This window comes from Scyliorhinus canicula, chromosome 15 (genome assembly GCF_902713615.1).
Source record: "Scyliorhinus canicula chromosome 15, sScyCan1.1, whole genome shotgun sequence".
Taxonomy (NCBI): domain Eukaryota; kingdom Metazoa; phylum Chordata; class Chondrichthyes; order Carcharhiniformes; family Scyliorhinidae; genus Scyliorhinus; species Scyliorhinus canicula.
The window spans coordinates 49,717,963-49,790,051 of record NC_052160.1 but is presented as its reverse complement, the minus strand read 5'-3'; the positions used below and the strand labels follow the sequence as shown (position 1 = coordinate 49,790,051).

Genomic DNA, 72,089 nt, shown 5'->3' with positions numbered 1-72,089 from the left:
AGTGACCCAAGCTGGAATCGAACCTGGGACCCTGGAGCTGTGAATAATCATGAGGGCGGGGGGAAATATGGGACAGGAATCTGGCTTTCCCTTCAACTGAGACCGATTAACGCTGTTCAAAAGCTTTCAACGCCGAACATGAATTAAAGGGGTGGACAGATTGGCCACTCCTTCAGAAGCGGACCAACTGAAAGGAGGTGGATGAAGAGTGGGGAGCCAACCATGACTGCCCAAGGACAACATCCTGATCTCACAGGAGGGCTAGTGGGGCAAAGGAGGACTAAGCACTCTTGGTGCTGGATAAGCAGCAGAGGGAATGGACACTCAACACCCAGGCATTGTGGATGTGGTTGGCACCCCCTGGAACAGAGAAGCAGGGGGTCAAGACTGCCAAAGGCAAGTGGGCGGTTTGCTGCTCAGCAGGAAGGCTCTCACAACTGACATGTGAGAAAGAGCGGAAACACCCTCCACAAGACAGGCAGAACGCCGGGCATCAGGAGAGAGGGGCAGAAGGCAATGGAGGCTAAACCTTCAGCACAGAATCAACCACCCAAGGCAAAGCTACCTGGTGGTAACCGAGAACCAGTGCCGCAGGACTGGGAGTTGATCACAGGCATCTGTGACCTTGCACCTCATAGTCACGCTCGCCATGCCGGCAGAGAGGCCATCATTTTGGCCTTGAACCTCTTTGCTCTGCCTCCTACCAAGGATCAACTGCAGACCTCAGTGACATCTAAAAAACAGCTGAACACTGTGGAGGAAAGGATTAACATCGCAGACACATGATGCTGATATATTGATGATGTAGCATTGCATGATTGAGCAACAGCGATCTGGAGGGAGGAGAAGTTCTAAACTCATGCAGAGTTCCCGATATGTACATCGGAGCTGGAAATAAAGAATAATGATTTTAACAAACTACAGTCTCAAGCAGCTTACTTTAGGAATATAGACAAGCCACAAAGATTCCTAACTGGGCTCTGAACACACAATAATGCATGGTGACTGTGGACAGCGGATAAAAGACCCAGAACATTTTAAGAAGAAATGACAAACCTCGCAAGTCAAGTAATCTATGAAAGGACTGAAAGGAACAGATTCAAGACTCAGCAAAAGCTCAAAACATCAAGGGTGCAGCAAATACAAGCTGAGATACAGACAGAGTCTGAACAGCAGTGAACACAGACCTAAATACGGATTGATTCAAACAACCAGTTCACCTCATCCTCAGATGGAGAATCTGAGGGAGGCACACTAACCATCAAAACATTTGTTGAAGAAGAACATAGACCTTAGCTTAGCTCTTCTGAGTTATTGAGCCTCGCCACTACAATATGGTTTCTCACCATCTGAGATGTTGATGGGAAGGAGATTGAGAACAAAACTTCCATCTCTGACACAGAAACTTAAACCCAGTGACACCACAAACAACCATGAGAGGGTAAAGCAGTGTGGGGAAGAAAGAGAAACACACAGGTTTGTAACTTAACCACAGGCACAGAGCATGCAAGGTATCATTGCAAGAGCATGGGAGAAAAGTATGGGTAAGAGACTAACAGAGAGAAGGCACAATCGTAGAGAATTCCTAAACTGAGGTGATACAGGAGTGAGATAGTCATAACCCCACATGGCCCATGGGGAAACCATTGTTGATCTCCCCATGGGGCCTGTGGTGTACGGTCTTCCCAGGTAGGGGGTAGAGATCTACCCAGCTGGGGCTCATTAAACAGAGCATAAAAGCCGGACTGAACAGGGACCGTCATGTTTGTTGTCCCAATGTGGACTGGTATGAGCAGCTTTATGTTAAAAGTAGAATAAATCTTTTCCTTCCTACTGCTGGCGTCCTTGGTCATTAAACTGGCAACGAGGAAAATGGAGACTCCGACTCGCTTTTCAAGATGCCCAACAACCCTGGACGACCTTGCAGCAACGTGAGGATGTAAGGTTTAGAATGCTGCTGTTTGGTAAACTAAAGGCCTTCAATGCACGCCTGGAAGATTGTTGCCAATATACAGAACCTGAACTTCTTTCAGGCCAATAGGATCTTGGGGGAGACCATCAAAAAGCCTGGGGGACCCCGACTGTGGTGATATGCATAAGCAAATGTATGTGTAAGTAAGTATAGCCTCCCACCAGTCGGTGTCAGGCAAGTAATAGTACGTGGTGCTGTATCCTGGAGGGATTCTGGAGGAGAAATCATTGTGGTCAGTCGTGTTTGTATTAGTTCCAGTTTAATACCATTAGTTTCCTCCCCACAGTTACAATTTTAGAATAAATTTGACTAGTCTTGAACTAGATTTATTTAGAACAGTACAGCACAGAACAGGCCCTTCGGCCCTCGATGTTGTGCCGAGCAATGATCACCCTACTCTAGCCCACGTATCCACCCTATACCAGTAACCCAACAACCCCCATTAACCTTATTTTTTTTTTAGGACACTAAGGGCAATTTAGCCTGGCCAATCCACCTAACCCGCACATCTTTGGACTGTGGGAGGAAACCGGAGCACCCGGAGGAAACCCACGCACACACGGGGAGGACGTGCAGACTCCGCACAGACAGTGACCCAGCCGGGAATCGAACCTGGGACCCTAGAGCTGTGAAGCATTGATGCTAACCACCATGCTACCGTGTTGCCCCTTCAGTACGCCGACTCAGTACAAGAACATAACACCGACCTTTGGAATTATAAAGAGTCTTATCTATCCAGCTGCACTGGACTCTAAATCGGTCGATAAGTTGGTTGCACTTGTGGCTGAACACTCTAATCCTTTCGTTACAATGAAACGTTATGGGTTCAGTGCGGATGTGTGGCCTCCGGCAGAGTCGGTGACTGAATTTTTGACCCACCTTAGGTGACTGGTGGAGCACTGCGGGTTTGGGCCGTCTCTCTCGGGATAGGCTTGTTTGTGGAATAAATAACAGAGGAAACTGTTTACGGAGCCCACTTTAGGACTTAAAAAATGGGCCACTATCCCACAAAAATGCAGAGAAAAGGGTACAGGAGCTTCAGGGATCCATGGACTATGGAGTCCATAGTTTGACCTGACCTCCATATTGGACATCACAGAGCAGTGTCAGAATGGCTAGGTCACCTCCCAAGAGGCACCCCAAGGCTCAATTCTGCAGTTGGGCCCAGTACTCGGGAGCCACTGCAGATACCTCCTCCCAAGGACAAAGGGGAGGGCCGGCCACATAGTCAGATGTGTGGATGGATAACACATGATGGTCAGACCCGCCTGAACCAGCGTAAAGAACAGCCTCCAGGACCGCCAATTAGGTCACCATGAGCCAGGGCCTTGCACAAGACCCCACTGAAAGAAGACTGCATGATGCAGCTGAACTGCTTCACGCTGTTCACTGCATCAGTGCTGATTCGGGTCACATTGCAAGTGAACAGGCACCCTGTGGTGATGGAGATGGACACGGGAGCTGCTGTCTCCATCATTGGCCAACAGATCTCTCACCGGCTTCATGCAGGGATCTCACCACTAATACTGCAAGACATCAAGGCCAGATTGGTGACCCATACTGGCGAGTATTGTGGGGACCACCATGGAGTGTGACTGGTTACGAGTCCTCCATTTTGATGGGCAGCAGATTTGCCAGACGGGCGCCGGAAACCTGTATAAAGTCCCGGGCAAGTCCCCTAAAGCATTGCAGGAGGGTCTGGGCTCAATAAAGGGGCTAAGGCTCAACCCAGATATTTTAGGGCAAGGCCTGAGTCTTATGCATTGCTCACCAAGGTTGATGTCGAGTTGCAGCACCTAAAGGATCTGGGAATCATACGGTCAGTACGGTTTGCGGAGTGGGCAGCACCCATAGTACCAGTAATGAAGCTGGATAAGTCTGTCCGACTCTGGAGATTATAAACTCACAGTGAACAGGGCTTCTCGCCTGGAGCGTTACCCGATGGCCAGAGCGGAAGACTTAAATGTGAAACCGGCTACAGGGTGTTCCTATACAAAGTTTGATATGTACCATGCCTACTTGCAGATGGAACTGACTCCAGGAAATACGCAACTATAAACACCCACAGAGGGTTATTTGAGTACACTCGCCTCTTGTTCAGCGTCTTGTCAGCTCCAGCTATCTTCCAAAGGGTTTTGGATGGCATTCTTCAAGGGCTGCCAAAATTAGCCAAAATGTACTTGGGTGATGTGCTCATCACAGGTATCACCAACAAGGAGCACATGGAAAACCAGGAGGAAGTACTCAGATGGTTCTCCCAAGTTTCCGCAGCTGAAGAGGAGCAAATGTGTGTCCAGAATAAAGGCCGTAACATTCTTGGAGTACAGGGTGGACAGAGATGGACTTCACATTGTGGAGGAGAAGGTTCAGGCCATAAAAGGGCCCCAACTCCGAGGGAATGCCACCAAACTCCAATCATGTGTGGGCCTGGTAAATTATTACAAAATATCAATTTCAAACTTGGCCACCCTGTTGGCACCCCTCCACATGCTGCTTAAAAAGAACCAAAAATAGGTTTGGGGTGCCTCACAGGAAGAAGAGGCCCAGCTTGACTGCTACTCCTGACTTGGCATTAAAGAGGCAGTCCAGGGTACAGTAAGGAAAAGCCACAGCATCTTGATATACTTGATATCCTGCCCAATAATTGCAGTCATCAGATTTGCAAGTTGAAACACAAATACTCTTTATTTCTAATGGGAATAATGATGAAATATGTAGTAAATACAACTGGATAACAGCAAGCTAACCTACTACCCCCTTTAGCTGTCCCACCCTCAACCCACACACATAAGACAAACAAATACTGAAAGGGGAAAGGGGTGAAAATAATAAGGATGAATGTCACTGCTTTCAATGGTGGTTCTTTAACACACTTTCCCCATGGCCAGCTTGTAGATTAAAGACCTTGGTTTGCAGCCTGTAATGATCTTCTGTAATGATACTCCTGTACAAAGATTCATCAAGACTCCCTGTCAGTTCAGGAATACAGCCTTTCTGGAGAAAGAACAGAGAGGGAGGAGGACAGCAGTCCTTCCCCTGAGCAGCCAGGAGTCAAACTGAACCAAAACTCAATCCCTGAAGCTCTGAAACATTCTCGTGGGATCAGATTCAATCACCACCTGTTATGGGGCAGAGCACAGCCATTTGGGCCAATTGATTGGATACCAACCAAATCAATCAAACTGAGTTATCACTGATGCTGGCCAATCTCTGTCATTGATGCTGGTCCGTCTGTAATCAACAATTTAAAGCAGCACAGCCTTCTGAATCCTTCTATTTGAATTAAAGACACATGTCCATAAATTATCCATGGATCAAAAATGTAATGGCAAAAATAAAAGAAAGGGTAAATAAGGGAATAAACAGGAACGAGCTCTTACATATTACTCATACCCTGAAGAGAAAGAAGAAGTAAGACAAAGCTGAACAGCCACCCAGGAGAAGAACACTTGTACTGACAGATGGGAGAGTACAGGATAACCTCCATCTTATGAAGAGAACAGTACTAGATCTGGGAGATTGATCAAGACACATCAGAGACCGATCTTGTGAACTCTGAGACATTGGGGGGGAGAATGTAAGGTAAAGGGTTGACATTGCTGATGTAATGATGGTGAAAAATCACATGATTGAGTAGCAGAGATCTGGAAAGAGCAGAAGGACAACTTCATACAGAGTTCCCAGCCATGTGGCTGGGGGGCCATTGCCAGAGGCCCGCCCAGCGATACTCTGCTCTCGACCGGCCGAGTTCCCGACAGCGTGGAACTAATATGGTTTTGCAGTCGGGATGTTCGCGTGGCGGCTGCGAACTCAGTCCGCGGCCACCCTCGTGGGGGGCGGGGAGATCAAGCACTGGGGGGGGGGGGGGGCCTTATGGGCAGCCGGGGAAGCGATCGGGCCGGGTGGATCCTTGGGCGCGCGTTTGTTGGTGTTGGTCCACGGTCTGAGTACACCATGGCGTTCAACACGTGGCCGCTGGAGGCTGCCGCAGTGCACATGCGTGGACTCGGAACCGGAAGCGCGGGGGCCCGCATCCGCAGCCAAAGCTGAGTGAACCACTCTGGGTCCCTGCTGGCCCCTGAAGGTAAGTGAATCGGGTTGCTTTTTTTCTAGGAAACTTCATTTTTACACAGGCGTGGGGACATAGCCCCATTTTTGGGAATCCAACCCATGATCAATGCACCCATTTGGCCATCAAGGCACCCAAAGACTGGCCAGTAAGATCCATTGACAGGGAGGGCTTCCACTTCCTCAATGTTCAGTTGATCTGCGACCACAGTTAGAGCTTCTCCCGGGTATGTGCTTAGTTTCCAGGCAGCTGCAATGACCTCTTCACCCGCTGCTAGTCCAGGCTGCCTCAGATCCTCACTTCAACCCTCAAAGTGCAAAGGAACTCCCTTGAAAGGAATGCAACTGATCCTTCTGCAAAGTCCCAGACAGAGGCACAGAGGTAAAATGACACCTTCTCAGGAGGACAACTGTTGAACAGGCAATCAGACTTCTGAAGATGTGATTCCAATGCCTGGACCAGTCGGATGGTATCCTTCAATACCTTCCCACAATGATCTTGGTCATTGTGGTGGTTTGCTGCACACTCACTAACATGGCCCTCCGGAGAGGTGTGGACCTTGTGGATTGTGCGATCCTGGAATGAGGTAGCTCACTGGGGGAGAAGCAGGAAGAGGCAGAGGCAGGTGACGCTGAGCAGAAAGATGTCCCTGCTGCCAGCCCCTGGGAGGAGAACCTCCTTCTTCTCCCCCATGACCTCCAGCATCAGATCCAGGTCAACATCAGTGTAGCAAAGGTCTGTCCTCCTCTATGTTCCAGGCCTCAGCTCTCCTGTGCCTACTCAAACCCCTCTCAGTAAAGTGGAAACCTTGACACAAACTACAGATCTCTCCCTCAGGACAGCCAGCAGCCTCAGCAATGGCTGCAGTGGGGTCTGAATGTGGCCCACAATACATCTGGCTCGTCTCCATCCCCACTCTAATTGGACAGGAAACCCATATCAATTAAGGGCTCACCCCTGTGAAAATCTTTACTTTAGGTAGTTTCCCACTGGAGATAGGTTTCTGAACTAAAAACAGCCCCGGCTCCTATTTTCCACTCCCACGGCAAACATCCAGCCCCAAGCTAGTAACAATGGAGAAAAGAGGGAGAATCATAGAGTCAGAGAATAATACAGCACGAAAAGGAGGGAATTTAATCCAGCGAGATTACATGGGCTGTATGGAAAAGCAATTCAGTTCGTCCAATCCCTTGCTTTCCCCCAAATCGCTGCAATTCCTTTCAAGAATTTATCAAATTATTTTTTTAAGTTACTATCAAATATGTTTCCATCACTCCATCAGACAGTGCATTCCAAAAATTAGCCAATCGTGACATCAAAAACGTTTTCCCTCATTTCCCCTTTGGTTCTCTTGGCAATCATCTTAAATCTGTCACCTTTCCTTATCGATCTTTCCGCCATTGGAAACAATTCCTCTTTATTTACACTATCAAAGCTTTCATGATTTTAAACACTTTGGACTCTCAGAGGTTTGTGGCAGAGAATGAAGCCATTCAGCCATTGCCTCCATGTTAGCTGAAAGCAGCTTAGCTCTTGTCCATTGCCCTGTTGGCCTGGGCACTTCAAGTGTCCTATATTAAAGTGTTTTTTAAAATGTGAGAAGGGTTTCTTCTCCACCATCCCTTCAGATGGTAAGTTCAATATCCCCACCATCTTCAGTGTGAAAATATTCCTGCTCAATTCCCCTCTAATGCTTCTACCAATTATTTTAAAGCTACACCCTAGTTATTGAGATAGGGAAATAGGTCCTTTCCTTCTTGCCCGCACCATCAAGGCCTCTGGGAAGGTTATGGATGACATGGTAGCACATTGGTCAGCACTGTTGCTTCACAGCTCCAGGGACCCAGGTTCGATTCCCGGCTTGGATCACTGTCTGTGCGGAGTCTGCACGTTCTCCCCATGTGGGTTTCCTCCGGGTGCTCCGGTTTCCTCCCACAAGTCCCGGAAGATGTGCTGTTAGGTAATTTAGACATTCTGAATTCTCCCTCCGTGTACCCGAACAGGCACCGGAATGTGGCGACTTGGGGACTTTCACAATAACTTCATTGCAGTGTTAATGTAAGCCTACATGTGACACTAATAAAGATTATTATTATACCTAAATTAAATCACTCCTCGGCCTCCTCCATTCCAAAGGAAACAACCCCAGCCTATCAAACCTTCCCTCATAGCTAAAGTTCTCCATTCCTGGTAAATCCCCTCTCGAGCCTCATTAGTGCGATCACATCCTTCCTGTAATGTGTTGACCAGAACTCTACGCAATACTCTAGCTGCAGCCCAACGAGTGTTTTATACTATTCAAGCCTAACCCCCCCCCCTCCATTCCCTGCCGTCCATGCCTTGGCTAATAAAGGAAAGCTTCTCATATGTCTTCTTAACCAGCTTATCTGCTCGTCCTGCTACCTTCAAGGATTGTTGACCATGCACTTCCATGTCCCCTCATGGTAAACTACGCCAGCCATCAGCTCAAAATGAAAGAAAAGAGGTGGAAAGAAGAAAAATGGAGTGACTGAAGAGAAAAGAAGAGGAGAGAAACAGAGAATCATCAGAAACGGGGAAAAGAAGACCATATTTTCCAACTTTGCATGTGAAATGCCATGGGAGATCAGCTAGTGTTCAAAACATTTCAGAAAGATAGGAACAGAATTTATGATGTTAAAATGGTGGGCTTCATTATGTCTTCACACCCTGACCCATTAACCTTCTACTGGAGGTTAGTTTATATAAAATAAATGGGATACGGAGTGAGTTTCCTTTGTGGACAGAGGGATATTGCCTGTCCACTGACATCACTAACAATCAGTTCTAGATTACAGTGAATTAGTTTGACATGGGGTGTCCACAATTGGCACACATTTCACGTGATGTTGGTGGCATTGCTCGAGGAGAATGTTGGTCAGGACACCAGGTGATTTAACTACTCTTCGAGTAATGCCACAGGATCTTTAGTGCTCATCTGAACAAGTGGATGAGGGCTTCGTTTAATATTTCATCTGGGAGAAAGAGAAAACTTAAAGCACCTGGACATCCCGAATTGCCTACAGCCAATGAAATACTTTTCAAGTCTAATGACTAGTTGTAATGTAGCAGCCATTCTGTGCACATGCCCAGTTGGGTGAAGGATGTTAACCCAGGAGAACTGAAGGACAGCACCTCTGACAGTACAGCACGGCCTACAGTACTGCAGAGGAGTGCCAGCGTAGGCTTTGTGCTCATGCCTGCGGAGTGGTGTTTGAACCTACAACCTTCTGATTCTGAGGTGAGGGAGCTATCACTGCACCACAACTAACTGAGGGAAAGGAAGGCTTTCTATGCTGTGCTCTTATGTAAAAGTGCAGATGAAGCATCCGATTTTCTATGCTTTGAATCCCTGATCCAAAGGGCATAACAACTATTTTTCTGTTCAATACATGTAGGAACGAGTTAGCAGGTAAATTTATAGTGCATTATGGTTCTACTTGACCTTCCCTTTCAATGATATTGCGATGCTGTGATGAGCTGAATAAGAGGAGCCTGCATGGTGCACTATGGGTCAATGATCAACATTAAAACTGGACACCCACACAAGATTCCGGTATCACTTTTAGATTGAAAGCAATACCCAACTGACAGGCCCGTAGAAGGCCAAGCAGTTGTAAATGTTTCGGTAACAAGCCTGCTCTCAGCTCCTGACTCCTATCAGGGTGAGATTTCATACGTGCCTTTCCAGTACCAGTGTCAGCTTTTTATGTGAGCAGGGAAGTCTGTGCAGCTCAGCCTGCTCTCAAACACTTCCCAGTGCTCAACTAATCTTACTGCAGAGGTACTTTGTGGCAGGGTCACCAGGTATTAGTAAAGCGTGGGAATTTTAGCTGATTGTTCTTCTCTCTGGAGCAAAGCTGCACACAGGAGGTAGTCCTGGCTGACATGAACTAACTCAATACAAACTACCACTCAGATAGCTGTGGACAGGAATGCTTCCACTGCCAATGGCACATTGTATATTGCCTCTATGCTCCAACTGTCTAAAATATGCCACTGAAACCTTTTTAGTGTCTTGTCTGGCAAAGCTTTGAGACTAGATTTTCCATTGCCTGATGCCAGGTTTGGGGCCGGCCTTGCAATGGTCTAATCCCCCGCCAACGGCCTCAGCACGCTACCTGCCCCGCGCTGGCAGGAGGATGCAGATCGGTGCTTTGCATCCAACTCAATGTAATTGATGGGCTGGAAGCCCGATTCACCAACCCCTCCCCCAGTTATGCACCAACCCCCACAGCGGGTAAGCCATTGGGTGGGTTTGGTGCAAGTTTGTCCAAACCTGGTCCTGACAGGGTGGACCGTGAAGTGGGTCAAGGGGGTCAGTGCATAACTTCCCCACAAAGTCCATCGGAAGGCCCCTTCCCCCCAAAATGCAAACCCTACTTCCCCCTTGCTGACAAGTAGGGGCATCCTCCCCTCAGCACAGCAGTAATGGGTCACCTTCCCCACAGCACGCACACATGAGGGTGACCCAACGCTCTCCCCCACTGAGTCTCCACCTACCCCACCATCAGACTCCCATCAGTCACCCCATCAGTCACCTCCATCAGAGACCCCATCAGATCGACCATTTGATAGTTTCACTTCTTATTAACAGCAGAAAGCTCTTAGCTCCTTTTGATGTGGTGAGGAGCTGTCAATCATAGCAAGAGTACTCATACACATTGTGGTTAGCATCAAAGCAAGGTACTGGAGGTGCATTCATGCATGAAAGGAAAGATAGATTCAATAGATACAATTGATAGATACAATTCACAAAGCACTTGTCTCTGGACTAATTAACTGTTGATCACTGACTAGTAAAATGTATTGTGTGAAATTGAATGGGAGTTTTGCATTTCAAAGGCTGTCATGGGATTTGAAGCCCTTTCAAGTGTACTTGGCTTTTGAGGAAGCCTCTGACTCTTGTAACAGCTGCTGCTTTAAACACTTCTGTCTGAGGAAGCAGATGTTAGGGAAGGGGAAGGGAAAATGCAGTGGTCATTCACTCTACTGCCTGGACTGCTCTTCAGCTTTCAGACAGGGGTAACTGATGGGGGTCTCTGGGAGGGTCTCTGGCGGGGGTCTTTTATTGGGTTGACTGATGGGGGGATCTGATAGGGTGACTGATGAGGGGTGACTGATGGGGTGACTGAGGGGGGGATCTGATGGTGGTGATTGAGGAGGGGTCTGATTAATGTGGGGTCTGATGGAGGTGACTGATGGGGTGACTGATCGAGGTGGTGGATGGGGGGTTCTGATGGGGGAGGTCAGACGTGGGCAACTGTTGGGGGGTCTGATGGAGGTGACCAATGGACTGACTGATGGGGGTGACTAATGGGGTGGATAGGTGGGAAGGGGGCTGGGTCACTGTCATGTGTGTGTGTGCTGTGGGGAGGTAACCCATCATTCCTGTGTTGGGGGGAGGATGCCCCTACTTGTCAGTGGGGGGGGGGGGGATGCATAATTTACATTGTGGGGAGAGGGGGATTGAGCCGTCCATTCAAAATGGTGGCCCGATACGGGGATTCCGACAGAACCCGGCGAGCACTCCATATATTTGCATGGTTAAGGAGAATGACTCACAGCTAGGCCCTACCCCCAGCACCAGCAGATACCAGTCCTGATTCTCCACTGGTGGGGCACCTTAGTCTCCAGGATGGAGAAACCCGTCAGCGGAGAATCGGGACTGGTCTCCGCTGGTGGTCGGGGACAGGGTCTAGTTGCGAGTCTCTCCTTTGCTTTCTTGTTCCTTTGAATGGCCTCTGTGCTTTTCTGTAACCTCCTCCAGACTCACACGCCTGTGCTTCCCCAATTTCCATTGCTTCACGATTGCAGCGATTTCTGCCTCGGCCGTCAGAACAGGAATTCCCTTGCCCGATTGCCTCTGTCCCACTCACCTCCTTCAACGTGAAGTTATGTGGTGAAATTGGAAAGCCTGGTGTTGCCTTAGAGCAGCAGAAGTTATGGCCACGTTTTATGGAGGTGTTCAACTTCGTGGGCCACTGATAGAATGAACGAAGTGGCAAAAGGGTCAGTAGCCAATGGGTAGACACAGAAAATGCTGGAAGCACTCGACAGATCAGGCAACATCTGTGGAGAAGAAATTTAGTTAACAGAAATGGGAGATCCTTCAGAGGAACAGCATTTTAAAATGGAACAATAGAGAACAGGGAGGGGAAAATTGGGGGAAGAACTTGTGCTGCACTGGCCACAGGAATTGAGGCCTAAGATAAATCAGGGCCCTAGTGAATGACAGAGCAGGCTTCAGGGACAGTAAGGCCTATTCTTGCTGTAACGCCTCTTCCTGCTTCTGTCTCATTTGTCCTTGTGACACAAAGTTAAGGAAATTGGTTGAATGATCAGAGGTGACATGAGAAAGAATACTTTTAAGCAGCACATTGTTATGATCTGGAATACACTGACTGAAAGGGTGTAGGAAGCAGATTCAATAATAACTTTCAGAGAGAATTGGAGACGTGGGAAAACATGCAGGGCCATGGGGAGAGAACAGGGGAGTGAGATTAATTGGATGACAATTTCAAACAGCAGACATGGGCACGATGGGCCGAATGGCCTCTTTCTGTGCTGTACCATTTTATGATTTAAGATGTCCCTTAAACCTTTAACCCTTTGACCAAACCTGTGATAGTAGCCCCCTTACGTGATTCCATAACCGCCTTGGAACATTTCACCACATTAAAGGCGCCATAAATTGCAGAGGTTTTATGTGGTCGACTCTTAAATGGCCTGTGAAATGGAGGGCAGTTAGGGATGGGAATAAATGCTGGCCCAGCCAGCGACACCTACATCCTGTGAATGAATTTTAAAAGAGAGATTCCCTGGGGTTAGGGAGCAAATTAATTTGTTCGACTTTTGGATTTAGACAGAACACGCTGGAGCAGAGAGCAGATTGGAACAGGTGGGGATGAGGCAGGAGGTCTCGAACGCAAGGCGGAGATTCATGGTGATGATCTCTGCTATTCAAAATGGAGCAGGCCAGCAAGGCGGCATTGGAGAGCAGGGGGCCAACTGGGGAAAGGAGAGGTCGGAGAAGATGAGCTTAAGAAGTAGCTTCAAATTTTAAACAGGGTGCTGCTGATAAGAGCAGATATCAAAATGGAAAAAAAAATTCTCTGAGCACAGGGTACTTAAAATCTCCGGAGACTCTTGACGTCAAGCAGTACTATTTTAGGAAGTGTACTTGTGAGTGGCCTAATACTTAATATAAAAATTTTTAGTCTACTAATGGGGAAAGATTCAATCAATTCTGATGGTTGAATGGGTGACATCAGTTGGTTTCTAGTGAAGTTAACCATCCATCAAAAAAAAAACCTTGCAGATAATGTTAAAAATACTGTATTTATTTTAACAGTTAACATATATACCACACAGCTGTGTGATTGCTGGCTAGAGACCAAGGATTCCCTGACAATTGAATCGGGCAGAAACACTCACAGTGAGTTACATTTCCAGCAGCAGCCCGGCAGTGCTTCGAGATGGAAAAAGATTTCACTCTCAGGGAGAAAAAAAATTAAATGAAGTACTGATCTCACCCAGCCTGCGACAGACTGTACTTCTCGACTCTGTAACAAGCTCTCTGACCATCAGCTCAGCAGAGGCTTGCAATCGATACACAGCGTACCTCAAAGCAAACCTAAAAAACAATCAAAGGGGAAGACTTTCACTCCCTCGAGATATCCCTTTGCCACCAAGGAAGTACCTTTTTGAAGCGTACCACCGCCCTAATATAGGAAACATGGCAGCCATTTTGAGCACAACAAGACCTCCTGAAAGGCAGTGTGGGAAATGACCAGGTCATCTCTGTTTTTTAGCCATGTTGTTTGAGGGATGAATATTGGCCCAGCGTTGCAATCCCTGCTCTTCTTCGGAGTAGTGTCATGGGTGGAATTTTCCCCTTCCACCACATGTTTCGTGGCAGCAACCCGGAGTGTCCCAGCCAATGAGCAATGCAGGCCGTTACGCGCAATCTCGTTCTCCCCACCTAATTAATTATGCATGCACACGGTTTGCAACGCATCTCATGGAGGGGCGGACAGGAAGTCGCCCTCCCTGCCATCATGTCTGGGAGCCATATTTAAAAGGCACCTGAACAGCCAAGAGCCCAGGACATCGAGACGGCCCTGAGAAGGCAGCAAGCATCAAGCCTCACGCTTCAGTGATACCTCCCTGGAGATTGCCCTCTGTGCTGTGGAGGACAGGATGATGTCCTCTTTGCCAGGGTTAGGTTTGCCAGGGTTAGGAGAAGAAGGCCCACTGACTCACCACATTGCCCTAGGAGGACATTGTCAGGTGATCAAGGCTAGAGGGGTCCAGAGGAGGACCACCCGATGGTGCAGGAAATAGCTAAATGCCTTAAATCCGCCAGAGTAAGTGAACCCTCTATTCTCTATGATCACCTCACCATTTTCTGAATCTGGTATCAAATGTGGGTGTCAATGGCAAGGCCAGCATCTGTGCCACCCATCGCTAAAAGCTCTTTGGAAGGGGTGCTGGCTTGCCCAGCTTCCTGAGTGCTGTTGGAGCTGCACTTATACAGGAGAGTGGACAGTATTCCCTAAAAGCCCACACTTGCCTTGCAGATGGTGGGCAGGTTTTGGAGAGTCTATCGACTGAATTAGCAGCATGTGACCTGCAGAAATGTTCACAGTCCATCTATCTTTACACTGAAGAAGGTGGCACACAACAGGAGCAATGGGGAGAAGGCAGGATGGGGCATGTCTGACATCCACCCTCTTACACAATATGAGCAGTGGGCTTCTGAACTGGCAGAGGAGGGTCTTGGCCATGTTTACGCCAACGCCGAGGTTGGCATCCTCCTTGCATTCAGTGAGGAAGCATGCTTAATCTGAACTGAGGAAAAGGCTCTGTTCAATGTGGGAGGCAGTCTAGGCTGTCACTCACTCACTATTCCCTCCATTCAAAGTGCCAGTAGGCAGAGGGGAAGGTCAGATCCCACAACGAACTCTACCCCAGCCCTCATGAAAGCTTGGAAGAGCACAAGGATGACTTATCACCTGTAGAGATTTCACAGAGTTCACCTGAACCCTCCACAAGTCCAGAACCACATACCTCAGTGGCTGATAAATCGAGTTTATGGTCGGGCTCACATTCTAGTGGTCACCTCACAGACACATGACCAGAGGAGGAAGAAGTGAGAAACAAGGGGCTGGATTCTCCGATTTGGGGATGTCCCCACGCCAGCGTGGGAACGGTGGGAAAACTGGCGCAAAATGGCCGCCGATTCCCCGTCTTGCTGGGGGCCAGCAGGAAGGCAGCATAGAGCACCCGGCTCTAGCTGCCGATACGCCCTGGAGAATTGCCGAGTCTGTGGCCGTGCAGGCGCTTGGCAGAGGCCTGCAGTGGCCATGCCGTGCTTCATGGCGGATGCCGCTCGGGGAGCCCCCCCCACAAAATAGACCTCCCCTTCGGCCAGCTAATTCAATCGCCCCTGACAGACCCACCACACTGTCCCCAGCCCCGAATAATGTCGCCCCTACCCGCGGATTGGCCCTCCCTCGACTGTGGTGGCGCTGGACTGAGTCCACAGTCTTGGAAGGGGCGGAGCATCGCGGAAGTGGCGTCGCCCCCGATTCTGCCAGGAATTTTGACTCTCTGGCCCGTCGGCAAATGCTGACCGGAGAATCCAGCCCAAAGTCTCTGCCACTCAGAGAACTGCGAGAGATGAGGCCCCTGCTACGTCTGATTCAGATGGTGAGTCTCTGGCAGCGGTCACGGATAAGATGCGGGAGATCAAAGAGACTGGTGGGGGGGGGGGGGGGGGGTGGGAAATCAGACAGAGCTGGAGGCGACTCCTCGGACTCCATCACTGCAGCCACGGGTAAGTTTGTACAGTGGCTATATGTGAGGGAGCGGGACACCTCGACCTCCCTCCTGGTGCCCCTTCTCCTCAAGGAGCCAGGTAGGGGCTCGCAGTCACCCAAACAGAGGGGGAGTATCAGGGTGGGGGGGGGGGGGGCACCTAGCCCTGAGAACTCCATTCAGGACTCTCCAAGAGTGTCCGACTTTGAATCCCCTCTGCTTGTGACCCCCATCTGCTCCAGCCATTGACACCACTGAGGATGCACCTGCCCCAGAGCAGGAGACCAAAGAAACCCAGGGCCTTCCAGGCCTCGGCCCTCCAGAGGAATTCCGCCAAAATGACCAGAGACAAGGAGGGCAGAGTATTCCCAGGCTGCCTCCAGCCCTGCTCCGGGTGTCTGGAAGCACCTAGACATAGTGGTAGGGCAAGGAAAATGAAGAAGTAGTAAGTTCACATTGGTGGCATGGATACAACCATTGTGAGTAGTTATTCTGCCTTTTTAAGTTTTAAGAATATAAATCATTTCATTTCACAGACTTTGCCTGGGTTTTCATTACTGCTACTTGTATTATTGCCTGGTTGGATGCTCATCCCTCCGCCACTACCCTCCCTCCCCGCCCTTACCCCCCCCCCCCCCCCCCCCCCCCCCCCACGGGCCAAGGCTGGAAAAGGACAAAACCGGACCGGAAATAATGTTTCTAAGTTGGGGGAATAGGATAAGACGGGATGTGGTCAGAGTTGACTGGGAGCAGTTACTTGTAGGAAAATCCACATCAGAGCAATGGGTGTCATTCAAAAAAGGAAATAAGGAGAGTACAAAGCTATCATGTTCCTGTAAAAGTAAAAGGTGCTACCAAAAATTCCAGAGAACCCTGAATATCAAAGGAAATTCAGGATTCAATGAGGGAAAAAAGGGAGGCTTATGGCAGATTCAGAGGGCTGAAATCATTGGATGCCTTCGGATGCCCAGCAACTAACGGTGGGCAGCTCTTTGAAATACACAATAAACGGCTGCCATCTTCGGTAGAACCGCTCACTTGCTCCCCTCGCGGTGTACTTAACTTTCCTGAGGTATAGGAACTCCATCAGACCTCCCAGCCACACTGAGCCACTGGGTGGAGAAGCTGACCTCCAACCCGTCCGCACTCGCCAGGAACAATCAGCGAGGCGAAGGTCAGCACTTCGGCTTCTGCACCCCGCCTGCAGCTCCAGCAAGTCCGACACTCCAAATATGGCCACTAAGGGACAGGGCTCCAGCTCAATTTTCAGAATCACCGGCATGTGCTAAAGAAGGAAATCCAGAACCCCACAGGCTTAGAACACGACCAGAACATGTGCACATGGTTGGCCAGACCCCTCCCTCAACGCTCGCACTTGTCCTCCACTCTCGGAAAAAAAACCTACTCATCCTAACCCTAGTCAAATGTGCCCGATGCACTACTTTAAGCCGAATTAAGCCAAGCCTCGCAGACGGGAATCTGGCTTTCACCCTCCGCAGGGTCTCACTCCACAGCCCATCCTCCAGCACCAGCCCTAACTCCTCCTACCACTTGGTCTTAACCCCCTCCACCAATACTGTGTATCGGCCATAACGCTACCATAGATATCTGAGGTACTCCCGTCCTCCAACCTTGTGAGCGAAAGAACCCTCTCTATCAATAAGGTTGGTGGCGCTACAGGGAATGTCGGAAAGATCCGTTTCGCACAATTGCAAACTTGCAGGTATCTGAATAAGTCAGGCGTGAGAACCCAAATTTCTCCAACAACTTCTCCAAACTCACAAACCATCCCTCCAAGAACAGACCCCCATTCCTTCCAACCCCTTCTCTTCCCACCCCCCCCCCCCCCCCCCCCCGAACGTGGCATCCAACCTTGTAGTTTCAAACATATGCAGGGGGATTCTCCGTTCCTGAGACGAAATGTTGAAGCCGGGCAGGATTCATGGACTTCGACGACAGCCAAACTGGTGCCGCACCTGGACCTATTCAGTGACTGTTGAGGGGTTAGTATTGGCACCACGTGGAACACAGTCGATTCCAATGAGAAACGATGCCACATTCTCCGCATGTGCGATTGATAGTCAAGACGCAGACAAGCTGCATATACACACTTCATTCCCCACACACACCATTCCAGTCAACAAGATGGCACTGATTGTGCTGGAGTGCGCCTATACAGCTGGTGGGTTGGCTGGCGCCAGAGGGCTAGTGGGGTGTCTTGGGGGGGGGGGGGGGGGGAGAGACCGATACGACCTGTGGCCCAAAATGCACAGTGGGCTGTCAGCGATGTGCGCCGTGCATGGTTGCCTTGCCGGCTGCGGCAATGGTGTTCCATACCCGTCCACCTCCACCCCACAGCCCACCTCTTGGCCACCACGCACTACTCCACCCGGCCCTGGCAGCAGTCCCCAGGCCAGCGGCACAACTGTCAGCAAACTCAGGCGATGTTGGAAACTTTTTGTATCCCCTCTCTCTGGCTCAGCAGTCACGGTGCCGGTTTCACGATTTTTAAAAGCACAAGTGAACCTCGCTGTCGGAAAGGAATAATTTGATTAGAGATAGTCAACATGGTTTTGTGAAGGGTAGGTCGTGCCTCACAAACCTCATTGAATTCTTCGAGAAGGTGACCAAACAGGTGGATGAGGGTAGAGCAGTTGATGTGGTGTATATGGATTTCAGTAAAGCGTTTGATAAGTTTCCCCATGGTAGGCTATTGCAGAAAATACAGAGGCATGGGATTCAGGGTGATTTAGCAGTTTGGATCAGAAATTGGCTAGCTGATAGAAGACAAAAAGTTGTGGTTGATGGGAAATGCTCTGACTGGTGTCCAGTTACGAGTGGTGTGCCACAAGGATCTGTTTTGGGGCCGTTGCTGTTTGTCATTTTTATAAATGACCTGGAGGAGGGTGTAGAAGGATGGGTGAGTAAATTTGCAGATGACACTAAAGTCGGTGGAGTTGTGGACAGTGCAGAAGGATGTTACAAGTTACAGAGGGACATAGATAAGCTGCAGAGCTGTGCTGACAGGTGGCAAATGGAGTTTAATGCAGAAAAGTGTGAGGTGATTCATTTTGGAAGGAATAACAGAAAGGCAGAGTACTGGGCTAATGGTAAGATTCTTGGTAGTGTGGACGAGCAGAGAGATCTCGGTGTCCATGTCCATAGATCCCTGAAAGTTGCCACCCAGGTTGAGAGGGTTGTTAAGAAGGCGTACGGTGTGTTAGCTTTTATTGGTAGAGGAATTGAGTTTCGGAGCCATGAGGTCATGTTGCAGCTGTACAAAACTCTGGTGCGGCCGCATTTGGAGTATTGCGTGTAGTTCTGGTCGCCACATTATAGGAAGGTTGTGGAAGCATTGGAAAGGGTACAGAGGAGATTTACAAGGATGTTGCCTGGTATGGAGGGAAGATCATATGAGGAAAGGCTGAAGGACTTGAGGCTGTTTTCAATAGAGAGAAGAAGGTTAAGAGGTAACTTAATTGAGGCATACAAGATGATCAGAGAATTAGATAGGGTGGACAGTGAGAGCCTTTTTCCTCGGATGGTGATGTCCAGCACGAGGGGACATAGCTTTAAATTGAGGGGTGATAGATATAGGACAGATGTCAGAGGTAGGTTCTTTACTCAGAGAGTAGTAAGGGCGTGGAATGCCCTGCCTGCAACAGTAGTGGACTCGCCAACACTAAACGCATTCAAACGGTCATTGGATAGGCATATGGATGATAAGGGAATAGTGTAGAGGGACTTTAGAGGGGTTTCACAGGACGGCGCAACATCGTGGGCTGAAGGGCCTGTACTGCGCTGTAATGTTCTATGTTGGGAATTTGGCCCAATGGAGGCAGAGAATCGCGGAGGCCTTAGAGAATACAGTGTCAGGCCTGCTAATGATATGCCAAGGGTGTTTACTGTATGTGTGTTCTGGAACGCATTGACGCCGCTATGGAGGCATTCGGTGTCTGAACCGATTCACATTGGCCCAATCACATTTCCCGATTCCGGCGTTGGCCGACGGAGAATCCCGCCCATGATTCACGCAGATCGGAGACAGCTTCGATACCATCCCCAATTTAAAATGCTATCAAAATTGCCTCCATAACTTCAGGATGAAGAAAACCAGCAGATTTGGCGAAAGCTTCACCGGTGAAAACCGGAGCGTGGCCATTGCTAGCGTCCTAAACCCAGGCCCCTACATGATTTTGACTCCTTCCGGACCCATGTAGCTTCCGGATCTCCACACCAACCCAACACCTTTTCAACATTGCGGCCCAGTAATAATATACCAGGCTCGGCAACGCCAAGCCACCTGACTGCCGGTCCTTCTGAAGTACTGTCCTTTGAATCCTCACCATTTTGCCCGACCAAATAAAGGACAAAATCAATTTCTCGACTCCCTCAAAAAAGAACTTCGGAAGAAAAACCCGACAAACACTGGAACAGGAACAGAAACATCTTAATAATTGCTTATTGTCACAAGCAGGCTTCAATGAAGTTACTGTGAAAAGCCCCTAGTTGCTACATACCGGCGCCTGTTCGGGGAGGCCGGTACGGGAATTGAACCCACGCAGCTGGCCTTGTTCTGCATTACAAGCCAGCTGCTTAGCCCACTGTGCTAAACCAGCCCCTAACCAGTCTTGACCGACTGAATCCTGCCCGCCAAGGACAGAGGGAGACTATCCCACCTCTGAAAATTGATCTTGATCCTTCCCACCTAGCTTGTATAGTTAAACTTACAGAGCTGGGCCCAATCCCGAGCCACCTGAACCCCAAATATCTGGAATGAGAACCTGCTCAGGGGAACAGCAACACCCCCAGATTGACTCCCTGCCTTTCCCTAGGTGAGTACCGGGAAACATTCACTTTTCTCCAGATTCAGATTGTATCCTGAAAAAGAGCCAAAACCCCTCAGCAGCGCCATTATATTGCCCATGGTGGGGATCGGGTCTATCACAGTAGGAGATTGTCAGCGTACACCTGCGTTCCACCTGCCCTCCCCCCTAATTATCCCCCTCCATCTAACCAAAGGCCTCAGGGCAATGGCCAAAGGCTCTATTGCCAACACAAACAGGACGGTGGGGGACATAGTACACCCCCATCTCATTCCCTTGTTCAGGACTGTGATTATAATTGAGCATATTAGCATTGAGAGGGAGGAGGTGTTAGTGGTTTTAGAGGGCTTAAATGTGGATAAATCACCTGACCCAGATGAGATGTATCAAGGCTGCTGTGTGAGACAGGGTCTCTGACGCTAATTTTCAAATCCTCTCTGGCCACAGATGAGGTGCCAGTGGACAGCTGATGTAGTACCACTATTCAAGAATGGAATTAGGGGAAAAACAGGTAATTACAGGCCAGTGAGTCTAACATCAGTGGTAGGGAAATTATCGGAAAACATTCTGTGGGACATAATTAATCGCTATTGGAGAGGCAAGGATTAACCAAGGTTAGTAAACGTGGCTTTGTCGAGGGGAGATCACAAATCTGATTGAGATCAGATCGAAGACCTGGGGCGGGATTCTCCCCTACCCGGTGGGCAGGGGGTCCCGGCGTAGCGGAGTGGCGCCAACCACTCCGGCGTCGGGCCTCCCCAAAGGTGCGGAATTCTCCACACCTTTAGGGGCTAGGCCTGCGCCGGAGTGGTTGGCGCCACGCCGACTGGCACCAAAACCGGCGCCAATGGCCTTTGACGCCCACCGGCCGGCGTCGGGGCTGGCCAAAAGGCCTTCGCCGGTTCGCGCAGGCGCCGGTGTGTCAGCGGCCGCTGATGTCACCACCGGCGCATGCGCGGTAGGGGGGGGTCTCTTCCGCCTCCGCCATGGTGGAGGCCGTGGCGGCGGCGGAAGAAAAAGAGTGCCCCAGGGCACAGGCCCGCCGGCCGATCGGTGGGCCCCGATCGCTGGCCAGGCCACTGTGGGGGCGCCCCCGGGGCCCAATCGCCCCGCGCCCCCCCCCCCCCCCCCAGGACTTCAGGGGCCCGCTCACGCTGCCAATCCCGCCGCCACCAGAGGTGGTTGAAACCACGTCGGCGGGAGAGGCCTGTCAGCGGCGGGACTTCGGCCCATCGCCGCCTGGAGAATCGCCGCGGGGCGCACGCCGATCGGATTCCCGCTCCCGCCGATTCCCGGGTGGAGGGGAATTCCGGCCACGGCAGGAGCGGGATTTACGCCGGTCCCGGGCGATTCCGCCCCTGATTGTAGATGAGGATGGTGTAGCTGATGGAGTCTACATGGACTTCAGCAAGACTTTTGACAAGGTCCAGCATGGGAGAGTGGTCGAGAAGGTAAGAACCCATGGGATGCAGGCTAATTTGGCAAATTGGATCCAAAATTGGCTTAGTGGCAGGAGACAGAGGGTAATAGCCAAAGGTTGTTATTGTGACTGGAAGCCTGTGTCCAGTGGTGTAGCACGGGGAACGGTGCTGGGTCCCTTGCTATTTGTAGTGTACCTTAATGGAAATGTATGATCAGTAAGTTCGCAGAAGACAGAAAAATTGGTGGTGTGGTAAATAGCGAGGAGGAAAGCCTTGGATTAGAGGATGATGCAGACGGGCTGGTCAAATAAGCAGAACAGTAGCAAATGGAATTTAACCCAGAAAAGCTTGAAGCGATGCATTTTGGGAGGACTAACAAGACTAGGGAATACACCATGAACGATAGGACGCTAGGATGCACAGAGCCCCAGAAAGATCTTGGGGTGCATGGCCATAGGTTCCTGAAGGCAGCAGGACAAGTAGATAAGACGGTTTAAGAAGGCACTTTTATTAGCCGAGGCATAGAATATAAGAGCAGAGAGGTTATGATGGAGCTGTATAAACCGCTCATTAGGTCACAGCTATAGTACTGTGTGCAGTTCTAGTTGCCACACTATAGGAAGAATGTGAATGCACTAGAAAGGATGCAGAAGAGATTCACCAGGATGTTGTCTGGTCTGGAGCATTTTAGCTATGAAGGGAGGCTGGTTGGGTTGGGGGGTTTTCCTTAGAACAGAGAAAGTTGAGGGGGACCTGATTGAGGTGTACAGCTTTATGAAGGACGTAGATAGGGAAGAACTTTTCTCCTTCGTTGAGCAGTCAATAACCAGAGGGCAGAGATGAAAGGTAAGGGGCAGGAGGTTTTGAGAGAATGTGAGGAAAATCCTTTTTCATCCTCTGCGAAGTCTGCACGTTCTCCCCGTGTCTGCGTGGGTTTCCTCCGGGTACTCCGGCTTTGTCCCACAGTCTAAAGACGTGCAGGTTAGGTGGATTGGCCAGGCTAAATTGCCCTTAGTGACCAAAAAGGTCAGGAGGGGTTATTGGGTTGGGGGGACAGAGTGGAAGTGAGGGCTTAAGTGGGTCGGTGCAGACTCGATGGGCCGAATGACCTCCTTCTGCACTGTATGTTCTATGACATGCAAATTCAGCTCCGCACAAACCTCTGCAGAGAGGTGATCCGCCATAGAAGTTGGGACGGCTAGTTCATTTCTCTCAGTCAGGAAGCTGACTTTTTTCATCCGGTCACAGGGAGGGGCAACTTCCACCCATGAAATTTAACACCCACCTGAGTGGGTAGATGAGACTTTGGTTTTATGTCTTCTCCAAAAAGTGGCTGCATTCCCTCGGCACTGCACCGAGAGGGCCAAATAGACCATATGTTCAAGTCTCTGGAGTGGGGACTGGAAATATGTTTGAATTTGTCCAAACTTTGGGTTGCGTTTGCGGCCCGTGAGCTACTCCTGCACCTCAGTGTTCATTTTTTCAATATTTTTTTTCCATAGTGCCTCGAAAATAGTTTAGGAGCAGATTTCCTGATGACTGGGCAGCATGGCGACGTAATGGTTAGCATTGCTGCCTCACGGCGCCACGGTCCCAGGTTCGATCATGGCCCTGGGTCACTGTCCGTGTGGAGTTTGCACATTCTCCCCTCGTTTGCGTCAGTTTCGCCCCCCACAACCCAAAGATGTGCAGGGTAGGTGGATTGGCCATGCTCAATTGCCCCTTAATTGGAAAAACTGAATTGGGTACTCTAAATTTATACAAACAAAAAATTTCCTGATGACTTCCACATCATTTGAAGCGCGGTGGGCGGACTCAGGGTGGTGGAGGCTTAGAAGAATGAGAAGTGATCTCATTAAAATTTACAAAATTCTTACTGGGCTCGACAGGGTAGATATAGAAAGAATGATTCCCCTGGCTGGGGGCTGAGCGAGGGGGTGGCTGGGGGGGGGGGGGGGGGGGGGGGGTCGCCGCAGTCTCAGAATTGAGGACTGAGATCAGGTGGAATTTCTTCATCAAGACGGTGGTGAATCTTTGGAATTCTCTAACCCATAAGGCCGGATTCTCCACATGTTTCGTGGTGGTGCACCATTTGCTGATGATGGGATTCTATACTCCTATCACGTGTCAGTGGGATTTCTCATTGAAGCCACCCCTTGCCGCTGGGAATCCTGCTGGCAGGAGTGCGCTGCCGGCTGGAAAAGTGAATTGCAACAACCAGAGAATTTCAGCCAGAAGGTGGTGAAGACTCAGTAAGTGAGTAAGACAAAAATTGATCGATTTCTAGATATTAATGACATAAAGGGGTATGGGGATGGTGCGGGGAGAAGGCATTGAGGTGCATACTCCTGCTCCTATTCCAATGAGGTGCCAATCAAGTGGGCTGCTTTGTCCTGTTAGGAGTCGAGCTTCTTGAATGTTATCCTGAACGTTGGCGGCAGTACGGGTTCCTTGCAGCCTGCATACCATTTTGGTAAGCGAACATGTTGAGGTTGATTATTTATTTGTGATACTCGATGGTGAGTTTGGGCTATTTGATCATGCAATGACTCGTAGATGAGGACACAGAGGCACAATCAACAAAATACTAAACAAAGCACAGAGTAACTTTGGCTCTAAAGAAAGGTCCTTACAAGGGGGTGTAAACCCTTCAGTGTTCAACTCAACTGTTGGGAAAGACTGAACAAAATGGGCCTTTCTTTTCTTTAGAAAGGTAAAACTGAAAGGTTACCTGGTAGAGGTCTTTACAATTATGTAGGCTATTCAAAGAAGACATTTTCACCCATGTGAGAGCCCAGAACCATGAATAGAAGATAGTCAATAACAAATCCAATAAATCCAGCGAGTGGTTAGAATGTGAAACCCGCTATCAAGTAGTTGGGACAAATAACATCAATTGGCTTAGTTGGCTGGATGGCTGGTATGTGAAGCAGTGCGATGCCAACAACGTGGGTTCAATTCCCGTACTGCCTGAGGTTATCCATGGAGGCCCCACCTTCTCAACCTCACCCCTCGCCTGAGGTAGGGTGACCCTCAGGCTAATTCACCACCAGTCAGCTCTCCCCCTCAAAGGGAAGAGCAGCCTGTGGTCCTCTGGATTCCTGGCAACTTTTCTTTCATTTCATTTTCGAAGGATGTGCTGATAGGATTCGGTGAAGTGGGAGGATCCCATAAGGAACATAAATACCAGCATGAAGCGGCTGGGCCAAATGGCCTGTTTGTATGCTGTAAATTTCTATGTGAAAAATAGATTTGGGGCAGAGGGAGGAAGTTTAGATGGGAGTCGAGGGGAAATCTTTTGATCCAGAGGTTGGTGGGGTTTTTGAACCTATTGCTTGAAAAGGTGGTAAAGGCAGAAACGTCAGAACATTTTTAAAAATTCATTCACAGATGTGGGTGTCGCTGGCTGGGCCAGCATTTATTGCCCGTTCCTAACTGCCCTCCATTTCAGAGGGCATTTGAGAGTCGACCACATTGCTATGAATCTGGAGTCACATGTAGGTCAGACCAGATAAGGATAGCTGATTTCCTTCGCTAAAGGACATCTGTGAACCAGATGGGTTTTTATGACAGTGGTTTCATGTTCATGAATTCAAATTCCACCATTTGCCCTAGTGGGATGCGAACCTGGGTTCCCAGAGCATTACCATGAGTCTGTGATAATGCCTTCACACCATGTCCTCGAGAGCTGTAGGACTATGGACCACATAAGTAGGGTTAATCAAGGTGACGCTTTTCCAACTGGCCTGCTTACAATGGGCTGAATGACCCTCCTCCATGCTGTAAGTTTCTATGTTCGCTGATCTCTAGCTTTACAGTTCTATGTGTTCAAACGTGTACATGCGTGCATGTACACACATATGTGCACACGGTGACACATACACACAGTGGCATAACGCTGCTGCCAAGAAGAGGGAGAAACCTAATCAGTGCTGAAGTTTATCTTATCTGCTAAGTGACCAGCAGCACCTTGACCTTCTCTTATAGCTGGCACGGCAAGGACCATCCAAACTCATCACTGTCGACAAAGATTTTTTCTACTTGAGCACCTCTTTGCGGCAAATGAAGATTGCATTGAAAAACACCAGGAATGTCTTTTGCTTGATTGGTCTGTGGATGATTTCAAGGTGAAATTTCTAGTTCAGTTGAGCTTCATTCATTCAGCGCTATGCCAAATGTCACACCCAGAGCAAACCCCACTCAATGATTCTGCTATCCTATTCCATTTAAATTTAGTCCACTTTTCCTTCCTGACACCTGTTTAAATCAATATCTTCCATTGTAGGTCGCGGGCCCAGTATGCCTCTGTGCTCACCAACTGCTTCTCAAATCCACTAAAATCAACACAATAATTGAAATATTTTCAAGCTGATTACACCACTGCCCGAGGCAGTGCTGGTTGCTAAGGGTAAGCTCCCTGGTTGCTAGGGGGAGTAAATCATCTTGCATTATTTGATTTTTCTTATAGATATGAAATCGCTACTCCCTCGATTAAATGTCTCACAGTCTAACACCTAGGGGACCTGGGGAAGGGAAAAGAAAGCGGCAACTTTGACCCTGTCAAATAAATATCTCTAACTTTTCCTGTCCTTAGGCTTTAAGTCTTTCAGCACCAACCTGCCTGCTTATATATATTTTTTTGCCTGCTTTTTAAATAACAAAGTCAGCAGACAGACAGAGCTAGTGAAAACACTGCCATCACTGTATAAGATTATCTGGACACAGTAAATGCTCTCCATTTCCTATAACACAGCATGATGAGATGGTACAAGTCTCTAATAGCTTGGAAGATGTTGAGTCTGAATCCATTAACATTTTCCTTCTGAGAGTCAGTCACACACTCCAGATATCCTCTAAACATGCGCCGGCTATCAGACACAACGAATTACTTACAATAACACTTAGCACTCCGATACAGCAACGCTAATATGCCCAATATATGGAGTTCCGAGGCACATTCTGGCTGATTGGTAATGAAAGAGAAAGGAATATATCAAAGGCTCCCTTCCGTTTAATTCAGAATCTGCAACATCGTTCACACACCCAGACTTCACATTGAGTGGATCAGGCTCTAGACTTGGCAACACATCCTGGATTGTCGAAAAGAAATTCCAGGTTATATCCCTGGACTGTGCTGACTTAACAGATCTCAGCCGAGGCAGCAGTGAGAGCATGGTGAGGGAGGAGGGGGATGTGTGGTGACGGGGTGAATGGGGAGTGCGACAGTTGACCTTAGTGCATTGCTGTATGAGGGAGGGAGAGAGGAAGGCAAAAGAAAAATGTCAGCCTTGTCGGAAAGGTGTGAATGTGTTTCACGGGCAAAGGGGGCTGTGTGGCAGGCCAGGGCGGAATTGGGGTTCTGCTGCGATGCAGACCCCAGTCGAATAGTCCAGCAGCACTCAATGTCTGCTCTCCTGGAGGGGGAGGCTGTAACACAGCACGTGACAGCGGCATCATCAGGAAAGGAAGGGTGAAAGCAGGAGAAATTGGAAATAAAAAAGGAAGGAAAGTTGCTGATTATACATGAATCCAGTAATTGCTGAGGCTCTCAGATTGAAGGCTTTTTCCAATGTTATCTGATCTGAAAAAAGATAAGGGAACATTCTGAGAGTTTTCATTTTTATTCTACACTTTGATTTTTTTCATTAACACCACATTCATAAAGCAATTCTTGAACATACTGACATCCAACCCATAAACAATTACACACATTCTCTAATTCACCCTTCACTTCTCCCTCTAACTTTCCCTTTATCAGACTCTCTCCCTCTACATCTACCTCTCCGCATCCCTCTGATCTACCTCTCCCTCTCCCTCCCTCTCTATTCCATCCTCTCCCTCTATTACACTCTCTCCCTCTATCCCACCCTCTCCCTCTACATCTACCTCTCCCCATCACTCTGATCCACCTCTCCCTCTCTCCCTCCCTCTATCCCACCCTCCCCTCTATCTACCTCTCCCTCTACATCTAACTTTCCCCCTCCCTCTGATCCACCTCTCCCTCTCCACTTCCATCTATTCCACCCTCTCCGTCTATCTTCCCTTCCCTCTCCCTCTATCTCACCCCCTCCCTCAATATCTAACTCTCCCCTCCCTCTGATCTACCCCTCCCTCTGTACCACCATCTCTCTTTATCGCACCCTCTGTTTCTCCCTTTCCTTCTCCCTACTGCCTCTCTCTCCTCTACCTCTACCTCTCCCTCGCCTCTTCCCCTATATCCACCTCTCCCTCTATCTCTCCCTCTCCTCTTCCCCTACATCTACCTCTCCCTCTCCTCTTCCCCTACATCTACCTCTCCCTCTATTGCTCCCTCTACTCTTCCCCTTCATCTATCTCTTCCTCTCCTCTTCTCCTACGTGTGCCTCTCCCTCTATCTCTCCCTCTCCTCTTCCCCTACATGTGCCTCTCCCTCTATCTTTCCCTCTCCTCTTCACCTACATCTACCTCTCCCTCTATCTCTCCCTCTTCTCTTCCCATATATCTACCTTTCCCTCTATCCCACCCTCAAGCCACTCTGACATGGGGAGAATGTGCAAACTCCACAGACAGTGACCCAGGTCCGTGATTCGAACCCGGGTCCTCAGCGCTGCAATCCCAGTGTTAACCACTGTGCCACATGCCGCCCTGCACCATGCTAACATGCCTGACTTTTACCCCCTGCAGACAATGGCTATCGGAATCCAACCAGGAATGTGGGCTTCATCCTGGTCACCGCAGCAATGGGATGCACTGAGGCTGTACGAGCGGGAGCAGCAGCGGAGCCTGCCCAAGAGGAACAGGAGGCAGCTGGTGAGGACAGGGAGCCAGCCAGCCGAGGAGAAGGTGGGAAGGAGGCAACGCATCAGGCCTCGTGTGTACCAGCAGTGCTTGTCATTTGAGGACCTGTCGGACCAGGCATGGTGTTGAAGACTTCGAATGAGCATGGGGACCATACTGCATATCTGCCAGATCATAGCATACCTGGCACCACAGGTATGCTGGAGGACACCTGTTTCCAGTGACCATCAAGGTGATGGTCGCCCTGAATCTTTACATGCCATGGGCTCCTTCCAGGTGCCAAGTAGGGACCCGTCTGAGATCTCACTGACCTCGGTGCACAGATGCATCCATGCTGTAACTGAGGCCATATATGTCCGGTTGGCACAAAACATCAAATTCAATGCAGATCGAGTCCACCAGGATGCCCGGGCAACGGGGTTCCCCTTCATCACCGAGATGCCCATAGTCCAGGGGGTGATCGACGGAATGCCTGTCGCCTATTATTTCCCCAGACGCAGCACCCCCAACATACCCTCAACAGTCAGATTCCATTGACTTGCCTGCACCAGTACAGTCTAATTGATTCAAAAGGATTTATATGAGAATTTACACACCTCTTTCAATCAATGCCAACCATTTGAAAGTTAACTTTTGCCCACAATTCCATTAGGAGACACGTAGTGGTGAAAACTAAAAAAAAATAATCAATGAGCATTCAGATATATTACAACAGCTCCTACTTCCAAATAAACAGGTCTGTATTTGGACTTTCCAAATATCAATTTCAGTACAGATGTAATTGTGTTTAAAATACTTCAGTCTGCTTTTGTTGGGGTTTTAAAATGCGCACAGAACATATTTAATTTTATTGCCAGTATCTTTTCTTCAACCTGAGTTTATCATCCTGTTTACACAGACTCTAATGGAAAGTAGCTACTTAGCTGATTAGCTTATTATGTCTTGTCAAGTTCATACCTTGTACAAATATTTTAAAAATTATGTACAATTTTATTTTCCCTTTCCTGTTTATTTGTGGTCTTTTTTTGTCATTTCTTCACCATCCAGCAAAGCAACACTCTGAGGAGGTACTCCGAAACAGACAGTGTCCAACAGGAAAGATCAGGCTTCAAACTCAACTGAGGCCTGCTCATACCCGCAATGAGCATAACTCCGGCGCACGGAGCTCCTCAGTGCAGAAAACGGGGCTGAGTGCGGCCTCGGTGCGCGTTCCCTGCTGAGGCTATCAGAGGCATATCTAACCTGATGGGTGTTAGATAGCGGGTTGTTTCTTGGTGCGCTCACTATGCGACTCTGTTCCCATTTGGTTAAATCGAGCCCTGTATCTCTGAAGGCTCCATCACGAGACCTCCCATTGCCAACTGCCCCACTCCAAGCCACCCAACAAGCCCATTCTCATGGTGCCCAACTTGCCAAGAGCAATCGAGTCAGGAATTGCTGAGTTGGGTGATTCCTGACTGACAGACATGTAGTGTTCTGGCCATCTGGACCCGAATCATTGGGCAACATTTTCTCACAATTTGCCAGGCTGTCTGGCTGTGACAGGTAATCGTTGGGTTTCTCTCCTGATGCACTGATTTTCTGACACTGACAAAAAAAAAATCAGGTTTACACCGTTGGTCTGACAGGGCGGGTCCTGCTGGAGCAGGTGAGGCTGGCTCCACGGATATCGGGCCACCATCTTTAAAGGGCCCCCCAATCAGAACTGACCTTAAACTCCCCACACACCTCCCTCACCACCACAAAGGTTTCTCGTGCTTTCCCCCCAAATGGCACAATTACCTGGGGCCCCCCCATTATCTGGGGCTACCCCCCCACCCAATTACCTGGGGCTACCCCCCCCACCCCCCCCCCAATTATCTGGGGCTCTCACTCCCCCACAAATTATCTGGGGCTCTCGCCCCACCCCCCCCCCCAATTATCTGGGGCTCTCACCCCCCCCCCCACCAATTATCTGGGGCTCTCACCCCCCCCACCAATTATCTGGGGCTCTCCCCCTGAATTATCTGGGGCTCTCCCCCCCCCCCCAATTAACTGGGGCTCTCGCCCCCCCCAATTATCTGGGGCTCTCCCCCCCCAATTATCTGGGACTCTTCCCCCGCCCCAATTATCTGGGACTCTCTCCCCACCCCCCCCCCCCCAATTATCTGGGGCTCTCTCCCCCCCCCCCCCCATTATCTGGGGCTCCCCCCCCAATTATCTGGGGCTCTCCCCCCCCCAATTACCTGGGGCTCTCTCCCCCCCCCCCCCCACAATTACCTGGGAATTTCCCCCCCAATTATCTGGGGCTCTCCCCGCCCTAATTACCTGCGGCTCTTCCCCCCCCCCCCCCATTACCTGGGACCGGCCCTCCCCCTCCCCCTCCCCCATTACCTGGGGTTCACCCCCCCAATTATCTGGGGCTCTCCCCCCCCCTCAATCTTCCGAAAGACATCTCTGACAGTGCGGCATTCCCTCAGGGCTGCAATAGGAGAGGCGGCCTGGATTTTGTGCTCAAGCCTCCGCAGTGGGGCTTGAACCTCTGACCTTTCGAACACAGACAGGAGGGTGCGACCTGTCAAGCCATGGCCAGTGACAAGACGTAAAAAGGAAGAGGGCTTAGAGAAAGAGTAAAATGCACATCTTGAAGTGCTTCTGGTGGAGAACAGAAGATAATTAAATGGCAGAAGGGATAATAACACGAGACAATAGGAAGTGTAATGAGAGAGATCAAAAGAAATTAAAGCCACTTACAAGACACAGAGATAAAGGTTGGTAATCGCTGAGGAGAGAGCTAGCCGTGGCTGAGAGAAATGGATGCTCAAGAGGAAAAGAAGATCAGGAGAGGAACGGTTTAGGAACCAATGATGTTACTTATACATGTGTTGTGTGTCGTGTTTGAAACAAACCTGTTGGACTTTAACCTGGTGTTGTAAGACTTCTTACTGTTAATTATAGGCTTTCAATTTCTCTTCAGCAGGAAGGGCTGGCAGTGTAGCATGGATTTAATGACTTTTCAATGAGGGGGATGAGAAGTGGGATGGCGCCAAGGAAAAAGTTGGTGCTTGATGTGGGGACTCTTATTGAAACACTGAAGGGGTTGATTAAACTACCAGACCAATTGTGGCCCGGATGAGCAGATTCTTTGAAAGGGTGGAGGATAGATGTGGGTGATGTGCGGGAGGGGCCGCGAATCATGCCCATATGTTTCGGGCCTGTCCGAGGCTCAGGGGATTTTGGCAGGAATTTGCCGATGTCATGTCAATGGTATTGAAAGTACGGGTGTCCCGAGTCCAGAGGTGGCGATTTTTGGTGTGTCGGAAGACCCGGGAGTCCGAGGGGTGAGAGAGGCTGATATTTTGGCCTTTGCCTCCCTGGTAGCCCGGAGACGGATCTTATTGGCATGGAGGGACTCAAAGCCCCCAAAAGCGGGAGATTAAGAAGAAAGGGGGTTAGATAAAGTGGGAAATGGTTAGTGGGAAATTGGGAGTGGGGAATTGTGTATGTAAGCCATGTTGGCTGCGTTTGGTTGTTGGTTGGGTGTGTGTTGTTCACTTTGGTTTTTTTTCTTGGAAATTGTTAAAATTATAAATGCCTTAATAAAAACATGAAAAAAAAATACCAGAACAACAGATTCTTGGAGAAACAGGAAGAGAATAAAGGAGATGGTGCATCTATGCAAAGTAAAAGCTGAGCTCCCAAGACTGTGGAATGTGAAAAGAGAAAGAAAAATACAGATTACAGACGACAAAGAGGAAAAATTAAACAAGAGAGGTTTTAGAAAAAGAGTGCAGAAGAAAATGGGGCGCAAGGTAGAAAGGTAAATCATTGGAGAGAACAATACATCGATGCTCCTTAGAATCTCCCTCTGTAGCCAAAGTTAAAGATGGAATGTCGGCCACTTACAGGCACATTCTGGTTTTGAGCACAAGGCGAGACTTCAGATAAATGGCTCACGACTGAAGATTTCATGCCCCAGGGAATGGTCCGAGGTTGGAGGTTCCACCCGTAGCTCTGTGTTAAGTTGGAGCTCCTATTAATTTGATTTGGGGCAGCTTAGCTCAGGGTTAAGTTTTGCTGCTGGAATCATTAACTGGAGCACGGGCTCTGTGGAGAGCAGCACTGCGCAATATAAGGCCTGTGGGCCCAATCCGACCCTGCCTGATCATTTCATCCAGACCGTGATATTCACTTTTAATTATCAAGATATGAGAATCTTTCAATTTTTTTTATCACTTTTAATTTTTTCCCATTGAGGTTGCATGGCATTAAAAGTAAAATTCTCATTAAAAAGAATGAAATTAATCTTGTTTCATACAAGGCCCGATATGAGATTATCCTTAATACAGTATTATGCGGACAATATTTTAATAAATTAATGCAAGACCAAAAAAAGAAAGTTTGTATCTGGATCGTATTTGGGAGCTTGGTTTTTTTTCATGCTTTTAGTTCTCCTCAGAGCGTCAAGAAGAATAAGGTCACAGCCTCTCCTACGCTACACTGTTGGTCAGTAGCAGAGGTGGAGCTGTGGCCATGACCCTTTTCCCACAAACAAATCAGAAGCAACTTCCTCTTGAGGAGTCGTGTTTGATTGTTTCGGGGGTGGAAACATTGGACTAAAACCTTCTCCTTCCTATATGCAGCACACCTTTAAAAAGGTTCCCTCTGATGCTCAGGATGGTCCCCTGGATCTGCAACCCCCCCCGCCCCCCCCCCCCCCCCGCACCTCTATCACCAGCTGCTTTGCCTTGGTCTTGCTAGACCATCCTCAGTTCGGGTGGCAGTTTAGTGATGTGCACTGAAAATAAGAATGTGTCAGTGAATCGAGACTTGCCATTGGGCTCCACCCATCCATCTGCCTCCAATACCCTCACCAGACAAAAATCTATCAAGCACAGTCTTGCAAGCTTCAATTGACCCGCCACACACACACAGCATTTAGTAATGAAAACTCAGATTTCTCCTACCCTTCATGTGAAAGAGTTTGCTTAACTCCCTCCTGAACAGCTTGACTTAAAGATTTCTGTCCCCCCCGCAGTGGATTTCCCAGTCCCATTGAAGTCAACGACCATTTGCGTTGTTCGCCAGCTGCACCGCCGGGAAACCTGCCATGGGGAGTTGGGGGGGCGGTGGTTGATGTCGACAGGACCGGAAGATCCCACTGTCTGGAAAATCCCCCTCTTGGATTTCTCCCAACAAGAAGAAATAGTTAATAGTTCTGATGAAACGTCATCAACCTGAAACGTTGGGCGGGAGTTTTGCCCCTGCCCCCATCCACCCATGGCATATTATCTGGCGGCGGAGGTGGTCCGCTATTGGTTGCTGGTGAGATATTCCAGGCCCATCGATGTCTATGGTGTTTTGTGTGACTCGTCTTGTCCCACTGGTGGGGAACCTACTGTGGGAGTTTGGGGGGGGGGGGGGGGGGGGGGTCTCCTTCAGCAGGACTGGAAGATCCTGCTGTGGGAGGGGCTGTAAAATCCCACCCATTAACTCTGTTTCATTCACCACAGATGCTGCCGAGACCTGTTGAGTATTTCCAGCATTTTTTTGTTTTTAGTTCAGATTTACAGTATCCACAGTATTTTCCTTTTGTAAAGGGAAATAGTTGTCCTCTTTATCAATCCAAATAACCAATTCAATGAATGACACCTCCATTAAATTGCCCCTCAATCTCTCAATCTTCTAAACTAAAGGGAATAGAACCCACATTTAGGTAATCTGACCTCACAATTGACCCTAATATCATTCTGGTGAATCTGTGCTACCCAAGGCCAGTGACTCTTTCCTGAGGGCATTGACCAGAATTGAATGCAGCACTCCAGCTGGGGTCGAAGGCACAAATCAGGACAATCTACTTGTCCCATAACTACAATAGAAAGTCCATGAAAACAACAGATTACAGCGGACGATCAGGGCAACACCCACAGAGCTTCACTGGCAATGACTTTAACCATTTTGGAACGCCCTTAGTTTTGCCAACCCTTTAGGAACCTCCAGACACAGAATATCGAGCAATCATCGGGAAAAAATCATAGACACCTTTAAAACAAAGGGCGGAGTTTTCCGTGCAAACCACCGGATGAGGAGGCCTGCCATTGGCCAACCGCAGAATTTCCTGGTCCCACCATTGTCAATGGGGTTACCTGTTCAATACACCCCAGTTGTGAAACCCATCGTGGGGGTCCGCTATCGGCAGGATGAGAGGATCCCACCAGCGTCAATGGCGGGAAAAATCCAGCCAAAGTGCGGGCACCTTTTAAAATTATTTCCACGAGTAGTTTAATTTAGTCATTATGACAAATTGTAGATGCAGAAAGAAGATTGCTTGACTGGTCACAACTAAAAACAGAAAAGGCTGGATAAACTCTGCAGGTCCAGCGGCGTCTGTGCAGAGAGAAACAAAGACCTTTGGAACACAGAGGAACACCAGGAATTATAGACTAATTTAAGTAGCGTCTCGGAGAAAAGTCATGTGGCATTTTAAAATGTTTTTTTTTCAGTTTGATATCTTTGAACAATTTAATTTACTAGTTGAAATAACACAGAGCAGAAAAAAATAGTTGTGTGACTGAGTGAGGTCACATGTAGGTCACATAATGAAATCTCCAGTACACGTTGGCATCTCCTCTGTAACTGCAATGAAAGTCTGCACCTCCCTGGAGTGGAACAGGGGGCAAACTCGGTGTGGGGAGGGAAGCTGAAAGGGTGGGCGTGAAACTACTTTTCACTCACGTAATATCCCTCATGGGACCTACGGGTGGGAATGATTGACTTCTCCGTGGTCATTGCGGAGTATAGGTTCCCCCACTAGAGGCGGGGGATCTCTATTAACCTCTGTATAAAAGGTCAGCAGTAAGGCACCAACCAGAGAAGAGGAACCCTGTAGGGATCTAACGGGCTGTGTATATATCGCATTGTAAATAAAACTAAATTCTTTACTCGGTGTGGACTCCCTGTGTCCTCACTAAAACTAAGTCGCATGAATCACACAAGAAGGACGTTTACCACAACTTATGCAAATCAGCAGTCTGCTCTGCGGGTTTAGCTCAGTTGGTTGGACGGCTGGTTCATGATGCAGAATGATGTCAACAGCATGGCATCAATTCCCATACTGGCTGAGGTGATCCACAAAGGCCCCACCTTCTCAACCTTGCCCCTCGCCTGAGGTATGATGACCCTCAGGTTGTCACCACCGGTCAGCTCTCCTCTTCAAAGGGGAAAGCAGACAAAGGTCATCTGGGACTACTTTATTTTATACACCTATACACCATACCTCATCTACATCTCCATGAAGCCAGTGGGTGAAGACCAATTTCACCCTCCACACTTCTAACCCCAGAATCCTCCCTCCATCCCCCACTTCCAACTCCACAATCCTCCCTCCCTCCCTCCCTCCCTCCCACCCCACTTCCAACCCCACAATCCTCCCTCCAACCCCCCACACTTCCAACCCCTTAATCCTCCACCCCTCCCCACTTCCAACCACACAATCCCCCCCCACTTCCAATCCCACAATCCTCCTTCCACCCCACTTCCAACTCCACAATCCTCCCTCCCTCCCTCCCACCCCACTTCCAACCCCACAATCCTCCCGCCCTCCCCCCACTTCCAACCCCGCAATCCTCCCTCCAACCCCCCACACTTCCAACCCCTTAATCATCCACCCCCCCCACTTCCAACCACACAATCCCCCCCCCCCACTTCCAATCCCACAATCCTCCTTCCACCCCACTTCCAATCCCACAATCCTCCCTCCCCCCTTCCAACCGCACAATCCTCCCTCCCCCCTTCCAACCCTCCCTCCCCCCTTCCAACCCTCCCTCCCCCTTCCAACCCCACAATCCTCCACCCCCCACCCCCATTTCCAACCCCACAATCCCCCTCCCCCTTCCAACCCCACAATCCTCCCTTCCCCCTTCCAACCCCACATTCCTCCCTCCCCCCTTCCAACCCCACAATCCTCCCTCCCCCCTTCCAACCCCACAATCCTCCCTCCCCCTTCCAACCCCACATTCCTCCCTCCCCCCTTCCAACTCCACAATCCTCCCTCCCCCTTCCAACCCCACAATCCTCCCTCCCCCCTTCCAACCCCACAATCCTCCCTCCCCCCTTCCAACCCCACAATCCTCCCTCCCCCCTTCCAACCCCACAATCCTCCCTCCCCCCTTCCAACCCCACAATCCTCCCTCCCCCCTTCCAACCCCACAATCCTCCCTCCCCCCTTCCAACCCCACAATCCTCCCTCCCCTTCCAACCCCACAATCCTCCCTCCCCCCCTTCCAACCCCACAATCCTCCCTCCCTCCTTCCAACCCCACAATCCTCCATCCCCCACTTCCAACTCCACAATCCTCCCTCCCTCCCTCCCACCCCACTTCCAACCCCACAATCCTCCCTCCAACCCCCCACACTTCCAACCCCTTAATCCTCCACCCCTCCCCACTTCCAACCACACAATCCCCCCCCACTTCCAATCCCACAATCCTCCTTCCACCCCACTTCCAACTCCACAATCCTCCCTCCCTCCCTCCCACCCCACTTCCAACCCCACAATCCTCCCGCCCTCCCCCCACTTCCAACCCCGCAATCCTCCCTCCAACCCCCCACACTTCCAACCCCTTAATCATCCACCCCCCCCCACTTCCAACCACACAATCCCCCCCCACTTCCAATCCCACAATCCTCCTTCCACCCCACTTCCAATCCCACAATCCTCCCTCCCCCCTTCCAACCCCACAATCCTCCCTCCCCTTCCAACCCTCCCTCCCCCCTTCCAACCCTCCCTCCCCCCTTCCAACCCTCCCTCCCCCCCTTCCAACCCTCCCTCCCCCCTTCCAACCCTCCCTCCCCCTTCCAACCCCCCCTCCCCCTTCCAACCCCACAATCCTCCACCCCCCACCCCCATTTCCAACCCCACAATCCCCCCTCCCCCTTCCAACCCCACAATCCTCCCTTCCCCCTTCCAACCCCACATTCCTCCCTCCCCCCTTCCAACCCCACAATCCTCCCTCCCCCCTTCCAACCCCACAATCCTCCCTCCCCCTTCCAACCCCACATTCCTCCCTCCCCCTTCCAACTCCACAATCCTCCCTCCCCCCCTTCCAACCCCACAATCCTCCCTCCCCCCTTCCAACCCCACAATCCTCCCTCCCCCCTTCCAACCCCACAATCCTCCCTCCCCCCTTCCAACCCCACAATCCTCCCTCCCCCTTCCAACCCCACAATCCTCCCTCCCCCCCTTCCAACCCCACAATCCTCCCTCCCCCCCTTCCAACCCCACAATCCTCCCTCCCCCTTCCAACCCCACAATCCTCCCTCCCCCCATTTCCAACCCCACAATCCTCCCTCCCCCCATTTCCAACCCCACAATCCTCCCTCCCTCCTTCCAACCCCACAATCCTCCCTCCCTCCTTCCAACCCCACAATCCTCCCTCCCCCTTCCAACCCCACAATCCTCCCTCCCTCCTTCCAACCCCACAATCCTCCACCCCCTTCCAACCCCACAGTCCTCCACCCACCCCCCATTTCCAACCCCACAATCCTCCACCCCCCCCATTTCCAACCCCACAATCCTCCACCCCACCCCCCATTTCCAACCCCACAATCCTCCACCCCCCCCATTTCCAACCCCACAATCCTCCACCCCCCCTTCCAACCCCACAGTCCTCCACCCACCCCCCATTTCCAACCCCACAATCCTCCACCCCCCACCCCCTCATTTGCAACCCCACAATCCTCCACCCCCCCCCCCCCCCCCCCCATTTCCAACCCCACAATCCTCCCTCCACCCCCCGCCCTGCCCTGTCACGACCCCGAAACAAAAAGAGATAAAAGAGCGGACTCACATAAGCCACTGACCAAAAAAGAAACAGAGGAACGGGGCAGATTTTTAAAAAACATTTCGCTGAAACCCCGCAGTAACAGGATTTAAATGAGTGAAAGTGTATCTCGAACCCACAAGAGAAAGGGACTCAGTAATGAGACTGAAGCTGAACTATCTTGTTTGCAGTGAGCGCTGTTACAGCTCCTGAATCATTGCGGAAACGAGTGTCCTTCCCCCTTACAACATGAAGTGAGGAGAAGGTAAAATCACCGCTCGGTTAGTAACATACTGTCACAGGCATCAGCTCCAATCACGCTCAGTCACACACACACACAAAAATACTTTATTACAAAGAGCAGGAGACATGATTCACTGCTATCACTGCAAGGAATTGTATCTTTCCTCCACTTTGTCAGAACGTGGAAAGAATGAGTGTCATAAAAATCAATCTGCTTCGAGTTTTAAAAAAAGCCTGCAGTAAGATGGAAATTGCCCCCTGCATCCTCGAAATGTTATCACATGTTAAAATATTGAAACTGTCTGCTCTGTTTATCTGCATGCCGAGATGACTGTTTATTATTAAAGGAATTACCACACTGTGAAAGATGACCTGAATGGAGCTAACAGGTTGCCTTTACAACAGATGTTTTTTTGTGTGGAGGGGAGAAAATATCGAAAATAGAAAGAGGCCTATTTTTCTCTATTTGCATTTGTGCTAAGGTTGAATATGCTTTCTATCTCCCCTCATACAATTGATCTTATTTTCTGCTCTTCTGGGCGCCGTAAGTGCTGTGAATAAATTTAAATTGCATTGCAAAAAGAGGAGAAATGATTGGCAAGACGATGGGGATGGGGTGAGGGGGAGGGGGGGGGAGAGGTAATGAGGGGAGAGGGAGGTGAGATGGATGTGTAAGGGGGGGAGGCGGGGAAGAATATGTATCCGTTTGCTCCCATCAATTAACTTGCTTTCTACCACCTCATACACTGATCACCTCGATGCGCGCCGATCTCAGCAACACATATGGGCCGGATTCTCCGTTTCTGAGTCGAAGTGCTGACGCCAACGGAGAATTTGTGGACTTTCAGGTCAGAAAAATCAGTGCCACACCTGCTACCAGTGAGGGCCTATCACCGGTGCTGCGTGGAACACCATTGAAACCCACGGAAAACGGCACAGGAATCGCCGGGTCCGTGACGGACACTCACAGGGCTGACAAGCTGTAGCTGCGTTTAAAAAATACCCCCCCTACACACACACTGATGGGGGATGGGGCAGATTGTACTGGAGCACCCATACAACTAATGGGTCAACTGGGGCCAGAGGGCACCGCACCTATATGACCCAGGGCACCAGGTTTAAAGCGGGCTGTAATGGTACTGCGTACCCGTCCACCCCGATCCCACAGACCACCTCCTGGCCACCCCCCATTTCTCCCCCTGGCCCTGGGAGAAGCCCCCCCGGCCAGCGGCATGGCTGGCGGCGAAGTATGACGGTGCTGGACACTGTCCGTACTCCCTCTCTCTCTCTCTCAGCAGCCACCATGCCAGGTTCACAATTTGTGAGAGCACACGTGGACAGCGCTGTCGGGAACTCGGCCCATCGGAGGCGGAGAATCGCGGGTGGGCCCCCTAATGATATGCAAACGGTGTTTCAGCTCTGCGCAGCGTGCGTCGTATTGATGCCATTTTCAGGGACACGGAGCATCACGATTCAGCAACAAACCGGCGCCTACCATGATTTCGGCATCGGCCAGCAGAGAATCCCACCCATTCATTATTTAATTCTCACCTTTCTTTTCCCTCCATGGCCTCACCCTTCCCTATCCCTGTTATCTCCTCCAGCCCCAGAACACTCCCAAGATATGTCTGCTCCTCCGCCGGAGCCATTCACGCTGTTCTTAGCGCCGGCGTCGGGCAAATTTGTCAATTAATCCCGCCCCACATACCTGCCTTTCGCCCATTTACTTAAATATCTTTGTTTAACCAAAATCTATCTATCTCAGATTCAAAATTAACAACTGATCTAGCTTCAACTGCTGTTTGTGGGAGAGAGTTCCAAACCTGAACCACCCATTGAGTGAAGAAGTTCTTCCTGACATCTCTCCTGAATGGTTAAGACCTAATTTTAAGACTATGCCCCCTAGTTTTAGAATCTCCAGCCAGTGGGAATAGTTGATCTTTATCTAGTCTGTCTTTCACTGTTAATATTTTGAATACTTCAATCAGATCATCCCTTAACCTTCTAAATTATAACGAAAACAGGTCCAATTTAAGTAATCTCTCCTCATAACTCAATGCTGTAATCCAGGTATAATTTTTGTAAAGCTATGTTGCACTCCCTGCAAGGCCAAAATATTCTTCCTAAGGTGTGGTGTCCAGAACTGCACACAGTACTCTAAGTGGAGTATAACCAGGGTTTTGTAAAGCCGCAGCATAACCCCTGTGTCTTTATATTCCAATCCTCTAGATATAAAGGCTAGCATTCCATTAGCCTTTTTGATTATTTTCTGCACTTGTTCCTGGCATTTTAAGGACCTATGCACCTGAACCCCCAAGTTTCTTTGGACATTCAATGCACTCAACCACTTTCAATTTAGAAAGTACTCTGCTCTATGCTTTAGTAATTTCCTGGTTTCTCCCTTTCAACTTTCTTTAAAAAGTGGATTCTGCAAGTTCTCCCCGTGTCTGCGTGGGTTTCCTTCGGGTGCTCCGGTTTCCTCCCACAGTCCAAGGATGTGCAGGTTAGGTGGATTGGCCATGATAAATTGCCCTTAGTGTCCAAAAAAGGTTAGGAGGGGTTATTGGGTTACGGGAAATATGGTAGGAAGTGAGGGCTTAAGTGGGTCGGTGCAGACTCGATGGGCCGAATGGTCTCCTTCTGCACTGTATGTGTTTGAAGAGGTAACCAGTACATTCGACAAGGGGGAGCCAGTCGATGTGGTATATTTGGACTTTCAGAAGGCGTTTGAGAAAGTCCCGCATAAGAGATTATTGTGCAAAACTAAAGCGCATGGAATTGGGGGAAATGTATTGAGGTGGATAGAAAACTGGTTGGCAGAGAGGAAACAAAGAGTAGGGATTAATGGGTCCTTTTCAAATTGGCAGGCAGTAACCAGTGGGGTACCACAGGGATCGGTGCTGGGACCCCAGCTATTCACAATATATATTAATGATTTGGATGAGGGAACAAATGTAACATCTCAAAGTTTGCAGATGATACCAAATTGGGTGGGAGGGTGAATTGTGACAAGGATGCATGGATCCTACAGCAAGAGGGCAGCAGAGCAGAGCTTCTGATTGGCTGTTCCGGGGACATTTGCATACGTGCAGTGCGGTCAGCGTAAGTTGAAGGTGCACCTGCATCAGTGACACGAGGAGTTCGACGGAAGTTAAGCATCTAGCAGAGGGCAGCAGAGCAGAGCTTCTGATTGGCTGTTCCGGGGCTATTTGCATACGTGCAGTGCGGTCAGCGTAAGTTGAAGGTGGTTTGTGAAGGGGCTGTTCTCGAGTGACAGCTTTAACCCAGGGATTGAGGCCTAGTTTCGGGAGCCGTTCAGAGGAGGAGGAGCAATCTCTGGGTGAGTATAAAAACTCACTTTAACCCGGGGATCGAGGCCTAGTTTCGGGAGCCGTTCAGAGGAGGAGGAACAGTCTCTGGGTGAGTATACAGACCTAACGGTAACTTCCTGTTTTCCACTTTTTTTTTTTTCAAAAGTGACGTCAGAGGGAAGCTGTGATCTGATTGGTTGATAACCAATCTGCCCCAAATTTAAAACTCGTAAACTTAAATTAAACAAATTAATTAATTAGAGATGGCTGGTCAGGTGATGTGCTTAAGCTGCTTGATGTGGGAGCTGGCAGATCCCATTGCGAGCTGCAGCGACCACATCTGCAGTAAGTGTTGGCTGCTCGAAGAACTCCGGCTCAGAGTTGATGAGCTGGAGTCTGAGCTTCACACACTGAGGCACATCCGGGAGGGGGAGGCTTACCTGGACACTTTGTTTCAGGAGGCAGTCACACCTGTCAGAGTAAATAGTTTAAATCCTGCCAGTGGCCAGGGACAGCAGGGTGTGACTGCAAGTCAGGCAGGTAAAGGGAACCAGCAGTCAGGAACTCAGGAGCCTCAGCCCTTGACCCTGTCCAACAGGTACGAGGCACTTGCTCCCTGTGTGGATGGCGAACAGGGCTGCAGGAAGGATGAGTCAGCTGACCAAGGCACCATGGTTCAGCAGGCCATTCAAGGGGAGGAAGTAAATAGGCAAGTTGTAGTTGTAGGGGATTCTATTATCAGAGGGATAGATAGTATCCTTTGTGAGCAGGATCGAGGGTCCCGCATGGTATGTTGCCTGCCCGGTGCTAGGGTGCGGGACATCTCTGACCGGCTTGAAAGGATATTGGAGAGGGAGGGGGAGGATCCAGTTGTTGTGGTCCATGTCGGTACCAACAACTTAGGCAAGTCTAGGAAAGAGGACCTGTTTAGAGATTATAAAGAGTTAGGATTCAAATTAAAAAACAGGTCCTCAAGGGTCATAATCTCCGGATTACTGCCCGAGCCACGTGCAAATTGGCATAGGAAGGCAAGAATAAGGGAAGTTAACACGTGGCTGAAAGAGTGGTGTGGGAAAGAGGGGTTCCTTTTCATGGGACACTGGCATCAGTTTTGGGACAGAGGGGACCTATACCGTTGGGATGGTCTCCACCTGAACCGAGCTGGGACCAGTGTTCTGGCGAAAAGAGTAAATAGGGTGGTCAATAGGACTTTAAACTAGAGATTGGGGGGGAAGGGAAAGTCAGGGAACCAAGAGGTGAAGGAATCAGTGGGAAGCGTAGCTGCTTAGGATTACAAAAAATCATGAAAAGACAGAGCTCAGGAGAGGTTACGATAGTCCCCATCTCACAAAATATGACACAGTGTATGGAAAGGCTCAGTAAACCAAGGTCCACCACACTAAGAAAACAAAAAGGGACAGTCAATAGGGAATTAAAGGTGCTATATTTAAATGCCCGCAGTGTACGGAACAAGGTAGATGAGCTTGTGGCCCAGATTGTGACTGGTAGGTATGATGTGGTAGGCATCACAGAGACGTGGTTGCAGGGGGTTCAGGACTGGCAGTTAAACATCCAGGGATTTACAACCTATCAAAAAGACAGAGAGGTGGGTAGAGGGGGCGGGGTTGCCTTGTTAATTAGAAATGAAATTAAATCAATAGCACTAAACGACATAGGGTCAGACGATGTGGAGTCTGTGTGGGTAGAGTTGAGGAACCACAAAGGCAAAAAAACCATAATGGGAGTTATGTACAGGCCTCCTGACAGTGGTCAGGACCAGGGGCACAAAATGCACCACGAAATAGAAAGGGCATGTCAGAAAGGCAAGGTCACAGTGATCATGGGGGACTTCAATATGCAGGTGGACTGGGTAAATAATGTTGCCAGTGGACCCAAAGAAAGGGAATTCATTGAATGTTTACAGGATGGCTTTTTGGAACAGCTTGTGATGGAGCCCACGAGGGAACAGGCTATTCTAGACTTAGTGTTATGTAATGAGCCAGAATTGATAAAAGACCTTAAAGTAAGGGAACACTTAGGAAGCAGTGATCATAATATGGTAGAATTCAGTCTGCAATTTGAAAGAAAGAAGGTAGAATCAGATGTAAAGGTTTTACAGTTAAATAAAGGTAATTACAGGCGCATGAGGGAGGAACTGACGAAAATCGACTAGAAGCAGAGCCTAGTGGGAAAGACAGTAGAACAGCAATGGCAGGAGTTTCTGGGAGTAATTGAGGACACAGTGCAGAGGTTCATCCCAAAGAAAAGAAAGGTTATCAGAGGGAGGATTAGGCAGCCATGGCTGACAAAGGAAGTCAGGGAATGCATCAAGGCAAAAGAGAGAGCCTATAATGTGGCAAAGAGTAGTGGGAAGTCAGAAGATTGGGAAGGCTACAAAAACAAACAGAGGATAACAAAGAGAGAAATAAGGAAGGAGAGGATCAAATATGAAGGTAGGCTAGCCAGTAACATTAGGAATGATAGTAAAAGTTTCTTTAAATACATTAAAAACAAACGGGAGGCAAAAGTAGACATTGGGCCGCTCCAAAATGACGCTGGTAATCTAGTGATGGGAGACAAGGAAATAGCTGAGGAACTTAATAAGTACTTTGCGTCAGTCTTCACAGTAGAAGACATGAGTAATATCCCAACAATTCAGGAAAGTCAGGGGGCAGAGTTGAATATGGTTGCCATCACAAAGGAGAAGGTGCTAGAGAAACTAAAAGGTCTGAAAATTGATAAATCTCCGGGCCCAGATGGGCTACATCCTAGAGTTCTAAAGGAGATAGCTGAAGAAATAGTGGAGGCGTTAGTTATGATCTTTCAAAAGTCACTGGAATCAGGGAAAGTCCCAGAGGATTGGAAAATCGCTGTTGTAACCCCCCTGTTCAAGAAGGGAACAAGAAAAAAGATGGAAAATTATAGGCCAATTAGCCTAACCTCGGTTGTTGGCAAAATTCTAGAATCCATCGTTAAGGATGAGATTTCTAAATTCTTGGAAGTGCAGGGTCGGATTAGGACAAGTCAGCATGGATTTAGTAAGGGGAGGTCGTGCCTGACAAACCTGTTAGAGTTCTTTGAAGAGATAACAAATAGGTTAGACCAAGGAGAGCCAATGGATGTTATCTATCTTGACTTCCAAAAGGCCTTTGACAAGGTGCCTCACGGGAGACTGCTGAGTAAAATAAGGGCCCATGGTATTCGAGGCAAGGTACTAACATGGATTGATGATTGGCTGTCAGACAGAAGGCAGAGAGTTGGGATAAAAGGTTCTTTTTCGGAATGGCAACCGGTGACAAGTGGTGTCCCGCAGGGTTCAGTGTTGGGGCCACAACTGTTCTCTTTATATATTAACGATCTAGATGACGGGACTGGGGGCATTCTGGCCAGGTTTGCCGATGATACAAAGATAGGTGGAGGGGCAGGTAGTATTGAGGAGGTGGGGAGGCTGCAGAAAGATTTAGACAGTTTAGGAGAATGGTCCAAGAAGTGGCTGATGAAATTCAACGTGGGCAAGTGCGAGGTCTTGCACTTTGGAAAAAAGAATAGAGGCATGGACTATTTTCTAAACGGTGACAAAATTCATAATGCTAAAGTGCAAAGGGACTTGGGAGTCCTAGTCCAGGATTCTCTAAAGGTAAACTTGCAGGTTGAGTCCGTAATTAAGAAAGCAAATGTAATGTTGTCATTTATCTCAAGAGGCTTGGAATATAAAAGCAGGGATGTACTTCTGAGGCTTTATAAAGCACTAGTTAGGCCCCATTTAGAATACTGTGAGCAATTTTGGGCCCCATACCTCAGGAAGGACATACTGGCACTGGAGCGGGTCCAGCGGAGATTCACACGGATGATCCCAGGAATGGTAGGCCTAACATACGATGAATGTCTGAGGATCGTGGGATTATATTCATTGGAGTTTAGGAGGTTGAGGGGAGATCTAATAGAAACGTACAAGATAATGAATGGCTTGGATAGGATGGACGTAGGGAAGTTGTTTCCATTAGCAGGGGAGACTAGGACGCGGGGGCACAGCCTTAGAATAAAAGGGAGTCACTTTAGATCAGAGATTAGGAGAAATTTCTTCAGCCAGAGAGTGGTAGGTCTGTGGAATTCATTGCCACAGAGGGGGGTGGAGGTCGGGACATTGAGTGTCTTTAAGACAGAAATTGATAAATTCTTGATTTCTCGAGGAATTAAGGGCTATGGGGAGAGAGCGGGTAAATGGAGTTGAAATCAACCATGATTGAATGGTGGAGTGGACTCGATGGGCCGAATGGCCTTACTTCCACTCCTATGTCTTATGGTCTTATGGTCTTAAGATCTGGACAGGTTGGGCGAGTGGGCAAACCAATGGCAGATGCAGTATAATTTGGATAAGTGTGAGTTTATTCATTTTTTAAGCAAAAACAGGGAGGCAGATTACTACCTGAATGGTTGTAAATTGGGAGAGGGGAGTGTGCAGCGGGACCTGGGTGTCCTTGTGCACCATTCGCTGAAGGTAAGCATGCAGGTGCAGCAGGCGCTAAAGAAGGCTAGTGGTATGTTGGCCAACTTGGCCTTCATTGCGAGAGGTTTTGAGTATAGAAGCAGGGATGTGTTGCTGCAATTGTACAGTGCCTTGGTGAGGCCACACTTGGAGTATTGTGTGCAGTTTTGGTCACCTTCTCTGAGGAAGGATATTCTTGTTCTCAAGGGAGTGCAGTGAAGTTTTACCCAACTGATTCAAGGGATGGCGGGAGTGTCATATGAGGAGAGATTGACTAGGTTGGGATTGTTCTCGCTGGAGTTCAGAAGAATGAGGGGGAATCTCATAGAGACTTATTAAATTCTAACAGGACTAGACAGGGTAGATGCAGGGAAGATGTTACCAATGGTAGGTGTGTCCAGAACCAGGGGTCACAGTCTGAGGATTCAGAGTAAACCATTTCGGACAGAGATAAGGAAACACTTCTTCACACAGAGTGGTGGGCCTGTAGAATTCATTACCACAGGAAGTAGTTGATGCTAAGACTTTGAATATATTCAAGAGGCGGCTGGATATAGCACTTTGGGAGAATGGGATCAAAGGGTATGGGGAGAAAGCAGAATGAGGCTATTGAGTTGGATGATCAGTCATGATCGTGATGAATGGTGAAGCAGGCTCGAAGGGCAAAAGGCCTCCTCCTGCTCCTATCATCTACGTATCTATGTATGTTCTATGTTCTATGCACCAACAAATCAAATCGGGGCAGCAGGGTAGCACAGTAGCTTCACACGCAAGGGTCCTGAGTTCGATTCCCTGCTTGGGTTACTGTCTGTGCAGAGTTTGCACGTTCTCCCCGTGTCTGCGTGGGTTTCCTCTGGGTGCTCCGGTTTCCTCCCACAAGTCCCAAAAGATGTTTTGTTAGGTGAACTGGACATTCTGAATTCTCCCTCTGTGTACCCAAACAGGCCCCGGAGTGTGGCGACTCGGGGCTTTTCACAGTAACTTCATTGCAATGCTATTGTAAGCCTACTTGTGACAATAAAAGATTATTATTATTGAACTCCACTGTCTAGCCATATTCCCCTGTACTGTCAAACTTCTCTGTGCAGTCAAATTGTCCTGTCCAATCAAACTCCACTGTCCAGTCAAATTCCCTTGTCCGGTCCAACTGCCTTGTCCATTCAAACTGCGCAGAGCTATAAAACTGCCCATCCAGTCAAACTGCTCTCCCCAGGCAAACTGCCCTCTCCAGTCCAACTGCCCTGCCCAATCAAACTGCCCGGTCCAGTCAAACTGCCCTGTCTAGTCAAACTCGCTTGTTCAGTCAAACTGCTCTGCCCACTCAAATTCCCATGTCCAATTAATCACCCCAGTCCAGACAATCTGCCCCGTCCAGTCAAACTCCCTTGTCTAGTCAAACTGACATGACCGAGGGCGGCATGTGGCGCAGTGGTTAGCACTGGGACTGCAGCGCTGGGGACCCGGGTTTGACTCCCGGCCCTGGGTCACTGCCCATGTTGAGTTTGCACATTCTCCCCATGTCTGCGTGGGTTTCACCCTCAAAACCCAAAGATGTGTTGGTTAGTTGGATTGGCCACGCTAAATTGCCACTTAATTGGAGAAAAAAATAATTGGGTACTCTAAATTTATTTTTAAAAAACCTCCCTGTCCAGTCAAACTGCCCTGTCCTGTCAAACTGCCCAGTCCAGTCAAACTGCCCTGCCCAGTCAAACTGCCCAGTCTTGTCAAACTGCCCAGTCCTGTCAAACTGCCCAGTCCAGTCAAACTGCCCTATCCAGTCAAATTTCCATATTCTCTCAAACTGTCCAGTCAAACTCCTTTGTCCAGTCAAACAGGTCTGTCCAGTCAAACTGCTCTGTCCTGTCAAACTGCCCCATCCTGTCAAACTGCCCTGTCCAGTCAAATTTCCATATTCTCTCAAACTGTCCAGTCAAACTCCTTTGTCCAGTCAAACAGCTCTGTCCAGTCAAACTGCTCTGTCCAGTCAAACTGCTCTGTCCAGTCAAACTTCTCTGTCCAGTCAAACTCCCCTGTCCAGTCAAACTCCCCTGTCCAGTCAAACTCCTTCGTCCAGTCAAACTGCCCTGTCCAGTTAAACTCCCCTGTCCAGTCAAACTCCTTTGTCCAGTCAAACTGCCCTCTCCAGTCAAACACCTTTGTCCAGTCAAACTGACCTTTCCAGTCAAATTCCTTTGTCCCTTCAAACTGCCCTTTCCAGTCAAACGCCTTTGTCCAGTCAAACTGCCCTGTCAAGTCAAACTCCTTTGTCCAGTCAAACTGCCCTAGCCAGTCAAACTCCTTTGTCCAGTCAAACTCCCTGTCCAATCAAACTGCCCTGTCCAGTCAAACTGCCCTGTCAAGTCAAACTCCTTTGTCCAGTCAAACTGCCCTAGCCAATCAAACTCCTTTGTCCAGTCAAACTCCCTGTCCAATCAAACTGCCCTGTCCTGTCAAACTCCTCTGTCCAGTCAAATTCACATGTCCGGTCAAACTGCCCTGTCCAGTCAAAAGCCCCTCCCCAGTCAAACTCCCCTGTCCAGTCAAACTGCCCTGTACAGTCAAACTGCCCTGTACAGTAAATCTGCCCATTCCAGTCAAACTGCCCATTCTAGTCAATCTGCCGTTATGGGCCAGGGCCAAAATATAGTATGCAGTCCACCTGACCTACAATGTTTTATGTTGAATTTGACTACAGTGAACACAAGAGCCTTCCCTTCAGGTGTTATTCAACAGTCTGCCTCCAATTAACTGTTCCAATTCAGAAACAAGATTCCATAAACCAAAAATCCCTTTTTACCAAAACAACAGGTAGCTATAATCAATTGTTTTTTTCCTTGGAATAACTCACTAAAATGAAAATACAGAGACAAGCCAAAACATTTCTGTATTCTGAGTCCACAGCGAAGCCAAAAATACAACTCACAGAGCCCAGCTCCACCCCACAATACATCACTAAAGCCATGTGATAAGACAAAAGCCTTTCTTAAAGGGACACTCAATGACATTGCCCTGCCCAGACAAACCCCCTTGTGCTGTCAAACAGACCTGCCCGTTCAAACTACCCTGTCCAGTCAAACTGCTCTGACCACTCATATTGTGTTCTCTAGATAAACTGCTTTGTTCTGTCACACTGCCCTATTCTGCCAAACTGCACTGTCCACAAAAACTGCCCAGTCAAATTGAACGGTCCAGTCAAACTGCCCAGTCGAGTAAAACTCAACTGTCCAATTAAACCCTACTCCCCTGCCAAACATCCCTCTCCAGTCACACAGTAATGTCCAGCCAAACCCCACTGTTCTGGAAAAACGCCCCTGTCCAGTCAAACTCTTGTCCAGTCAAAATCCCCTGTCCAGTCAAACTCCCCTGTCCAGTCAAACTCCCCTGTCCAGTCAAACTCCCCTGTCCAGTCAAACTCCCCTGTCCAGTCAAACTCCCCTGTCCAGTCAAAATCCCCTGTCCAGTCAAACTCCCCTGTCCAGTCAAACTCCCCTGTCCAGTCAAACTCCCCTGTCCAGTCAAACTCCCCTGTCCAGTCAAACTCCCCTGTCCAGTCAAACTCCCCTGTCCAGTCAAAATCCCCTGTCCAGTCACACTGCCCTGTCCAGTCAAACTCCTCTGTCCAGTCAAACTCCTCTGTCCAGTCAAAATCCCCTGTCCAGTCAAACTCCTCTGTCCAGTCACACTGCCTTGTCCAGTCAAACTCCCCTGTCCAGTCAAAATCCCCTGTCCAGTCAAACTGCCCTGTCCAGTCAAAATCCCCTGTCCAGTCAAACTGCCCTGTCCAGTCAAACTCCCCTGTCCAGTCAAAATCCCCTGTCCAGTCAAACTCCTCTGTCCAGTCAAAATCCCCTGTCCAGTCAAACTCCTCTGTCCAGTCAAAATCCCCTGTCCAGTCAAACTGCCTTGTCCAGTCACACTGCCCTGCCCAGTCAAACTCCCCTGTCCAGTCACACTGCCCTGTCCAATTAAACTGTGCTGTCCAGTCAAACTGTGCTGTCCAGTCACACTGCCCAGTCACACTGCCCAGTCAAACTGCCCTGTCCAGTCACACTGCCCAGTCACACTGCCCAGTCAAACTGCCCTGTCCAGTCACACTGCCCTGTCCAGTCACACTGCCCAGTCACACTGCCCAGTCACACTGCCCTGCCCAGTCACACTGCCCTGCCCAGTCACACTGCCCTGCCCAGTCACACTGCCCTGTCCAGTCACACTGCCCTGTCCAGTCACACTGCCCTGCCCAGTCACACTGCCCTGCCCAGTCACACTGCCCAGTCACACTGCCCTGTCCAGTCACACTGCCCTGTCCAGTCACACTGCCCTGCCCAGTCACACTGCCCAGTCACACTGCCCTGTCCAGTCACACTGCCCTGCCCAGTCACACTGCCCTGCCCAGTCACACTGCCCAGTCACACTGCCCTGCCCAGTCACACTGCCCTGCCCAGTCACACTGCCCAGTCCAGTCACACTGCCCTGTCCAGTCACACTGCCCAGTCACACTGCCCTGCCCAGTCACACTGCCCAGTCACACTGCCCAGTCACACTGCCCAGTCACACTGCCCTGTCCAGTCACACTGCCCTGCCCAGTCACACTGCCCTGCCCAGTCACACTGCCCAGTCACACTGCCCTGCCCAGTCACACTGCCCTGCCCAGTCACACTGCCCAGTCACACTGCCCTGCCCAGTCACACTGCCCTGCCCAGTCACCCTGCCCAGTCACACTGCCCAGTCACACTGCCCAGCCCAGTCACACTGCCCTGCCCAGTCACACTGCCCTGTCCAGTCACACTGCCCAGCCCAGTCACACTGCCCAGTCACACTGCCCAGTCCAGTCACACTGCCCAGTCACACTGCCCAGTCACACTGCCCTGCCCAGTCACACTGCCCAGTCACACTGCCCTGCCCAGTCACACTGCCCTGTCCAGTCACACTGCCCTGCCCAGTCACACTGCCCTGCCCAGTCACACTGCCCTGCCCAGTCACACTGCCCAGTCACACTGCCCTGTCCAGTCACACTGCCCTGTCCAGTCACACTGCCCTGCCCAGTCACACTGCCCTGCCCAGTCACACTGCCCTGTCCAGTCACACTGCCCTGTCCAGTCACACTGCCCAGCCCAGTTAAACTGCCCCATCCAGTCAAACTGCTCTGTCCAGTTTATCTGCCCTGTCCAGTCAAAATGCCCTGTCCAGTTAAACTGCCCCATCTTGTCACACTTCCCTGTCCTGTCAAAGTGCCCTGTCCAGTTAAACTGCCCTGTCGCAGTTCTGGTGACGGGGATGTGCTGAGTAGTCGCACATCAGGTGGATCTCCTGAGAACACAACAAAATAGGTACTTTTGGCCGAAGTTAGCTGAGAAAATTGGACTCAGTAATCCCCTCACCCAAGAAGAAGGAGAAGAAGAGAAGTATGCCGGGAAGCAGGTGCTCGAGAGGCCGCAGAGAAACCACAAATGGTTGAAAAGGGAAGGAGCAGCGAGTGAGCAGGTCGGCTGAACCACGAGGTGAGAGGTCCCCGGCTACCCCTGAGATAGGGACCTGGTCAGGGCCCCCACCCCCAGCCGCCCCCACACTTCCCTCCCACCTGGAGATTGTTGGAAGATGTTCCTCACTAAGGAACTGACCTGACCGCAATGGAAGAGGAGATTAAGGTGGAGATCCAAACGACGGTCAAGGTGGCGCTGATGGAGGCGCTGGCTGCCATGCAGATGCCGCTCAATGGGATGGGAAGGAGGCTGGAGGCCCAGGGGAAAATGATCGAAGAACTCGAAAAGGCAGCGACGGACCAGAGAGATGGATCGCCGCCCTGGAGGGGCACTGTAAATTCTATGAAATTAAGAGGTTGGTGGAGACTCCAGGGAGCCTGAAAGAGAAAATAGAGGACCAAGGGAACTGACCCAGGCGACAAAACATTTGAAAGTGGGCCTGCCAGAGGGAATTGAGGGCAGACACCCAACCGACTACTTGGCCCAGATGCTGGGCAACTTGATTGGAAGGGACAGCTTCCCCAAACCACCGGAGATCGACAGGGGACAGAGGTTTCTCTGACCATAGCCCATAGCTGGGGAGCACCGAGGGCAATAATAGCCAAGCAGGATAGGTACTACGACTGGGAGAGGGTCCTGTGCTGGTATTCTGCCAGAAAACACCACAGGCCATCGGCGAGTATGTTACGAACAACCGGAATTAAGAGGTCTCACCTTCCACGATTAGGGAGGCACTGAAGCTGTGATTAGGGGAGAGATCATCGCCTACAACAATCTTAGAGATAGGGAAGAGAGGGCAGCTAGGCAACAACTGATCAACTCCGTACTGGAGGTCGACAGAAGATACTCCGAGGCCCCGACAATAGAGCTTCTGGAGGAGAGGAAAAAGCTGCAAATAGATTTTAACCAACCATCTGCAGTGATATCATGGTTGTGTTGTAATTTCACCAACTGACCACTAGGAGGCTCATTAGTATATAAGTGAATGATGGGGCAGCACGCTGGCACAGTGGTTAGCACTGCTGCCGCTCGGCACCGAGGTCCCAGGTTCGATCCAGGCTCTGGGTCACTGACCATGTGGATGTCGCACATTCTCCCCGTATTTGTGTGGGTTTCGCCGCCACAACCCAAAAGATGCGCAGGACAGGTGGATTGGTCACGCTAAATTGCCCCTTAATTGGAAAAAATGAATTGGGTACTCCAAATTTATTTTTACAAAAGTGAATGTTAGAGTTATGTAATCTGAGACTGTGGAGAGAGATAGTGGTTTGTACATGTTCATACTGTTAATCATCTGTTGTTTTGTATATATTTGACCCACAGTTAATGTTAATAAATCATTTATTAGTTTAGCTACAAGTGTTCTTGTAATATAAATCAGGCCATCCGACAAGAACATTACATGGTACCAGGACTAGATGGTAGGAAACACTGAGAAAAAACTATTACATCATCGGTGAAGCCTGCCACGAGGTCCACAGAGATTTGAAGATTTTGCAGACTGCACAAATGACCACATGGAGTTGTTGAAGCCACCAATGATTTTCAGATTTCATGGTAATATGGACAGCAACTGGCTTGTGTTTAAACAACAATTTAATCTGTTTTGTACTGCAGTAAATTTAGGAGAACAGATTCGTGGAAGGTAGCAATGCTCCCAACAGCGGCAGGGCCCGAAGCAATTACTGTGTTTAATGCATTTAAATTTGCAAACGATGAAGGTAGTAAAAATTTTAACAATGTAGTTTTAAGATTTGATGAACATTGCATCCCAGAAAGAATGAAATTTATGAACTCCGTGTGTTTAGATCACGTTTACAGAAGATAAAAGACTCCATGGATCATTTCATCACTATTTAAAGTTAATCGCTAAAACCTGTAATTTTTCCGTGGTGGAAACTTCCATGATTCGGGACCAGATTGTGTTTGATGTGACTGAAAGTAAGCGGAGGGAACGGTTGCTAAGGGAATCGGAGCTGTGTTTGGAACAAACAGTTAAGATTTGTCAGACTCACGAGCAAGCAGCACAGCATTCTTAAATGTTTCTCAGTAATGGCGGCGTCTGATTGGAGGAAAGCACTCTGGTTACCGCCCTTTTCCAAAAAAAGCGGGAAACTTCTGAAAAAAGGCAGGAAAGTTCCTGCAGCTCCTCGCACACCAACAAACAGGTTAAAGATCAGGATAAAGTATTTCTGTGTAAAAGATGTGGTCAAATGCACAAGTTAAGGCAGTGTTCAGCATTTAACAAGTTTTGTTCCAGATGCAAAGAAAAAAAAATCACTTTGCTCAGAATTGTTACTTGAAGCTCAACCCCAGATCAGTCAGCACAGTAGAAGATACAGTCTCCACTCATGAAACATCATTGTTTGTTGGAGGTGGACAGCATTTAGTGTAGTGGTTAGCACTGGGACTGCGGCACCGAGGACCCGGGTTCGAATCCCGGCCCCGGGTCACTGTCTGTGTGGAGTTTGCACATTCTCCCCATGTCTGCGTGGGTTTCACTCCTACAACCTAAAGATGTGCAGGTTAGGTGGATTGGCCACGCTAAATTGCCCCTTAATTGGAGAAACAAATAATTGGGTACTCTAAATTTTAAAAAAATCATTGCTTGTTGGAGTAATAACAGAGAAGAAGAATTTTTTGGAGACATTGAAAAATTCTCCAGCACTTAAAAAAATGCAAACTGGTGCTCCATTTAAAATACGTGAAGTGAACTGTACAGTGGTCCAATTTAAGTTAGACACTGGTGCCAAAGCCAGTTTAATCAGCATGACTGATTTACAAAATCTAAAAATTCAGCCGATTAGAAGAAATCACTAAATATCTCTGAGCGATTGCAATGGTTTAAGCATTAAATGTCATGGTGCTTGTAACCTGGGTGTGGTGGTGAAGAACACAGTTTATTCCGTCCCATTCTGTATTGTATCCGAGGGCTTGGATTCATTATTAGGTGATCAGTCTTGTGAAGAATTAGGTTTAGTGCAGTTGGTATATTGCATCCATAACGGATCAACGATTCTGAGAACATTATCAGCAAATTCAGCAATGTGTTCACAGGTTTTGGTTTGCTACCATTCACCTACAAGATACAACTCAGAGAGGATGCAAAACCTGTGATACATGCACCAAGAAGAATACCTGCACCTCTTCAGGATAGCGTCAAAAAGGATCTGGACAGAATAACAAAATTCAAATAAATCAGAAAGATAGAAGAACCTACTGATTGGATAAACTCCATGGTTTGTGTAAAGAAAAATAATGGCGATATTCACATATGCATGGATCCTAAAGATCTTAAAGAGAATATCAAAAGAGAACATTGCCATATCAAAGTGTGAGGACATTCTTTATGCACAATTCTTTGTGCACAATTCTTTATGAAACTTGATGCTTCTCCAGATTTCTGGCAATTAAAGCTAGAGGAACAAAGTACAAAGTTCTCCACTTTCAATATGCCATTTGGACGGTATTGCTCTCAGAGAATGCTGTTTGGCATCATTTCAGCATTAGAAAGTATTCATGGAGCACATAATCAAAGGTATCGAAGGTGTACATGGATAATATCATCATTTGGGGCTCAACCATAGAAGAGTATAATATGAGGTTGCTTAAAGTTCTGACGAACATCAGGAGAAATGGGCTGAAGCTCAACAAGCAAAAGTGCCAATTTGGAGTAACTGAGGTCACATTACAAGGTGACATGCTCTCATCGCATGGCATTGAACCTGACAAGGACAAAATCCAATCAATTCTCAACGTGCCAAAACCACACAACAAGAAAGCCATCTTAAGGGTGATGGGTATGATCAATTTTATAGGGAAATTAATTCCAAACCTATCAGCAAAAACAACACATGTACGTGATCTCTTTCACAAGGCAACAGACTTTACTTGGACTGAGCTACATAAGCAGGAGTTAAAGAAGTTCAAGACTTAACTGACCACCATGCCAGTTCTCACATTTTTTTGACCCATCTAAGCAGATTAAAGCGTCAACAAATGCAACCAAAGGTGGTCTCGGAGCAGGTCTCCTGCAACTCGAGCATGACGATTGGAAACCAGTCACAGATGCATCACGATCCATGTGGACAATGGAGCAGAGGCACGTTCAAATTGAAAAAGAATGCCTGGGTTTGGTTGTAGGCTTGGAGAAATTCCACGACTACGTGTATGGGCTTCCATCTTTGACAGTTGAGACAGATCATCGTCCTTTGGTTAACATCATCAAGTCTCTCAACCACATGTCCCCACGCATTCAGAAGTTGATGATGAAGTTAAAATGCTATGACTTCAATCTCGCCCACACGCTGGGCAAATATTTGTTCTTAGCTGATGCATTATCGAGAGCGCTGATACAAAATATGAGTAGTGAAATTGCTGAAGATATAGATCTGCATGTCAATCGTATTTCCACACCACTACCATTATCAGATACAAAACTACGTGAAATCCAAGAAGAGACCAGGAAGGATCAAACTCTTCAAGAGGTGATGAGGAACATCAACTCACACTGGCCCAGCGGTCAATGTATGGAGTTCTACAATATAAGATCTGAACTCAGTATCATTAATGGAGTGGCACTTCATTTGAACACTATAGTTATACCTTAATCTCTTCACAGGGATGTACTTAAGAGGATACATGAAGGACATCTTGGGATTGAGAAGTGTAAATGGAGAGCTCGTGACTCTGTTTACTGGCCAGGTATAAATTAGAATATTGACAGGATGGTCAGTTGTTGCGACACATGTCAGACACATCGTTGCAAACTAGCAAGAGAACCTATGCAAATATCTGATTTACCTACGGCACTATGGCAGAAAGTAGCTGTCATAATATGAGCTCATACACATCATGAGGTAAAGACAGGTAGTGATAGACACCCAGGTTAGCCAATCAACACACAGGACAGAACACAACCAATCACTAGACAGAACACTAGAGGGGGGCTTCCCACTATAAAACACACGAGGCATCAGCACTCTGCCTCTTTCCACTGGTGACAACTGCAGCGACAGTCAGGATATATATATTAGTTGGCACCTTCCTCACGTGGCTCAGGGATAGCCTGGTCTCGTTAGTTGGAGTTAGTATACTTAGAGAACATAGAACATAGAACAGTACAGCACAGAACAGGCCCTTCGGCCCTCGATGTTGTGCCGAGCAATGATCACCCTACTCAAACCCACGTATCCACCCTATACCCGTAACCCAACAACCCCCTCCCCAACCTTACTTTTTTAGGACACTACGGGCAATTTAGCATGGCCAATCCACCTAACCTGCACATCTTTGGACTGTGGGAGGAAATCGGAGCACCCGGAGGAAACCCACGCACACACGGGGAGGATGTGCAGACTCCGCACAGACAGTGACCCAGCCGGGAATCGAACCTGGGACCCTGGAGCTGTGAAGCATTGATGCTAACCACCATGCTACCGTGAGGCTACAGGTAATTTAAATTACAATTGGAAAATGTTTAAACAACAGTTTGAGATGTACTTGTTAGCTCAGGACTTACAGACAGCCACCAATGAAAAAAAACTTGCAATTTTAATCAGATCGGCTGGCCAGCAAGGGGTAGACATCTATAACTCTTTCACATATGCTGATACTGAAGACAAAACTAAGTATCACGTGATAATCGCGAAATTTGATGAACACTGTAAGTCTCAATCCAATGAGATAATTGAAAGATTCACCCTGCGTCACAGACTCCAAAAAAACGGGGAGACTATCTCCCACTTTGTGACAGACCTACGTTTGATAGCACAAGGCTGCAACTTTGGTGATTTAACAAACTCACTCATCAGAGATCAGCTAATCTATGGTCTTGCCGACGGAAATCTAAGAGAATCACTAATACTACAAAACAATTTAACACTTAAAACTACCATAGATAAATGCTTGCTACAGGAGCAGAAAAAGCAGCAGGTACAGGAGCTATTTGAAAAACATTCCTTGCAAAACACTCACCACGAGGCAGATATAAAGATGGTGGCTTCCCCTCACAGGTCATCTCTTCCGTTCTCCAGGCCGTCTCTTCCGTTCTCCGGCCTGCCTGCGCATGCGCATCATCCTGAAAGACGCGATCCCGGAAGTGATCGGTACGCGCATGCGCACTACTCGCAATACCGGCCCTGGACTGAAAACCGCACTGCGCATGCGCGAACGCAACATACGCATGACGTCATGACGTGTCATTATTGCGGCTCCTCCCACTTAAAAGGGCAATGTCCTGCTCAAGGAAAAAGGTGCAGAAAGTGTTCAAAAATGAATCACTTCGCCTCCCAATGTCAGTCCACAGCCAAATATCACTCATCCACGCAACGGCACGGCAACCTGAAGGTCCGCACGGTTGATGTAATGAACACTCAGGCACCCGAAGACAATTTTTCCGACCATGAAGAATTCAACTCCTGGGAGCACACGTACAGCATTGGAATTATTAATGCCACAGCGGAACCACAGGAGCTGATGCCAAAACCTCGACACGTGCATGCCATCAACTCTGCAAGCGAATGGACTGCTACGGTGCACGTAAATGACTTCCCCATCACGTTCAAACTGGACACGGGAGCCTCAGCAAACTTGCTGACGAGCAAAGATCTCGCATCTGTCCCAGGGACGCACGAGGTGTTACTTGCAGCATGCAAGCTCACTGACTACAACGGAAACCAGATCATCTCAAAGGGATCCTGCCACCTACAAGTTGCCAACAAAACAGTCGTAACAGGACTCCGATTTGAAATTGTAGATGACAACAGATCCTCACTGCCAGGTGCTCAAGCCTGCAAGGATTTGCGGCTAATTCAACGGATCTTCATGCACACGGCTGCATCATCACGCATTGCCGAGGACATACAGCTGCTACTCAGCGACTACCCCGACGTCTTCTCGGGCATGGGTACACTACCCTACACATACAAAATCCTGCTCAAAGAGAATGCCATACCGGTCATTCATGCCCCATGGAGGGTGCCGGCTCCATTGCGGGACAAGCTAAAAGCCGAACTTCAACGTCTCCAAACTCAAGGCGTCATCTCACGAGTCACACAGCCGACTGACTGGGTCAGCTCGCTGGTGTGCGTTAAGAAGCCGTCTGGTGAACTTCGGATCTGTCTAGATCCCAAAGACCTGAATAAGAACATTCGCAGGGAACACTACCCTATCCCCAAGCGCGAGGAGATAACGAGCGAAATGGCACAAGCTCGCATCTTCACCAAACTTGATGCCTCACAGGGTTTCTGGCAAATGCAGCTCGATGAGTCCAGCCACCTGCTGTGCACCTTCAACACGCCATTTGGAAGGTACTGCTATAATCGGATGCCCTTCGGTATTATATCTGCATCCGAAATATTTCACAGAATTATGGAGCAGATGGTAGAAGGCATCGAAGGCGTCCGTGTCTATGTGGATGACATCATAATATGGTCAACGACAGAGGAAGACCATATTGCGAGGGTGAAACAAGTCTTCCAAAGGATCCACGACTTTGGACTGAAGCTCAACCAAGCCAAGTGCACTTTCGCACAGTCCTCGCTGACCTTCCTGGGAGACACAATATCAGAGCACGGGGTGAAGCCGGACGCTGAGAAGATCGCTGCGATTCAGGGCATGCAGCGACCACAGGACAAGAAAGCAGTTCTAAGGTTCCTGGGATTCGTCAACTTCCTCGGTAAATTCATACCGAACCTAGCAGCACGGACGACGGTGTTGAGGAACGTGACAAGGAAGGACACGGAGTTTGCCTGGACCCAAGCTCACCAAGATGAATGGGATGATCTGAGACACCAGTTGATGGCAGCTCCAACGCTCGCATTTTTTGACCCGGCAAAACCTACCAAGATCTCCACTGACGCCAGTCAACATGGAATTGGTGCTGTGCTACTGCAACAGGATGACCAGTCGGACTGGGTTCCAGTGGCTTACGCTTCACGAGCGATGACTGCCACAGAGTGCAGGTATGCACAGATAGAAAAGGAGTGCCTAGGGCTAATCACAGGCATGACCAAATTCCACCACTATGTGTACGGTCTCCCCACTTTTCTCGTGGAAACTGATCATAGGCCGCTGGTCAATATCGACAAGGACCTAAATTATATGACACCGCGCCTACAACGCATGATGATGAAGTTGCGAAGGTACGACTTCACGCTGGTCTACACCCCTGGCAAGGACCTTGTGATAGCTGACACATTATCACGAGCCATGGACCCTGACAACCCGCCACTGGCTTCCATCAATGATGTGGAAGCTCATGCACAGTGGTGCAAGGAGACACTCCCGGCAACGGACGAAAGGCTACAGCAAATTCGTCAGGCGACACAGGAAGACGCCACCCTCCTTCAAGTCCTACACAACCTTCAACATGGCTGGCCAAAGGGGCGGTGCCCACAGTTCCAAAATGTCACGACTGAACTATCCGTGGTCGATGGCATTATACTGCGAAACAACAGAATCGTCATCCCAATGGCGCTCCGGGCGGACATCCTCCACAGGATTCACTAGGGGCACCTTGGTGCCGAAAAGTGCAAAAGGAGAGCACGACAATCTGTTTACTGGCCAGGGATTAACGAGGACATTACAAACATGGTGCTCACTTGTGACACGTGCCAAAGACATCGACCGGCACAATGCAAGGAGCCACTGCAGCAGCATGAGATGGCCACGTCACCATGGGACAAAGTGGGCATTGACTTGTTCCACTCCATGGGCCGCAACTATGTTCTGATCATTGACTACTACTCCAACTTTCCGGAAGTCCTGCAACTCCCGGATCTCACAGCCGCAGCAGTCATCAAGGCCTGCAAAGAAACTTTCTCCAGGCATGGCATCCCACGGACGGTCATGTCCGACAATGGTCTTTGTTTTGCCAGCTGGGAGTGGACGGACTTCGCCAAGCATTACAATTTCAAGCATATAACGTCGAGTCCACACTTTCCGCAATCAAATGGCAGGGTGGAGAAAGGTGTCCTCATAATTAAACAACTCATCAGCAAGGCTGCGGACTCAAAATCCGACGTACACTTGGCCCTCTTGTCGTACCGATCGTCACCTTTGAGCTCGGGACTATCACCAGCTCAGATGCTTTTCAACAGGGATGTGCGGACAACATTACCGGCGCTACAATTCACCAATCCTGATCACTCGCCTGTCCTGGATAAAATGCGTTACCAACGTCAAGTGCAAAAGCAGCACTATGACCAGCAGGCAAAGGTACTGCAACCGTTGGCCATCAACGACACGGTGAGGTAGCGACACCCGGCTGGGGGCTGGTCCAAAATGGCGGTGGTCCTCCGCCAAATATCGCCACGATCCTACATTGTGCAGTCGGACGATGGAACAATGGTTCGACGAAATCGGCGAGACCTTCTGAAAGTTACACCTCGTCAACGGGTCTTTCCGACACTCGATCTGCAGGACACACTGGATCTACAGGACGCTGTCATACATCATCCTGAAACTCCAGCAGCAGATGTCCAAATGGACACAGAAGACCCTGGATCTCCATGCCCACTCAGGAGGTCTACCCGGATCAGACGTGCACCCGACCGTCTGAACCTGTGAACATGGACTGACAATTGCATTGCCCTGCCTTGTCGTGTGTATATAAACCTAACTGTTTACATTTGTGTTTTGTTACAGCTCTACAACTACGAAAAAAAAGAGTGAAAAAGGGGGATGTGGTGATCCTCGCCTGAGTGTGTACAGAAGGGGCTGATGGGACATGGAAGTACCACCAGGGGGCAGAGCGGGGACATATAAGAGGAACGCCGAAGGCCCGCCCTGGCCCACTTGAACCGGAGGGTTGAGGAGGCAGGGCGTGGAAGTTAACTCTGGGCTGCAAGTCTTTTGGGCCTAGTTGCAGAATACTGAAGAGCAGCATATTCTCAAGTGCAATTCTGTAATTTATTGTGGGACACAATAAATCATCCTTTAACCTAAAGACGACTTTGAGCATTCTTTCAAGAAGCATAACAGTAGGCTTGGAGAAATTCCACGACTACGTGTATGGGCTTCCATCTTTGACAGTTGAGACAGATCATCGTCCTTTGGTTAACATCATCAAGTCTCTCAACCACATGTCTCCACGCATTCAGAAGTTGATGATGAAGTTAAAATGCTATGACTTCAATCTCGCCCACACGCTGGGCAAATATTTGTTCTTAGCTGATGCATTATCGAGAGCGCTGATACAAAATATGAGTAGTGAAATTGCTGAAGATATAGATCTGCATGTCAATCGTATTTCCACACCACTACCATTATCAGATACAAAACTACGTGAAATCCAAGAAGAGGCCAGGAAGGATCAAACTCTTCAAGAGGTGATGAGGAACATCAGCTCACACTGGCCCAGAGGTCAATGAATGGAGTTCTACAATATAAGATCTGAACTCAGTATCATTAATGGAGTGGCACTTCATTTGAACACTATAGTTATACCTTAATCTCTTCACAGGGATGTACTTAAGAGGATACATGAAGGACATCTTGGGATTGAGAAGTGTAAATGGAGAGCTCGTGACTCTGTTTACTGGCCAGGTATAAATTAGAATATTGACAGGATGGTCAGTTGTTGCGATACATGTCAGACACATCGTTGCAAGCTAGCAAGAGAACCTATGCAAATATCTGATTTACCTACGGCACTATGGCAGGAAGTAGCTGTCATAATATGAACTCATACACATCATGAGGTAAAGACAGGCAGTGATAGACACCCAGGTTAGCCAATCAACACACAGGACAGAACACAACCAATCACTAGACAGAACACTAGAGGGGAGCTTCCCACTATAAAACACACAAGGCATCAGCACTCTCCCTCTTCCCACTGGTGACAACTGCAGCGACAATCAGGGTATATATATTAGTTGGCACCTTCCACACGTGGCTCAGGGATAGCCTGGTCTCGTTAGTTGGAGTTAGTATACTTAGAGTAGTAGAGTGACAACCCACAGCAAGCTGTGTGCCTTGTTCCAGAAGTTCAATAAATCCTGTTGAACCAATGTCTAAGTTTGGTGACTGCTTTACAGTCTTACTGCATCCAGTTGCAGTCCGTGTTACCCCAGGGTTAATAACATGACATGGTACCAGGAGTGTGTACTTCATCAAAGTAATTTACCTTGAATAATCCATTGACGACCGCAAGTGCCTTCCAGCGGCATGGAGAAGATCCAGGCCCCTGCACAGCTCTGGATCTCCGGCAATCTCGGCGTCAACTGGCGGGACTTCAAGCAGAAGTTCAGTCTCTACATAGAGGCCTTGAGGATGCATCCAATTACAGAAAAATCGCGCTGCTCCTGTGGACTGCAGGGGACCAAGCCATCCAAATCTTTAACTCACTCACTTTTGCCGACGGCGAGGACAAGACCAAGTTCAAGACCGTTCTAGCCAAATTTGACAGTCACTGTGAAGTCAAAACGAATGAGATCTTTGAGCGCTATGTCTTCCAGCAACGTCATTAGGGTAAGGATGATCCTTTCCAATCCTTTCTATCTCATCTCCATATTTTATCGCAGTCTTGCAACTATGGTGACACCACTGACTCCCTCATCAGGGATCAGATCGTGTTTGGGGTCCACTCCAACGCCCTGCGGAAGCAGCTCCTAAAAATAAAAAACAGGACCCTGCCAGTCGCTATCGAGACGTGTAAAGTGCATGAACAGGCGAAAAGTCACTATTCCTGCCTTAAATCGGCAGAACAGGACCAACTTGCCTCCCACGAGGCAGAGAGTGTACAGGCCATCGCCCGGATGCGGCGCCTTAGCATTGATGAAGGCGGCCATTTTGCGTGCTTTTCCCAGAGTCCCACGCATGCGCACCACGGACGGGAGAACGAAGCGGCCGAAGACCACACTGCACAGGCGCGAGCGGTGGCTGACCTCACTGCGCATGTGCGACGACGCATGAAGCGTGATGATGTCAGCGTCATGACGTGCCCAAACTGCGGCACCGCCCACTTAAAGCGGCAGTACCCTGCAAGAGGCAGGCGATGTCTAAATTGTGGGAAGCCTGGACATTATGCAGCCTTGTGCAGGTCTGCACCACCAGTCGTGGGCCGAAGATCCCAGTTCCAACGCAAACGCGTTAGATGTGGGCAGCACGGGCTACCGGATTCTGATCCTGGTAGCACTACGGATCCACAGGACGACTGCCTGGAGTCCCTCTATCGTGTGGGCATCATTACATTGTGTGACAAGGCCTCCTCAAACACAGCCACATGCCTACCCATCCTCAACGTGGATTCTGCGGATGAATGGCATGCTGTCGTTCACGTTAACCAATGCAGCATCTGGTTCAAGCTGGACACTGGTGCTTCAGCCAATCTCATATCACAAGCAGATCTTGATCGCATCAAAAGGCGACCATAAATTCTTCCACCGGCCTGCCAGCTTCTTGATTATAATAGCAATACTGCATTAGGGTATTGTCACCTGCATGTCTCTAACAAGGACATCACCGCCACACTGAGATTCAAAATCGTCAAGACTGACAAGACTTCCCTGCTTGGTGCCCATGCATGCAAGCTACTCAATCTCATGCAGCGCGTCCATGCCATGTCCTCTGCCAATGTGAATCTTCAGGCTGACATTGACAAAATCCTGTCACAATACCCGGTTGTGTTCAGTGGGATGGGTACACTACCGTAACGCTACAAAATCTTACTCAGGCCTGAAGCCACGCCTGTGATACATACTCCACGACAGGTACCGGCCTCTCTGAAGAAAGGTTTAAAGGTGCAGCTGCATGGACTCCAAGACCAGGGTATAATCTCTAAAGTGACGGAACCAACTGACTGGGTCAGCTCGATGGTCTTTGTGAAGAAGCCCTCAGGAGAATTACGCAGAGGTATAGATCCCAAGGATCTCAATCGGAACATCATGCGGGAACACTACCCGATCCTGAAGCAGGAAGAGCTAACCAGTGAGATGGCACACGCCAAATTCTTCACGAAACTAGATGCATCACATGGTTTCTGGCAGAGACAACCGGACGAGTCCAGCAGGAAGCTCTGCAAATTTAATACACCTTTCGGAAGGTACTGTTACAACCGCATGCCGTTTGGTATTGTTTCAGCCTCTGAAATCTTTCACAGGATCATGGAGCAGATGCTGGACGGCATTGAGGGTGTGCGAGTCTATGTTGATGATGTGATCATATGGTTCACGACCCCAGAGGAACACACGTCCCGTCTCAAGTAGGTTTTCAACGCATCCATGCCAATGGCCTCAAGTTAAACAAAGCCAAGTACTCCTTTGGCATGTCATCAATCAAGTTTCTGGGCGATCAAATATCCCAGCAGGGTGTACAACCAGAGTCGGACAAAGTCAAGGCCATCACCACCATGAAGACCCTGGAAGACAAGAAGGCGGTACTATGCTTCCTCGGTATGGTTAACTTCTTGGAAAAGTTCATTCCCAACCTCGCATCACACACCACAGCTCTCAGGCATCTGGTGAAGAAATCAACAGCTTCCAGTGGCTACCCACACACCAAGCAGAGTGACTCGAATTAAAGGCAAAGCTCACCACTGCTCCGGTACTAGCGTTCTTTGACCCGGAGATGGGGACAAAAATCTCCACGGACGCCAGCTAGGTCGGCATTGGTGTGGTGCTCCTCCAGAAGGATGACTCCTCATTCTGGGCTCCAATGGCCTATGCGTCAAGGGCCATGACACCCACTGAGCAGAGGTATGCTCAGATAGCAAAAGAGTGCCTGGGCCTCCCAACCGGCATTCTAAAGTCCCATGGCTACGTCTCCGGTCTACCAACATTCACAGTAGAGACTGACCACAGACCCTTGGTCCATATCATTCATAAGGATTTGAATGACATGATGCCCAGGCTTCAGCGCATTCTCCTTCATCTCCGCAGGTATGATTTCGAGCTGGTTTACATACCTGGTAATCATTGCGGATGCCCTGTCGCGTGCCATCACCTCGCCCTGTGAACAGGTCGACTTCATCCGCCAGATCAAATTAAATGAAAAATGAAATGAAATGAAAATCGCTTATTGTCACGAGTAGGCTTCAATGAAGTTACTGTGAAAAGCCCCTAGTTGCCACATTCCGGCGCCTGTCCGGGGAGGCTGGTATGGGAATCGAACCGTGCTGCTGGCCTGCTTGGTCTGCTTTCAAAGCCAGCGATTTAGCCGTGTGCTAAACCTTGAGGCACAGGTGCAACTGTGTGCCAGCAACCTCCCGGCCTCAGATGAAAGAGTGGTCAACATTCGAGAAGAGACTGCCAAGGACCATCTTCTGCAACGGGTCATGCATCACCTTGCAAATGGTTGGCAGAAAGGGCAATGCCCCCAGTTCTTTAATGTCAAGGACGACCTAACAGTTGTCGAGGGGATCCTCATCTAGCTAGATCGTATCGTTATTCCTCGCAGCCTCCAGAGCTTAGTGCACAAACAGATCCACGTGGGACACCTCGGTGTCGAGAAATGCAGGTGCAAGGCCCGGCAGGCTGTCTATTGGCCTGGAATCAACCAGGACATTTCCAACATGTTCCTCAATTGTGCCACCTGCCAACGTTTCCAGCTTGCTCAGCCCAAAGAAACACTCCAGCAACACAAGATCGTGACCTCTCCGTGGTCTAAGGTGGGAATCGACCTTTTTCACGCTAACGGGCGTGACTTTGTGCTCATTATCGATTAGTTTTCGAACTACCCGGAAGTGTTGAAACTGTCTGATCTCACATCAAGTACAGTCACAAGGCCTGCAAGGAGACATTTGCCAGGCATGGTATTCCCCTCACTATCTTGAGTGACAACGGTCCCTGCTTCCACAGCCAAGAGTGATCCAACTTCACAAAGCTGTATCAGTTCAAGCACAGCACCTCCAGCCTGCATTACCCGCAATGTAATGGGAAGGTCGAAAAAGGGGTCCATATCGTGAAGCAATTGCTCTGCAAGGCTGTGGACTCAGCTTCTGACTTTAACCTTGCGCTGTTGGTGTACAGGGCAACCCCTCTGTCCACCGGTATGTCTCCAGCACAACTCCTTATGCATCGTGACCTGTGGATGACTGTTCCGGCCATTCATCTACCAGAACTGGATCACCTCCCAGTGCTGCAAAAGGTGCAGCAACTCAGAAACCGGCAAAAGCTGACATACGATGCTCATGCTACTGATCTGCCTGTGCTCTCTCTGGAAGATGATGTTCGCATCAAGTTACCTGATGGAGACTGGTCAGCTCCAGCTGTTGTTGTTCGACAGGCTGCTTCCAGGTCATTCATAGTTCGCATGGCTGATGGCTCCATTGTCAAGCGCAACAGAAGGGCTCTACGCAAAGTTGCCTGCCCACCACCGAATCTCACTTTTCCAGATGACGTTACGCCTTCTCTGGACAACTCGCTCCACGAGGCCACCAATCTGGCAGCAATCCCACCTGTCAAGGCGCCGTCGTCCCCACCTCCACCTCTCCGGCGTTCGACACGGATCCGACGCCAGCCCCAGAGATTGGATTTATAGACATTTCTTTTGTACATATTGTTTTGTATCTGCACGCTAGACACATTCCATGTACATATGCATTCACTGGCTGTAAATAGTTACATATGTAAATATGTCATATGTGCTCTCAGCAACCGAAAAATCTTTTTTAAAAAGGGGGATGTCATAATATGAGCTCATACACATCATGAGGTAAAGACAGGCAGTGATAGACACCCAGGTTAGCCAATCAACACATAGGACAGAACACAACCAATCACTAGACAGAACACTAGAGGGGGGCTTCCCACTATAAAACACACGAGGCATCAGCACTCCGCCTCTTTCTACTGGTGACGACTGTAGTGACAGTCAGGGTAAATATATTAGTTAGCACCTTCCACACGTGGCTCAGGGATAGCCTGGTCTCGTTAGTTAGAGTTAGTATACTTAGAGTAGTAGAGTGACAACCCACAGCAAGCTGTGTGCCTTGTTCCAGAAGTTCAATAAATCCTTTGAACCAATGTCTAAGTTTGGTGTCTGCTTTACAGTCTTACTGCATCCAGTTGCAGTCTGTGTTACCCCAGGATTAATAACACGATAGTAGCTATGGATCCCTTTCACCTTTGAGGGAAAGATTATTTAATGATCATAGACTATTTTTATCACGAAATGGCTCAACTGTCAAGCATAACGGCAAGCAGTGTAATACTGCATGCCAAGTTAATTTTTGCTAGACAATGTATTCCTCAAGTTGTCATGAGTGACAAAGTCGGGCAGCACACTGGCGCAGTGGTTAGCACTGCAGCCTCACGGTGCCGAGGTCTCAGGTCCGATCCTAGCTCTGGGTCACTGGACGTGACAGTTCAGCAGTTCCTGAGCATGAGAATGCATGAAGAACATTGAATCTACAAGTTCTGAGCAGCAAGGTCAAACATGGAGAAGATCAACCAGAGTTAGAAGGAAGCCTGATTGACTCAGTTTGTAGATTTGGACTATTTGTACATGTTATGCTTGCTATTCAATATATATATTTGTGAAACCATTTTTTTAAATTTCGAAGAAAAAAATAATTCCGTTCGACTCACAGGAGAATGATATCACGTGTAAATATACTGATGATAATGTATTAATTTATTCCTTCAAAGGAAAGGGGGTGTAGTGATATCATGGTTGTGTTGTAATTCACCGACTGACCACTAAGAGTCTCATTAGTATATAAGTGAATGTTAGATTCAGGTGACCTCAGACTGATCAAGGAACTGGGAGAGAGATAGTGGTTTGTGCATATTCATACTGTTATTCATCTGTCTGTATATATTTGACCCGCAGTTAATGTTAATAAATCGTTTATAGCTTTATCAACAAGTGTTCTTGTAAAATAAATTAGGCCATCCAACAAGAACGTTACACTATCCACAAGGAAGGCAGTGCACCAACTCTGCCAGGCACATGGAACCTTCTATGAGCATGGAGATATGGCTAGCCACCTACTGGCTCACCAGCTGAGAAAGCCACAAGGAAATAGCACAGGTGAAGGATAGCAGACTGGTGGCCAAACCAAAAATGGTCAACAAAGCTTTTGAGGCCTTCAACAGAGGGCTGTACACCTCTGAGCCCCAGGTCAGAAACTCGGGGATGAAACGTTTCCTCGATGGACTGGACATGCCAATCATGGGAGACAACAGATGTGGGGAACTGGAGCGCCTATAGAACTCAGAGAGGTCATGGACGGCATCAACTCCATGCAAGTGGAGAAAGTGTCAGGACCCGATAGGTTCCCGGCAGTCTTTTACAAAAGATTCAAGCCGGCATTCGCCCCGTATCTGTGGTAGATGTTTGCAGACTCACTAGTGAGGGGCACCTTGCCACCAATGCCATCACAGGCCACCATGTCGCTGAGACTCAAAAAAGACAAGATCCAACGGAATGTGGATTATACAGGCCCATTTCACTGCTTAATGTGGATGCGGAAATACTCACAAAGTCCTGGCTGAGCGGTTGACGAACTGCATACCAAAGGTGGTCGCAGAGGACCAGACATGCTTTGCTAAAGGTAGGCAGCTATCTGCAAAAATCAGATGTCTGCTGAATGTGATACTGACCCCATTCGTGGGGAGAACACAGGTGATCGCCTCCCTGGATGCAGAAAACACCTTCAATAGAGTTGAGTGGAAGTATCTCATTGAGGTACTGGAGCGGTTCGGGCTAGGGATGGGGTTCACCTCATGGGTGAAACTCCTGTACAACACCCCCCAAGGCGAACATTCCGACCAACACCACCAGCTCTGAATACTTCCAGCTGCACAGAGGCCCAAGGCAGGCAGGCCCTGCTCTTGTTCATCCTGGCAATTGAACCCCTGGCGATTGGCTGGAGGGGAAATCTGAAGAGGAGACAGAGAGCGCAGAGTCTCACTCTATGGAGATTACCTGTTCCTCTATATCTCAGTCCCGCAAAATGACACGAAATAAATCACAAAGCTCCTGAAAGAGTTCGGAGCCTTCTTGGGCTGCAAACTCAACCTGGGCAAAAGCAAAGTTTTCCCATTGAAACCAAGAGGGGGAGGGGCAGAGGTTGAGGGTCTCCCATTTAAAACAGACCTAAACAAACCCTGCTACCTGGAGATCCAGATAGCCCACAACTGGACATGGATCCACAAGTGAAATCTGACCAGTCTGGCAAAAAAACTTAAAAAGGACCTGCAGAGATCGGGTGCTTTCCCTGGTGGTGAGGGGTCAGACGATCAAGATGAAGTCCTGCCCAGGTTCCTCTTCCTGTTCAGGTCCATTCCGATCTACATCCAAGCGATAGGCAAAATGATTATGGCGGTTGTGTGAGGGGTGGGGGGGGAGGCAGGGAGATCCAAGAATCTCCAAAACAATACTACAAAGGAGAAGGAGAAGAGGCCTGGCCCTCCAAAACCCTCAATAGTACCACTGGGCAGCCACAGTCGAGAGAATGAGGGGATGGGTGAAGGAACCAAACACGGAATGGGTGAGGATGGAGGGGTCCTCCTGCAAAGGAATGACCCTCCGGGTCCTCCGCACGACTGCATTCCCATCCCCGCCAGCAAAACACTCAACCAGTCCAGTGGTAGTAGCAACACTAAGAACCCAGATCCAGATGAGGCAGCACTTCGGTTTAAGCAAAGTGTCCACCATGGCCCCCAACTTCAACAACTACAGGTTTCCACAGCCATGCTGGACGGCACCTTTAAGAGGTGCAGCCAGGACAGGGGGACACTAGCGGCTAGGGACTACTGCACAGGGGACAGACTAGCGACCCTAGAAGAGCTGAAGGAGAGATTGGAACTACTGAACAGACAGGAACTCCAACATTTACAACTCAAAATCTTTCTGAATAAGGAGATGACGAGGTACCCAAGGGCCCCGAGAGACACAATTTTGGAGGAAATACCCTTCTTTTGGCCAGTCCCACACCCAAGTCCTGGTAAATGCGCAGCTCGTTATTTTCCCATTTATAGCTCCTCGTCTGCCTGACCCACCTCAAGATCTGTTCCTCATCCAGGAACCAGTACATTTGTACCACCATCATCCTCGGCGGCTCATTCATCCGCGGCTTCCTCGCAAGCGTTCTGTGGGCCCTGTCCACTTCCAAAGGTCGAGTAAACTCACCTTCCTCCAGCAACTTCTCGAACATATGTGCCACATATCCCCCGTGTCCGATTCCTCACTGCCCTCCGGGAGGCCAACGATCCTCAGGTTCTGCCTGCACGACCTGTTCTCCAGATTTTCCACCTTCTCCTGCAGCCTTTTCAGGTAGTCCCTCATCAGCTCCATCTCCGCCGCCATCGCGGTTAGCTGGTGCTCGAGCTCAGCCACCACCTCTTCCACTTTCTGGATCGCCTGTCCCTGGGCTTCCAATCTTTGTTCCACCCGGTCAATCCTCGTCTTAATCGATTCCAAGTACTCCTGTCCTTGCTTGGCAAAGCTCTCCTGAAGGAACTCCACCAGCTGCTCCGTTGACCTCTGGACCGGCAATCCCAGTCCCTGAGCCTCCGCCATGTTTTCCTGTGCTGCAGACTCCACTCCCTTCTTTGACCAACAATCTCTCCTTTGCAGACCACTTCTGGTCATTGACTCCATAAACTTGTGGGGGATTCTTCTCTTTTACCTCACCAGCCACCGGTTTTACCGAGCAAATCCTCCCATGAGTCATGGGGAAAGGTCCCAAAGGTCCACCATGAGCGGGAGCTACCAAATAAGCGATCTCTCACTCCAAGGCTGCCACCAGAAGTCTGGATGAGTTACTGGACGCAGGCAGTCTGGGAAAGGGGAACGGCAGGGACATAAACTGACAACTTTTAGAAAGGACACGATCCTCACTGGACGGAACAAGGGAGAAATGGGAGGAAAAGCTACGACAGAAATAGGGGAGGGAATCTAGAGCGAAGCACTGA

General features: G+C 49.1%; 1 long non-coding RNA gene across 1 annotated transcript; it reads right to left on the bottom strand.

The window, feature by feature from the left end:
* Window positions 1-27,159: 27,159 nt before the first annotated feature.
* On the bottom strand, window positions 27,160-48,968 carry LOC119979079. The gene is made up of 3 exons (XR_005463637.1): window positions 48,919-48,968; window positions 29,502-29,577; window positions 27,160-27,709 (listed from the first exon to the last, which is right to left on the bottom strand). It is a non-coding gene; the product is annotated as an uncharacterized LOC119979079 (long non-coding RNA).
* Between the last annotated feature and the right edge of the window lie 23,121 nt (window positions 48,969-72,089).